Below are 72,089 nucleotides of genomic sequence, written 5' to 3' on the forward strand. Positions count from 1 at the left end.
ATAAGGGGCTTACTGCTAGGGGCACTGCGGGGACCACTACAGGGGGCACTAGATAGGGGGGATCACTACTGGGTGTCTGCATAAAAGGGACCACTACTGGGAAACCTGCATGGGGGGAGGACTACTGCTGGGGGTACTATATAAAGGGCACTGCATAAGGGGATACCACTACTGGGTGCACTGCATTGTGGGGACTGCTACTGGGGGCACTGCATAAGGGGGAACACTACATAGGGCATTCCATTTGGGGGGACCACTACTGGGGGCACTGAGTAAGGGGAACTAATTGGGGGCTGTATAAGGGGGACCACTACTGGGGATACTGTATAAGGGGCACTACTATGGGCCTGCATAAGAGGTACCACAACTGCATACTGGGGGTACTGTATAAGGGGTACTACTGGGGTTAAGGTGCATATGGATTGGAATGTTCAGCGTGAAAATAAAGGGGTGTGTCATATTGACACGCCCCATTTTAAGTGACCACGCCCATTTTTTTTCCGCGCGCACATGTCGGTGTGGTGGTGGTGGGGGCTCCCTTTCCAAATTTGCCCTGGGCTCCAAATACCCTAGTTACGCCACTGCCAGAGTTACTGTAGGTACTATGAGAATATTGACTGGGATATCATGAGAACTCTACTGGTCACAGACTGAAAATTACCAGTAGCCAGAGACAGAGTGGGAATGTGCTGTGCCATGGTCTAAGTCCAGTTTGACTTCCTCATATAAATGGAATATGTTGTTATAGTTCATCCGGAACATCTGTCGCCATCGGCCAATGCGTTCAGGTTCAAACACATCCAAAAAAAGTGGCCTGAGCAGCCTTTGTGTTACCTACATTACCTCAGTTTCTGCTCAGTTTCTTGCTCCTGGGTCCTTCCAGCCTGGTGGTAGAGCCTCTGAAATCCAATAAAAATGGTAGTATATTCTGCCATTTTTGCTTCATACAAATCAGTGCAGCTGATTTAGCGCCATTAAAAAGCATCATCATTATTTTCCCACTAATTGCAACTTGAAACACCTATGCAAACTCACGCACACACTCACCTCAGGAGGTCGTCAATGTGAAAAGTCTATTTTGTTGAGAGTTTGGTCATTTTTCATGTGAGTTTCAAAACTCGATTCTTGGTAAATTTGCGTGTTGTTTGGTTTCCTATGGAAAGTACTTGCAAGTTTGGCCGATGGTGTATTTGGTTGTGTTATGTAAAATCAAGCAAGTTTTAATGTCTGTTTCCTGCAAGTTCACATGTGTTGACCCTTAGTAAATTTGCGAGTCGGAAAACAGGCTAAACTCTCCCGAGATTGCAATCTTGCCCAATCACGATTCTTAGTAAATTTACCCCCAAGATTCTGAACATGATCAGAGTTTTGCAGCTCTGAACCCCAAGCTCAGGTCCAGTTAGTTGGACATGTTGCACTCTTGTTCTTAAGGGTGAAATACTATATTAAAAACCTCTGTTTTATCAGGATACAGTAACAGCAAACAGGCACTCATCCATTCTTGGAGATCAGCTACTCAGTTTTGGATTCCCCCCAGAGCAAAGGGCAGGTACAGTTGAGTATCATTTGCATAGCAGTGGTAGACCAGGCCATGATGTATTAGTTCACCCAGTGGTAGCATGCATACTGCAATAATCATGGGAGATAGGATCAAACCCTGATGAAAATACTCCTGAAGACATTCTCTGTCACCTGCTGTGAGGATCAAATTAAACCAGCTAAGGACTATACCATCCAGTACACCGAAATCATTAGGGTTAGGGTTAGGCACCCCCGGGGGGGACTTAGGGTTAGGCACCCCCCCCCTGGGGGACTTAGGTTTCGGCAGCGGGGAAGGGGGGGTTAGGGTTAGGCACTTACAGGGGGGATTAGGGTTAAGCACTTGGGGGGAGGTTAGGGTTAGGTACCCCTAAGGAGGGTTAGGGTTAGGGGGTTAGGTTAGTTTATACTTACCTTAGCGACGATCGGGATTTCCAGCGCTGTCAGGCTTCCGCTGCCGGGCTCTGCTCATTTGTCGGCCAGGCGCTGCCGGGAATCGAACCGCCGACCATGCGACCGTTTCATACCGATTTCATTTGAATTCCAGCCCCAATGGAGGATTCTGTCTTGACTTGGAGAAGGTCTCTGCTGTATGGAAAAGCTCAGCTGGATTGTTGTTTGCTGCCTTAATGTCGCTTGACAAAAACTCTGACTTCTTACAGGTTATTGTGGACTGGTATTCTTCAATATGCTTCATTAGTTTTAACTTATACTCTACCAGGTGAGTCTTCAGCCATCAGGCTTTTAGCCTGTGACCCCTCTTCAGCTCCCCAACAAACCATGGAGCTTGAGCTCAGCTTTTGAGCCGCTAGGTAAAAGTTCAGTATATGCTTATCGCGTGTTTATTAGGCCATTTATTAACAATTAAGAAGCACCGAGGAAGTGCTTTTGCTTTATTTTAACAAAATTTATTTTTATTAATATTATTATGGAATAGGGTTCAGAGTTCAAATTTAAAACTTGGTATATGAGAACCTTAAAATATACGTGCTTGAGAAGCAACATGTGTGGCCATTGTTGGTTCTCTTAAAACAGTGGTGGCAAAATCTGGCACTCCAGCTGCTGTGGGACTACATATCACAGCATGCTCTGCCACAGCATATCCCAGCATGCCCTGCCAAAGTTTTAGCATTCCCTAATAGCAAAACTCTGGCAGTGCATGCTGGGATATGTAGTCCCAAGGTTCGCCACTGCTGTCTTAAAAGGTTGTGGACAAGTTATAAATCACCAAACAAAATACAATCAGGAGAAACAAATACAGCAACTAGATTTTGTAAAACTGCCCCATGATTGAGATGTTTATCCTGAACGTCTAGGAGGTATACCACTGCAGAACACAGTGGAGGCTGGTGTATCTACTGGGTAGGGTAAAAAAATTGTGTTTTTCTTGTAAGAACGACACCCACTATGATGTGGTCATGCCCCAACCATGCTGCAGTTCCAATCTGCACATATCTACATGCAAAGTTAGCACGCCCTAACCAGAACTTTAGACAGGTTCAGTAATGTTCCACATAAGAACATTTTTCACTGTATAGGGTCTCTCAAATTAATTCTACACTATACACCTATTCCTTACTGTACTTGGTGCCAGAGGGCCTTCTCACCTTGAAGCTTAAATAGGAAGACCTCCGTCAAATTTAAGACCAAGAGCGGGAATTCATATTAGGATGCATTAAGGATGCTACATCCTGTGTTCAATTCAAATACACCTATGTAACCTGCAAAGAGTGTATACAACTCCCCTTAGATTATATAAAATGGGTAATAAAAGTAACCACATGTCCAAAATATGGCAATGTAACAGACTCATCCTGACATTGTTATGGGAGTGTCATAGATTCTGGGGGGTAAATTCACTAAGACTCGAGTTTGGTCGAGATGACAATCTTGGGTGAGTTTACGCATGTTTTTCATCTCGCAAATTTACTAAAGACAAACTCGGGTGAGTTTGGGAGAGAGTTGTTTAATCTCACTCGTAAAACTCGGGTTAGATCGCAAACTTGAATCTTCTCAAATCGGGCAAACTCACAAGTAATTTTCATGAAAAAGATGCAGTTTGCAAATTTACTAAGATTCGCGATTTCAATCTCGGGTGAGTTGTAGCAAACTCGCAAAGAAATTGAAGTTTCAAACACTGACCCTCCTAAGCTGCGAGTTTGCCAGAAACATACACAGATTAGTGTGATTTGTGTATGTTTCTGAATGTGTAGTTAATGTATAGTGATTTTATTAAAATAAAAAACTGACGTACGGTCTCCCCCCAAAAGCTATGGTCAGCCAGTCCTGGTTCCAAAAGTTATGGGGAGCAAAATGAGTAGGGTTCCCCCATAATTTAGGAACCAGCACCTGGCTGCAGGGCCAGTGCTGATTTTAAATATAGGGGGGAAAAAATTGAGTAGGGGTCCCCCTATATTTAAAACCAGCACCGGACCCAAACCGACCAGGGTGTAATGCCACAGCAAGGCGACCCTATTACCGGGTCTCCATGGCCAAAGCATTCTCACCCCAAGGTGGTCAGGCCAAGCTGAGGATCTCAGTGGAGGTGGGGACCCCCCCAAAAAGGGTTCTCCCTCTCCGAAAACCCCAGGTTTGGTCTGAAGCCCGGGGCTCTTCCCCGCACCCCTGGGCTGTGGGTACGGGGGTAATAAAGTGTAAAATAGTATTAAACTATTGTATTTTACAGTGGAACTACAGGTGCCAGCATGTCTGCCCTTTTGCACTTGTGGAACTACAAGTGCCAGCAGGCAGCCGGCACCCATACCCCCACTGTAAAATAAATAGTTAAAAAAAGACAGAACACACACACCGTATATAGTAGAGTTCTAGTACATACCTATCTCACTCACACATGCTTACCTACTGCCAGTTCATGTCCACTTGTCCCCGTAGATCCTGTTTGGAGTACCTGAAAAAAGATCTTATACTCACCTCCATCCTCGCGCTAGTCTCCGTAGCATCTAGAGGTCTTGGCAAAAAAAAAAAAACAGCACCCGATCCATATACTTACTGTAACGGTGTATGTGTGTGACCACACCGCTACCCGGCTCCTGAATGATCAGAGTGAACTGTCAGGAGCCGCCAGCCAATCAGCGGCCGCTAACTGTAGAGCGGCTGCTGATCAGCTCTGGCTCCTGACAGTTCCCACGTGGGCAAGTCAGTTAAGCTGCCCACACACATAGCGATATTTTACCCGATCTGGCCGATTCCGACGCATTGGAACGACAGATCGTGTAAAATATGGCCAAATTATGAGGAAATCGTGAGTCCCCACTCACGATCACGATGCGATGCACGTCCCCGCAGGTCGCACATCGCATCTTCAGATCTGCCGTGCTGTAGGGCAGATCTGACAATGTCAAGTCAGGATGCACTGGAGTAGTTAGGAGGCACAATAGATTGTGTGTCACATTGGCAGCATTTTCAGACCAAATCGTGTGCAGGACTGCCAGGGAGCTCCCAGGGAGAGTTCAGGGGGAAATCGTACATATCGTGTGATTGAGATCACATCGCTATGTGTGTGGGCACCTTAAGTCAGGAGCCGGAGCCAATCAGCGGCCACTCTACAGTTAGCGGCCGGTGATTGGCTGCTGGCTCCTGACAGTAAGTACTGGGCTTGGGGGCGGGTTAGGGTTAGGCACTAGGGGAGAGGGTTAGGGTTAGGCACTAGGTTTAGGCACCAGGTAGGGAGAGACGGAAGGTTAGGATACTGACCGACAATTGTCAGTATTCTAACCCTGTCGGGATGCTGGTATTGGGATTCTGGGCCTGATTCACTACGGATCATAATATTGTGTACGCACGCAATTCAACTGCGATAGCAAGCTAATCCATTGCAATGCAATGCAAACTCAGCACAACATGAGGACGCCCACTTTACCTTACACACATCCATAATGTTTAAATTAGCGAAACCATAGGTACAATCAAGTACCATTGCAGCCTCACGCACACTTGCACAAGCCCTGACCTTAGAAATTGCTAACAACCATGCACATTATGAGACCTCACACTGTATATGGCATCGCAGTGGCTAATTTAAGCATGCCCCTGCAATGGCGTGCGAATGCACTGGCACACCTGCGTTTCCACGACCACCCCCCGTCATCACCCACAAACGGTGCTTCCTGTCCATCACTCAGCAAAGGGTCTGCGTAGCCACTGCGATCGCAGTCCTGATCGCAATAGTTAGTTCACGCACGCGCATTGCGATGCATGCGCATAATGCAACAATCGCCCAATTGCATGCATTTTAACAACTGCGATCCTTGCTGAATCGGGCCCTCTGATCGCCGGCATCCCGTACCCAACCCGTTTTAGATGAGTGTCTTACACTTTTTTTTAATAGTAGGATATTCGTCGTTATATAAAATATTAAAATAATCTTTTAAATCCTATAGTTGCTTTGCACATTTGGATAGTCTGTTTTAGATCTGATACTTCATATGTCATGCATATGCCTTATCACAGGAAATTCTGATTTGCCAAGCAAAATATTATACACCTTAGTATTATTTTTTGTATATTTTCTTGATATTTTATTAAGTAACTGTTTAGCCATGGCTAGGTTACAATTGTGTTTGTATATTAGTAATTGGGTTTAGTTTCTTTAGGTGGGGTATTGGATTAGATTGCTTTTGTTTGCTTTGTTTTTCATTTTTTGTTTGTCAAATCTAACATTTGTCCAATAAAAACATTTATAAGTGTAAAACTATCCTAGCAATATAATTGAAAGTACATTTAGTTGTTAGGTTCTTTGTAATATATGGACATCAAAATGAGAAACACAAAGGATAGAGTGTAATTTTGTTAAAAGATGCAAATCACCAAAAACATTGTTAGAAAAACACAATTTTCAAACACAAGTTGCCGCAAGTTGCATTTCTTCAGTGATCAGAATGCAAATTGCCGGATGTAATAAGGGTTGAGTTCACAAGTCGCCATCATACACAGCAGTAGACATCGCCTAACAATAGAGGTGTTTCTGGTCAGTGAGATAGCTGCTGCTAGAGGGAAGAATTACAGCAATCTGTCGTGTCCTATTGAGTTTAAAAGAAAAAAGTAACATTTGTTACATCTCAACACTCCAGGTTCCTCCATGTAGTCACTTGTTTTTTCAGGTCTCTAGGAAAAGTATAAAAATCTGGATACAAGCATTCTTTCATTAAAGCTCAACTGTGTGCTATCTCAGAGTTAGAAAATACTTTTTAGAGAAAACTTTGACCCTTTTCCCTGGAAAATGGCATGGGCAAAAATATGTGACCCATAACCTAATAATTTGTTGCAAAACCTTTAGAGGCAATCACTGCAATCAAGTGATTTTCTGTAGCACTCAATATGACTTCTGCACCTGTCAACGGGTAGTTTGGCCCACTCTTCCTGACCATACTGTTCCAGGTGTCTCAGGTTTGATGGGTGCCTTCTCTAAACTGCTTGTTTCAGCTCTTTCCTTAGATGTTCAATAGGATTCAGATTAGGGTTCATAGAAGCAGTGGTGTCACAAGGGGGGGGGGGGTGCGGGTTGCACCCAGGTGTCACATGCCGAGGGGTGACACCAAAGTGCCGACTCACTCCGGTCAGTGATGGAGCCAGCACTGCACACAGGCTAGTCCCCGGGGACACTCCTCATATCCAGAGTGACTACAATGGGGGTTTGGGCCGCGAGGTCAAGCCCCCTTTTTACCGCTGCGCGCACTACTATCCTCTCCGGGGCCCGTCTCGGGTGTCACCAGGGTAAGTCACGCCATGTCATTGAAGGCCACTTCAGAGTATTCCATTGTTTTGTTGCTATCCATTATTGGTTGCTTTTAAGCCGTGTGTTTTGGATCATTATCCTGTTGGAGGACCCCTGGCCCATGACCTGCGACTGAGCTTTCTGACACTGGGCAGCACATCTTACTCCAGAATGCCTCGGAAATCCTAAGTTTATTGTACCTTGCACAGAATCAAGGCACCCCATGCCAAACACAGTATACCAGCCCCAAAATAAAATAGAACCTCCTTCCTATTTCACAGTAGGTGTGGTGTATTTTTATTTGAAAGCTTCATTTGTGAACATAAAGCTGAACTGACTTACCAAAAAGACACAGTTTTGACTAATCTGTCCAAAGCACATTCTCCCAGAAGCATTGTGACTTGTCAATATGCATTTTAGCAAATTCCATACTGGCTTTTTATGTAGTGCAGGTCTCCTGGGTCTTCTTCCTTGGAGCCCACTGTCGCTCAAAAAGCAACGGATGGTGCGATCAGACACTGATGTACATTGACCTTGGAGTTCAGCTCTTTGGAAGTTTTCCCTTCCTTTTTCTACCATTCTCACTATCCTTCTGTTTAACCTGAGTTTGATTTTCTGCTTGTGGCCGCTCCAGGGAGGTTAGCTACAGTCCCATGGATTTTAAACTTAATAATATTAGCATTATAGACTTTACCTTTAATATGCTTGTCTATAACTTTATTTCTGATCTACTCAGACAATTGTTTCCTTATCTTTCTCTGGCCCATGCTTAGGCACACAATGATACCAAACAGGAGAGTGACTACTTTTCTTAATTTAAATAGGCTGAATGACTGATTATAAGATTGAAGATGTGTGATACTAATTCAGGAAAGTAATTATTGCTATAATCCGGTTATTTATGTTCTTTTCTAAGGGGATGTAGTCGGCATCCTGGCGGTCAGGATGACGGAGGTCAGAATCCCAGCGCCAGAATCCAGAAAACAGTCTGAATGCCGGCTCCAGAATTCCAACCGCTGACATTCCAGGGGTGAGTATTAGGGTTAGGCAATAGGGGGAGAGTTGGGTTAAGGATTAGGCACTCGGGGAAGGGTTAGGCTGCAGGAGGAGAGGGTTAAACTGCGGGGGTGGGGGGAGGATTAGGGTTAGGCTGCGGAGGTGGGGGGAGGATTAGGCTGAGGGAGGGGAGGTTTAGGGTTAGGCTGCAGGAAAGGTGGGTTAGGGGAAAGGTTAGGGTAAGTATCCTTACAAAATTCTGCCGGGATTCTGACCGTCGGCATCCTGGCTGCCGGGATCCCGTACCCAACCCCTAAGGGGTAGCAACAAATCTGTCCAGGATTTTTAGAATATCATTGGTGAATAAGCAATAATGTATCTCTTTTCACAGTTTCATTGCTTAATTGTATGACATAACAGATGCAAGCAGGTATACATGAGACAATAGCTTTTAATTTCATCACTTTTCAGGAGGAATGAAGCACGTTTCAATAAGTTGTAAGGGTAGCCACAAATTTGTCCACATCTGTAAAACCTCACAGGTCTTTCCTTCCTGTGTATGTACAGTGATATCATGGGCGTATCGATAATGGGTGCAGGGTGTGCGGGGCACACGGGTCCCCGGGTCCAGGGGGGCCCACACCGCATACCCTACCCATAGGTAATTATATTTATCTCTCCGCCGAATCCGGCCTGGCGCTGTAGAGCAGCAAACACTCACTGGGGAAATGGCCGCATGCGCAGAAAAGGTGTCCCCAGGAAAGTAGGCGCGGCGCCACTTTCCCAGAGACCCTGCATGCGCTGTAGATTCTGGCATGAATACAAACCTCATAGGTCTCTTCTTCATGTATAGAGATATATTCATCCCACAGGTCTCTTCATCATGTGTAGAGATATACAAACCTCAAGTCTCTTCTTCATGTATACAGAGATATATACATCTCACAGGTCTCTTCATCATGTGTACAGATATACAAACCTCACGTCTCTTCTTCAGGTTTCTTCTTCATGTGTACAGAGATATACAAACCTCACGTCTCTTCTTCATGTCTACAGATATATACATCTCACAGGTCTCTTTTTCATATATACAGAGATATATACATCTCACAGGTCTTTTATTCATGGGTACAGAGATATATACATCTCACATGTCTCTTCTTCTTGTGTACAGAGATATACAAACCTCACAGGTCTCTTCTTCATGTGTACAGAGATATATTCATCTCACAGGTCTCTTCTTCAATCATATACCGACACCAGAAGACTGAAGGAGGGAAATCCCGAAAGGGGGGGTGGGGTAAGTACCCTATCCTCCTCCTACCCTACCCCTTTCTTAGTGGTGCCTAACACTAACCTCCTACCGTTAGTGCCTAACTCTACCCCCCCCCCTCCCCCTAACCTCCCAGGGAGTGCCTAACCCTAACCTCCCGGGGGTGGGGGTGGTTAAGCCTAAGTCCCCCCAGGGGTCCCTAAACCTAACCCTCCCCCACCGTGGATAGAAGCTAAGACACCCGACTTACCTTCGTTCGGTATGCCGGGTGTTGGGATTTTGTAGTGGGGCTAATAATAGGCATTGGGATTTCGATGCCTATCTTTAGTCCCATGTCGGGATGTAAGTGTCGGGATATCGGCGGGCGGGATAGCGCCTGTTAGTATCCAGAATGCATCCCCTCTTCTCCATGTATACAAATATTTATACATCTCACAGGTCTTTTATTCATGTGTACAGAGATATACAAACCTCACAGGTCTCTTCTTCATGTGTATAGATATATACATCTCACAGGTCTTTTATTCATGTATACAGAGATATATAGATCTCACAGGTCTCACCTTCATGTGCGCAGATATATACATCTCACAGGTCTCTCCTTCATATGTACAGAGATATACAAACCTCACAGGTCTCTTCTTCATGTGTACAGAGATATATACATCTCACAGGTCTTTTATTCATGTATACAGAGATATATAGATCTCACAGGTCTCACCTTCATGTGTACAGAGATATATACATCTCACAGGTCTCTTCTTCATTTGTTCAGAGATATATACATCTCACAGGTCTTTTATTCATGTATACATAGATATATAGATCTCACCTTCATGTGCACAGAGATATATACATCTCACAGGTCTTTTATTCATGTGTACAGAGATATACAAACCTCACAGGTCTCTCCTTCATGTGTACAGAGATATACAAACCTCACAGGTCTCTCCTTCATGTGTTCAGAGATATATACATCTCACAGGTCTCACCTTCATGTGTACAGAGATATATAGATCTCACAGGTCTCTCCTTCATGTGTACAGAGATATATACATCTCACAGGTCTCACCTTCATGTGTACAGAGATATATACATCTCACAGGTCTTTTATTCATGTATACAGAGATATATAGATCTCACAGGTCTCACCTTCATGTGTACAGAGATATACAAACCTCACAGGTCTCTCCTTCATGTGTACAGATATATAGATCTCTTTTATTCATGTGTACAGATATATAGATCTCACAGGTCTCGCCTTCATGTGTACAGAGAAATATACATCTCACAGGTCTTTTATTCATGTGTACAAAGATATATAAACCTCAAAGGTCTCTTCTTCATTATACAAAGATATATCAATCTTACAGGTCTCTTCATGTGTACAGAGATATATAAAATGTCACGTCTTTTCTTTTCATGTGCACAGAGATTATTTAATGTACTGTACAGAGAGTACTCTTTCATGAATGCGAAGATTCATGAATAGAACAGTTATATAAAATAAGAATAATAAGTTATGACTTTGTCAATGTATTGACTATATTTTCAGGTCAATTTAAAAGAAACTTAATATAAAAAAAAAGTACTGTATAAATTCTTTCAAAAACCATGAATTTCTTGATGATTCCAAACTCTTGCATATAAGAATAGATTTACCCTACAGATATCTTTTACATATAGAAATCTTGTAGATTTAAAAACGTGTTCAATCGTGTTTTAAGTTATGTCCCGACCCCCCTTGTGGAGACATATGATAATACAATAGAAAGAAAACATAAGACAAAGGCTATGACTTGCAGGCAGAGGGCGCTGTTCTATCAGACAGAGAAGATTATTTTCCGAACACTACTGTGTTGTTTCTCTGGTTACAAAAACAGCACAATGACCTTGAGAAATGTAAAGGAGGCGGCAAATATTTACTGGCCTCTCCTCTCAGGGTGCTGCTGTCTAGCAAACATTGCCGTAGATGACTGCAGACAAGGGAGATAACACAAGGAAGGGAGAAGGGAAGAGGATGCAAATCTCATTCCACTTCTAGATGAAGTCATATCACATGTTGAGTTGTTATAGTACTAAACCTACAATACATACTGATTTATAGAGCAACAGCCTCTTGTTAGGCCTCATACATACGGATATTGAAAAACACGCCTGCTATAAAACTAGATAGAAAAAGGTGCTGTGTACCCAATTTTAACATTGTATTTAATGTCCATTCTGATATTCGGCCAATATATTGTATAGAACAATACTGCTCATGTATTCTGCAAGCAATATCAACATTGCCACGCAGAGAATGCTTTGTCAGCGGGTACGTGCTTGTATTATTTTATGCATCCCCAGCATCGGAGAGCATTTACCAAGCTTTGTTTGCACGTTGTACATGCTTCATTTTAACACTCCTGCATAAGGAAGTCTTACTTCCAAAGACAATGCTCCCTTGTTAGAATCCTTTTACTACGCAGCCCTTACTTCCCCTCTCACTTATTCCTAGTATAAATATGCATTAATGCAGTTTCCCAGACTTCGCCATTACAGTCTAAGTTTAAGTTTTAGGGGTCTATTTTTCAAAAACAGCCTGTGACATGGAAGTTGGGAGCTGATTGGCTGGTACCTTATCACTTTTCACTCTGTCTCCTGATTAGTAAATAGACCCCTAAAGGATACCATGCTTGAGCCCAGAGATGGTTTAATCTAATTGACTGAGGTACTAATTAAGTCACCTCTGTTCAAGCATGGATATCCTTAAAACCTGGACTATAATGGCAGAGTTTCGGAAACTCTGTATTAATGGATGCAAAAATTTCCCCTCATTTTACATTATCTCTCAATGTCCATAATCCATCAACATTACTATGAATAGCGCCCTAACCAGGATTTTAGATGAGTTTAGCCGTTTTACACAGCTAAACCCGATATAATTGGGCATGAAGACCGTGATAACTAATGGGCATCCACAACAAGTGAATTGCAACACTAGGAGTCCATTAAATATTGCCGCCTACATAACAATTGAATCTCCCCCATATGGTGCATACACACGGTCAGATTTTTCCTTCAGATCTGAACGATAACGATATCTGAAGGAAAATCTGACATATCTGACATGCCTGAACGATGGACGATGTGCGTTCCCGTTTGTCAGATAACGATATCTGACATCTGATGTGTTTGCAGTCAGACTTGGACGATTCCATTCATTTTAATGCAGTCAAAAATCGGTCAATCGTTCAAAACTTTGGTAAAATCATTCAATCGTTCAGCTGACAAATCTGACCGTGTGTATGGTCCAATAGAGTCAAGAGCTCTGTCTCCCCCTATTGCTGGTGAGGCTCTAGGGATTTGGGAGGTTTTATTCATATCTGGTGGACCTGCCCAAATTTTTTTATATTTTGGGAACTGATTTAGGCCTTTTTGAGCAGTATTAAATTCCCCAATAATAAACCGTGGTCCTTCCTTTTGGGTCTTCCCTTTGACTCTTCAGACAAATATGCAGATAAATCCTTGCTGCGGCTAGATGTCTAATTACCTCTCCCCGCCTTACAGTCATAAATAAAATATGGCACATGGCTGCAATGGGAATATGATGGCTTACCTCAATTCCAAACCTCACCAATTCCTTCAGATTTGGGGTGCATGGTACTCCTTCGCCGTACTCATCGCTCCTACCAAGGACTTCCAGACCTTTTGTTGTTCTCTATTATTCTTATTTCAGTATTTCTTTACATTTTTTTTGTATCATAATTTGGGGCAACTTCCTCCACTGAGTACCAATTAGGTCTTCTGGCTATGGAGAGTGTTTACCATTATTTGATGTTGTTCCAGTTTTATATGATCATTGATTTGAAATATGTAACACTGTTTCAAAGCTTCTAATATGTCTTCCGATGCTTTTTGTTTCCGTTATCCCTCTCTTGTCACTGTGCTGGCCTGCACTCTTATTATATGTTGTTTTTCTTTTTTTCTTTGAAACAAATAAAATATAAAACATATAAAAAGAAAAAAAAACACCTTTCACCTACCCCCCAGGCTCATACTTGTGTATATAGGTCGTGCTATTTTATAAGTCTATGAACAGTTTCAATTACCAGGAAACAGTACAATCATACAGCACCACCTACAGATTGTGTACCGATACTGCACCCCCAGTCATTAAAACTCAGCATTATATAACTCTTTCAGTATATGCTAAATGAAATGTTACTTTCACTAACAGAAATATTATTTTTAACCAAGAAGAACATAACTATGTACAATGTGTAAGCTAGAATCTTTACTACTTCATCAAGCAGTGCAAAGTCCAGCTTCGGTCATAGCATGGTCCTAAACAACCCACTCCGCAGATAAGTAAGACGCTCCAGTCATGACATCATTGAATTTTTATTAGTCTAGACAAGCAGAGCAGAGTGGCCAGTGCGTGGGGCCGTCTGGAGACGCATAATGAGAATATGAAAGGAAAATAAATGCGTATTGGATACATTCAGAATCAAACTGAGCCTCTCGACCAGAAAAAGGGAGCTGGGAACACAGGCTGCTGTTCCACGGGGCTCCTCAATGCATGCAGGGACTAGAATTAAAACACCTCTAGGCCATATAAAATGGGTCCCCAATGTGGTGAATGGAAAAGAATAGGGACGAAAATAGTATGATATGCAATGTTCACCAGACAAAGGGTTAAATATTTAGAGTAGGACATAGTTGTAACAAGGGGCTAAGTGTTTATCTTGAAAAAAAAAAGGCGTAGTTCCTGCCACCAGACATTCATAATAATCTATGACACAAGCCACATTACATTATCATTATCGATGTCACTGAATTATTAGCTGTAAAATTCAGGTCAATGATTTTCATGGTAGGGACAGAACCACATAATTTAAAACAAACAAAAAGTAGCAGATTTAATGTAATCAGTTACATATCCCCAAAGATTGTACGGGGGGAATGTAACAGGGAACGAGGTTGGGAATGTGCAGATTATTTGTCAAATTTGTCATGGGATTTACAGAAGTCATTTTTTTGTTATGCTTTTTAAATGATCGTCATTTCACTTTTACAAACGTGTACTGTATTACATTCACCCACTGTATCAGGACTAAGCAGGCTGTGGCTAGCAGGTTGCTGTAGAACTGCTCACCCTGGGACGCAGTTTCTTTAGGGCAGACTAGATGGACCAAGTGGTTCTTATCTGCAGTCAAATTCCCTGTTTCTATTCTCTGAAATACCACCTGGAGGCCATGATGATGTACTACATTCATATGCTAGCCTTGTAAGCCTGCCTTATAATTAAAGTATGGTATATATATATATATATATATATATATATATATATATAACATTTTATTCCCAAAATAATGAGCAGATTGAAACTAGATTTCATTACACGAGGAGCAGATGTATACCCTCTGCAATACAGGATTCAGCATATACAAAACAGAACTCACAAACTGGAGCAGTGAGTAAGGGTACATATACATCGACATTTGCAATGTATATTTTATCGCACATTGAAATGTGAGTAAAAAAAGACACACACACACTAAAAGGACTGAAGCTAGGCATGCATGTAGTCTACTTTTTTTCTTTAAACATGCATCAGTTAAAACTGGAAAGTTGTTATCATGCGTACCAAATGCATGGGAAGCCAAATAAACACATCTTAACCATATCTCCTTGTGTGTACAATGCACAGCTATCGTGACGAATGCATGTTTTTTAACTGTGTTTACACAGGTCAAAGCAGTGAAAACGGAATGGGTATGAAGTCTCGGCGGCTGAATAACCGCCGGTTCATATCCCAACGCTGGCAGCCCGAAGGGAGAAGATCTCGATAGTACCCTATCCCTACCCCTCTCTTAGTTGGGCCTAACCTCCTCCCCTAGTGCCTAACCCTATCCTCACCGTAGGGGTGCCTAACCTCTCACCCCCCCCCACTCAAAAAAAAAACCTAACCCTGCTATGCTTCCTAAACCTAACACCCCTTCCCCCCCCAGGGTTAATGCGAAGGGTGCCCTGGACTTAACTCGTTCAGTCCGGCGTCCTTCGTCGTTCCGGTGTCGGGATTAAGATAGGCGTCAGTATTTCAATGCCTATCATAAGTCCCTTGGATTCGGGTGTCGTTATTGAGACCAGCGGCTGCAATAACTACATCCCCCTAAAAACACACAAATATGTATGTGGTCTCATTTAATAGCATGATATTTACTTTCCCACCCATTTATATGCACTTAGCTTAACCCCAGAATATTAACGTCAGCGTGTACATAGCCTATGTCCTCTCAGTATGTAGCCTGTGATTCAACTGGGATGATGTAAGGACAGCCTAAAAACCTCCCCTTCTGACGTAGGTGGGCATCTTGCAGAGGTATACATGCAGGGAGACATGGAGAGTATGTGAACACAAGCCACAGTACTATGACCACGTTATGCATGCTCATTATATAATGAGACATTACATACATTAAAAAACAAATTGGACAGCCATACAGATATCTGCTAATAAGTACATTGTGACCTGATGTGACAGAACATGAACATAACAGATGGCCATGCTTACTATATATGCTTTTATTAGTTCATCTTTGAAAAACCTAATAGCTGACAATTCAGCCCTTGTCAAGTTGAATGAATGGCCAAAATAGCTGCTCCCTCTGGTGGTGTGAAAGTTACATGACATAAAGTCCAAACAGGAGGGGCCTTATTCACGCGGAGGAACAAGTACTTTTATACACAGACAAACACTGAAGATTTTTTTTCCATGGTTTAATAGCAGGAGAAAAGAAAGTTTGATTCAGAACAACATGGTGTTAGTATAGACCCCTGAAGGCTGCAGGAGCAGGGAAAGGAAATGGATTTTGGTTATAATCAAGAGATATCTTGATCAATAACCAACAACACACTGGTCTTTACAGGAGTAACATGCAAACATGGCGGGCTCTCATGAGGCTATGATATGAAGTGAAGACAAGAGGAGCAGATGGCTGGTACATGTTAAAACTACACAAAATAAATATGGTGATTCCCCAAAAATAGAAGAAAGATTGGGCCAGTTCAAGATATCACTCAGTGTCATACGACACAATTCTAACACGTAATCAACAGCTGATACATACAAAGGTGCAGGCTACAAATGTACTACGGTGAGACAGGTTTAGAAGCATGATAAATAGTGAAAAATGCAATGTGTAAATGAGCTTTCCACTTCCAGATGCCTTCCGCTGATTAGCATACATCTCTTCTCCTCCAACTTTTTCTAAACATGTTGCTTCCTCCTTCCCAGCCATGTTTTTACATCAGCAGGCAGATAAATCAAGCTGGCCTCAACTATGACCCACAGCTGATTGCTGGAGAAGACTGAGGGCCTGATTCAGAGCCGGACGCTCTGACCAGAGCGCTCGCTCTGAATCAGGGCCCTCCTACCTAAAATTGGAGCGGCCTCTTGGCCGCTCGCATAGCTGTGGGTGACCACCCACAGCTTATGCGAGCGGCCAAAAAGATGGTCGCGATGGTCAAGACCATCGGGCTTGCGACGAGACCCTTGTGGTAGGGTCTCACTGCCGCAAGCCCAGGAGTGCTTTTGGCTCTATCAGAGCAAAAAGCACTCCCACTGACATCACTAGTGATGTCAGTGGGGCCGGCCCCAGACGTTAGGCGTTCCCATGGGAACGCCTCCGTCTGGGCAGCAACGCCCCGGCACGCCCAGACGTGCTGTCCTCACCATCGACAGCACGCCCCCTTTGGTGCGAGACCCATAGCGACAGCTTGGCTATCGCTATGCGGGTCTCGCGCACGACGGAGCTCTCTCCGTCGTGCGCATGCGCACTAGGGCACCATCGACCCGCTTGCGAGCGCTCAGCGCTCGCGAGCGGGTCTGAATTAGGCCCTGAATTCATGGCAGAAAGCACAGCTCTTATCCCAGGACAATAATAATGCACTCAACCTAATGATATAAACACAAGGCTGAAAAATACAGGAGCTAGAAAGCAAGAAAAAACTGATACACATTTGATAAAATGTAAAAAAGCACATGTATGTAACTAAAATTCATCTTGAAGGTGGAAAACACCTTTAATGCATTGCAATATTTAGAATTAAAAGCCACTATTGAGAAGTGTTTATTGGTGAATTATGTCTAACAGCCAATCCTGCAGTGCACTGTCATAATCATGGCAGGAATAGGGTCTGAAAACATTGACTACACACAATAGTGCCAGTACTGTAAGATCTAGTCACATCACTGAGGTGTGAATGGATAAGCTGAATGCTGTCTGCACCGCTGTGTGTAGGTGACTGTAGATAATTACTGTGGCCATACATGTGGGGCTTGTCATGACAGATCCCATCATGCTATGATAAACTTCCCCACCAAGCCATGGCAGATTACCACCAAAGCCTCCATGATGCACATTCCCAGCTCATTACAGCACTCTGCACATCCTAAAAGTTGGGCTGTTATTTTAAAGAAACTGTGTGATGGGGTTTGTCAACTCTTATACCCCTTTTACACCAGAGATAAAACCCGGGTATTTGCAGGGTTAACCCAGGTAGCTCCTTGGTGTAAAAGGGGACTGGGTTGGATTTCCGGGTGGAGTGAACACATGTAACCCTGCAGTGTAAACGGCGCAATCCGGGTCACGATGACCTGGATCATGCCGCATGCCGACATCATAATCGTTCAGTAATCGTGCACAAATTATGTACTATAATGTCGGAAATTACCAGCAATGCGCGCTCCCGCTGGTCGTTTCCAACATCAATCATTGCCTGAACATGCAGGTCATTCTGCTGATAACGACAGATTAGCCATGTTCAGGGATGAGGGACTGTGCCTGCACTGAACAACATATCATTCAGTGTAGGCACTACAGGGAAACAGGAACGACTACGATTACGATGTCGTAATCGTACTGTCTTTCCTAATCGCCAAGTGTGTACACTGCTTTAATCAGGGGTAGCTAGCGTCGGTCCTCAAGAGCTACTAACAGTTGACGTTTTCCAGGTCATCTAGCAGGTGCACAGGTGTGCTCATTACTCGCTCATTACTCACTAACACATTTGAAAAGATTCACAGGTGGAGCTAATTATTTTACTTGTGATTCTGTGTGGTGAATTGGAAAACATGCAATGCTGGCAGCTCGCAAGGACCAGGGTTGGCTACACCTGCTCTAAATAAAATAGTTATGCATTTACTTAAAAATGTGGTTTGGGGTTACCTCCAAACATAACATAATACTGGCATGTGAATAGATACTCAGAAGCAGATATGGTTCAAATGACATGGATTATAGGATTTTGGAGGTGCCTGGGAACACAGCACAACTTTGTGTTTAACTTCACAGATTGTCACACTGATCATTGTGATGAGTTGGGGCTGGTGGATTTACCTTTAAGTGGCTAAAAAAAATAATTCTGTCCCATGAACACAAAGAATCTTTGGAGCTTGTCACCTTACTGGGTCAGTCTGATATACAGTAGTATTTTTTTTTCTTTTTTTTTAGGGCATATAGAGAGCAGATATTACATAGGGGTCAGAGTACACTTATAAACTACAGGTGTATAATGATACAGGAAATACAAGCGGACTGGCCAAAACAAAGAAGATAAAGAAAATTAAATTTAGTAGTGAAAGGCGGCGGTTACGTTGTAGCCTGCATTAGAAGATACACCGATACTGAAAGATTCATTTCAGTCCCAAGCCTACAGGCTGCACCACAAAATGTCTATTTCTTGAAGTTCTTTTTTTTTTTTTCACTTGCCAAAGTTACTTTTTTTTATTTTTTAAGATCAGTTCTAGTCAGAATAGTGAAGCGGTGTCCTTACGGTTTGCTTCGAGTCAGGAGTTCCTGTAAGGAGACATACAATAAAAAGGGAGGTAAACAACTTAGGCTCCACCTCAGAATAAGTATATGGACCTCTCCACCAACCCCACTTCTGCCAGTTATAGGGCTCAACTGCCTAAATATACAAGATATATGACATTTAGGCCCAAATGCCATACCTGCCTGATGCAGACAGCAGCAAGATTTCGGTCATGTAGCCACTCAATTTAAAGCATTTTTTTTTTTTTTTTTTTTTTTTTTAAGGCAAAACAAGGTTGGACGTGTCTGAAAACTTAAGGTACATACACACAAAGATTTTCTGTCTAACCCTCCAACTAGTTGATGGGTTGGAATGAAAACCTGGTAAGGAATGAAAGCAAATGACAATCAGAAATTTGCTCCCAAATGCTGGAAAATGGACAAAAACTGTTGTTTGAACAAATTATTTAGATCAAACATTTAACAAACTTGTCTGACGCCCATTTTCATCTGTTTTCTGGCATTTAGGAGCAAATTGCTGATCATCAGTTACTCCCATACGTTACCAGATTTTCATTCCAACCAATCAACTAGTTGGATTATAATGCTGTCACCATTCTTTTAATACAGCCTTTTATACCTTTGTATTCAGCCTCTCATTCATTTTTTTCTCTCTCCACCTGGACATTATACTTCCGCTACTTGCACACCCTGTCAGATGTAACCTACGCAGTGCGCCCCAGATGGCTGCCTCGGATGGTTCTTTCTTTGGCAGGATGAACAAACATGTGGATCTAATTGTTCAGTGTGTATCATATTACATACGTTTCAGCCACCCGTATTCGTCATGCCCAATATGCCCCACTGTATGCTATGCCAGTGTGCTATACCTCCATTGAAGTGTATCCTCCATGGGCAAAATGTACTTCGCGTGGATCTATTCATACAGGGGATAACATACTGCCCCACACGTGTCAGTTTTCCCATATATGTCTTGGGTCTTATCTCCCATAGTGTAACCTTCGTAGTGCACCCAACATGGCTGCCTCACCTGGTACATGGGATGAAAAATGCATGGACCTGACGATTATGGTGGGTCCTGGCATTAGAACGCTGCAACCACACATTTTGTGTCAGCTCTACTAGGTGTAACCCATTCCACCCAGTGTAATCCTACGTAGAGCGTCCAAGATTGCTGCCTCATCTGGTACCTATCGTGGGTGGAATATATAGCCCGTGGAAGTTATTTCCCAAAATGTCTGCACCAACCCTGCACTATACTTATTGTGCTCTCTAGGTTTCGGTTGCTTTTTATTGTCTCTGTGAAGTTTTCTATTTTCTGCAACACCAAATCCTTGTACAATGTACCATGTTTTCTGATGTCTGTAAAGCGACTTTGAATCTTACGGGAGAAAAGCGCTATATAAATAAAATTATTATTATATGACAAATATACTAAGCATAACTTATTTTCGGGGCGTGTTTCAGTATACTACTGCGATCCCGTACGCAGAAAACTTGGCGCCAGTGTCACAGTTGGAGTTTTTGTACACACTTGCTTGGATCTGCGAAGCTGCCGATAGGCGTACGGGATCACAGCTGCTACTGCATTAGCGGCCACGCCTGAATGAGGCCAGGTGCATTGACATGACCGAACAATCGGATCCAATAATTGGTGTTCCCATTAAACTATTTGCCATTCTGACAGACTGATAGCATTCAGCATAGTTTCCATAATCTGACAGTGTATGGGAACAATATTGAATGTTATCAGTATGTCAGAATTGGTCTGTCGGTTAGAAGGTATATGCCCAGCATTTGTAAGTAAAGGGTGCATCATTAGCCAGCCGTCCTCATAACTCATTACTTTTCTGCAGAGCATATACACATGTATCCGAGTCGCACTGCGTATGTGACCTGATAATTACCTCTTTAAATCCGCAGAACAAATTTTGACACAAGAGCTAGGGATTCCTGGGAGGTAACAGGGGGGTAGCTAGTCAGATAAGGGCTTGTGGCTGTAAGTGACATTACATTGACACCGGTGCCCATGTTTGTTCACATGGACAATCTGCTTCTCCTTAGGGCTGATGCAATTTTCGATGTTGCGACAGATGGTGTTTCTTAATATGCACAGCGGCGGAATTGACATCCACTGTTTGTATGTGACTAATCCATATTAAAGTGTGTGTGGTCTACACACAGTGGAGGCAGCCATTTTGTGGAATAAAGTAATATTCAGGTATGCAGCCTATCAATTCATCTGGAAGCAGTGACCTCACTGAGGGAAAATGGCTGCTTGCACGTGTGGGTGGGCACACACTTTACAAAGCTACTTCAAATTTGGAGAAACTCCAAATGTGCTTATTGGAAGAGTTGCCCGTGAAAAAAGATGTTTGCCAGGACCTTAATGATACACACAGCCATTAAAATTCTGAGCTTAAGATGTCTTTCTGCATGTTTGCTGTGTTATTCTGAAGTGTTTATTCCACTGTAGTGCATGGAGCATATGCTAGCACATTAGAAAACTGACACTCAATGAGAGCACGTGGTAAATGCAATGAGGTGCAATTAACAAGTGTTCACTTACACATTTCAATATTCGTTAGGCTCGAACAACATGACTACGGCCTATTTTGTCACAGAGGTATGTGTAAAATCAGTGAAGGCATAGGTTAACGCTTATTAAATTCATGCATAAATGCAATGTGGTATTTTTACTTGTGTTTTAAGATGCAATAAAAAGGACTGCAAATGTCAGAGTGAATGTAGCCTTAAAAAGGGATGTCACGGTAAAATAACAATTCCTAAAGTATAAATTGTCTTTATAGCATGCTTATTTGTTAATGTTTTACCTTTTGTACAAGTCTTCTCCCTCTCTTTTGCTAGCAGTTCCTCTCTCTGATGCCACTGCCATTCTATGCAAATGAAGGGGAGAAGACAGATTGAGTAGGTTTTCTGGCATATTAAAAATAAAGCAACTTTGTCAAGAGGTATTCATAGAAAAATACAAGGTCAAACAATCAGTTAGATACAATTTTTATGCCGTGTTTGATTTGATGCATGTGATACCCACAATTACACCTATGACAAAAATACAACAAAGTGTATTGTACAAATTTTATCTGACAGTGTATGCCCAAGTATAACTCTTATGGTGCACACACACACGGTCAGATTTTCTGTCAGATCTGAACGATAACTATTTTAAAAATCGTTCAATTGTTCATATCTGAAAGAAATTCTGACATGTGTGACTACAACGATGCGCGTTCCCGTTTGTCAGATAACGATATCTGACATCTGATGTGTTTGCAGTCAGATTTGGACGATTCCATTCATTTCAATACTGTCTGAAATCGTTCAAATCGTTGGTAAAATCGTTCATCTGACATATCTGACCATGTGTATGCACCATTACACCTGCTGGCTGCCCATGCATGGCACACAATTGCATGAACACCAACAATCCTACTAAACGTGGAAGTAATGCTACATATAATGGTTGAGGACCTTGTTGGAAATGGATGCAGTCGTAATACAAGCTGCGGGGATTCCGGCGCTCAGAATCCCGGCACCGGCATCCCGATGTAGCAGGGTTGGGGTTAGGATACCGACTGACAGGTGTCTGTTTCCTAACCCTGTCAGTATGCCGGCATCGTGATTCTGATTACCAGGATCCCGAGCGCCGGCATCTCATACCCATCCCATTAGAAATATAGATGCTGACATTTTTTTCATGACTTCCCCCATGATCAACCTAACTCCTAAAAAGGTTCTAAAATAGGGCAACTGCTTTAAAAACCTCAAGCGCAGGTCAATCGGCTGATAACGACAGATTGGGCATGTTCGTGGATAAGGGAGGGTGCCTGCACTGAACGACATATCGTTCAGTGTAGGCACAGCACAGAATGAGGAACGACTCTACAATTACAATGTTACAATGTCGTTCCTCTATCGGCAAGTGGATACACACCTTTAGACTTGGCATTTATTGTAGGTCACCCAAATTCAGCTTAATGCTGGCTTCTATAAGCAGAAGAAATTTTAGGCTTCCTTAATTATTCAGAACAATGTAACAGCCAGACTGGTGATGTTCTACTTTGTTGTGCATTATGTATCACAGGCTAACATAAAAAGGCAGACAAACCGGTGTGTAATTGTTGTCTGTGGAAAACAGAGGTGTACCAATTATAAAACTACACTGGGTAACATATAATCTTGATTTTTTTTTTTTGTGCAAAACATTAACAGTAAATAAATTGTATAGTTAATATACAGATCCAATCTGAACAAAACATGCCATTACCAAGATAAAAGAAAAGATAATGAAACTGCATTTGCCCTCGATGTTAGGGTGAAAGTAAAGCTGGCCATACACTAGCACGATTCCAGGCCGATTGCCCGATTTTAGACTCCACGTACGATGAATTGTGTTGAAATCGTGTAGTATTTAGGTAGGATACGATCCGATGCGCGCTCTTGTCGCTCTTAAAATGTTTTGTATGATCGGATGTGCAGCCAATATTATCTATCGTAATCGTATGCAGATCGTGCTGTGTATTTGTGCCTGCGATGCATCGTGCGTCCGAAAAGCATCATTTAAGTTACATTTTGAAGAAGTGTGTGTTCTTTCAATGACCTTCCCTCCTAAACTGCAGATCGATAGTATCGTGAGATCGTATGTACATCATGTGTCAATCGTACGGCCGGGACTGCCAGGGAGTTCAAGGGAAATCGTAAGCTGAATCTTAACTTATGCTGGTCGTATTAGTGTATTGCCAGCATAAGTAGTAGACCTCAATTATACCCCCCTCCCCAATACAGGGAATAGTACATAAACATGTAGGGGTACAGCAAGCAAAGACAAAATGCAGAACATTCAAGAAGCATGAATATGAAAAAATTAGCACATAACATATTAGATATACAGCAATAGGCAAGGTACAGGACAACTATAAAGGTTAGTACAGTACATGCAAGAGCCATAATACAAGGATACACGGGTGGCATGACAAAGAGAACATCAGAATTATGTTCATCAAACCATTACATGTCCACACATGGTCTGTGGATCGAGTCATCCTGGAAGACACCCCTTCTGTCAGGATAGATACACTGTAACACGTGGAGAAGGTTATCATTCGGTCTTCATTTCACAGGAAATGACTGTTCATTATGAAACGAAAATGCTCCTACATTGCAGAACCTCCAAAAACCTTCACTCTGGGAATGAAGCAACCATCGTTGTAGCATTCTTTAAGATGGCACCACAGAAGGACAGGCCCAGAACTTGGAGAAAGGATGATTCAGCTAACCAGATCATCCTGCACTCCAGCATGTACTCTTTGTACCACTGAACCCACTAACATACCCTTGGCCAAAAGGGATGAGCACCACAACACAAAACTATATCCTGCCTTCTCTTGTTCTCGTCAGATCCTTCTTAACAGGTTGCTCATACATAGCACAGGTTAAAATTTGCAGTCAACTGATTTACCCTGTGCTTCAAGTTAACAGGCATAACCTGATCCTGGAGTCTATGTTTCATCCCAGTACTGATCTTATTGTTCCGTGCTGGCATCACATTCAACAGCCAGAAGCTGAAACACGAGCAGGTTGAGTTGTCTGGGTCACTAACGCCCCTTTCAAATTCTTCCGGACAATCACATTGCTTTCAAAGTCACCGAGGTCTCATACAGCACTTTTCCCCATGACCCTCAACATGCTAGAATGTTATTTAATTACCATGAGTATGCTTGCTAACCTTTTATTTTTTCCTAACTACCTTTAAATAAGTATTACGCCTTTCCTGTGATTAAAACCGAATACCAGCATTTTTTAGTTATGGTAACATCCTGAAACATTCACCCATGCATTGTACATCAGTGAGAGATAGGAGGCATGTTTTTATTTTTAGCATTAAAAATAGTGAATCTTTACTTCGATAATAATATTGGCACAATAGAGAAAATATAGTATGTTATTTATATAGTGCACACATATTACATACTGCTCTACAGCGAATAGTTCAGATACATCAGTCCCTGCCCCTGTGGAGCTCACAATCTGTGTTCCCTACCACATACATACTGGGGTTATTTTTTTGTCAAAAGCCAATTAACCTACTAGCATGTTTTTGGAGTGTGGGAGAAAACCGAAGCACCAGGAGGAAACCAATGCAAACTCAGGGAGTACATACAAACTCCACACAGTTGTGCCATGACTGGGAATTGAACTCATGGCCTCAGTGCTGTAAGGCAGCAATGCTAACCACTACGCCATCCATATCTTTTAGCATTAATAGAATTTATATAACACTATATACATTAGAAATACACACTACATTTAGTAGAGATAGCAGGGCAGAAAGCAAATGCAATAATATTATACAAATAAAATTATATGACTCCTGCGCTCACAAAAACGAAAGTGCTGCTTGATACCAATGCAGTCCCCACCACATGAAATGTTACAGAAATAAAAATACAATGTTTCAAGCGCTACTTTCATTGAGGTATACAATACACCAAAGTATATATGTATAAAGTCAGATTCAATCTCCAGCCTAAAGTTCCAGAATCAATCTTCTTAGAGAATCCGCCTTCAAATGTCCCTCAAAAGAAGAGAGAATATAGTGTTGGAAAATTGTAAATCAGTAAAGAGGGATTTGTCCTTCTCCTACTTACATCTAGGGTTGTAGAATCCGCCCTCCATAGACTTCTCACCCGAAGGATGTAAATCCTATTCAAGCCACCAGTTCCACGAAAAAAGTTATAACGTGGAACAAACCATAGTTTGAGACGGACCCTATGACCCTAGATGTAAGTAGGACAAATCCCTCTTTATTGATTTATAATTTTCTGCCACTATATTCTCTCTTCTTTTGAGGGACATTTGAAGACGGATTCTCTAAGAAGATTGATTCTGGAACTTTAGGCTGGAGATTGAATCTGACGTTATACATATACAGTATATATACCTTGGTGTATTGTATACCTCGGTGAAATTAGCACTTGAAACATTACAAATTTCAAAATTCAATAATATGCCTAACAGGTGCGGAGTCAAGAACTGGCAAGATTGAACCCTGTTGCGTGTTGGCAACTTGGTATTAAAAACTTAAGTGACTGAATTATTAGTTTTTGAAATGGGCGACAGCAACTCATTGTTTGCACTAGTAGAACTCAACATATTGGATAGGTGTGTACTTACAGTATCTTTAGGTGTTCATGTCATTTCCTTTGGACTGCTAACGTTATCAGCTATCTAAGCTTATTTCTTACCCCGAATTGCCTTTTAAATGAGAACCATCTTTACTGTAATACTATCACTTGAAAGAACGCAGCATTTAGTCTCCCAGCTACAGAAGACAGATACATAATAGAGTACTTTTATATAACTTTGGCAAGTGGATAATTAAGTGCAGGCAATAACAGATTGGATGGGTAGTAGGAAGATATCTGATCTTTAATATCCAATGGTCCTTTGCTAATCATTACACCAACTGTGCTGCCTAATATCACATAGGTTCCCCTTTGCTTGGGGCAACTGAGCCAAGATGATTTGTGAGGTTACACTGAATTTAAATAAAATTAATTTGTGCGTTAATAATCAATTTCAAAATAAGTGTTTGCCAGATCAGTCTCAGAAAATATTATGTGTGCTTTATTTATAGACTAGTTACCACTTTTTGGTCATATCTGATCGCCAGCTCGGGGGGCCTGCGAGTAGTAAAGTCAGTGCCGGTGGCTGGGTGCGCCCAAACAGAAGAACAATTGAATTGCTCCGCTGAGCGCAACACACCCAAAGTGTTCCTATAGAGGTGAGGAGCAGCGTTAGCTATACATAAATAAAATGTACAAACATTTACCTATGGCTACATGCACGTTGTTTCAATATTTTGATATTCTAAAATGAACATGCTGTAGAATTGGTACGCCACCTTCATCTCAGACTCCTCTTTTTGACTTTTTCTAAATAAAAATGTAGTGACCACTTTTGCAACAAGCAATTGATTACCTACTGTAGTTTATGGCAGAAGGGCAATTAAATGCCATACATAATTCCACTTTCATGTATTATACAGTAATACAGCTAATCCTCACCCCTGCTGTACCACCATTAGTTTAGTACTCATCTATGCCCAGCCTGTACTGTACCACAACAAATATTACTTACACTTAGAATTCACTTCATTATGCTGCTAGTTTTCCTGTTTTGTACAATACTTTGCTTTCAGAATAGAGAACATACTGCTATGCTGGCCTTTGTTTTTTTTTAGGTCAACAACACTTTATTTATTCTCCTCATGCCATTTAGTGTTTATTTTCTGCAAGATAATAATCGGGCTCATGTGTTCAGACACATCAGATCGACCTGGAGGAGTGCCTGGGAAATTTGTAATGATGAGTAATAGACGCCTGTACATGCACTAATGTGATCTCTAATATTTATATATTATACATTTTTAGTTTAAAGGTGGAAGTTGGAACCTGTACATTTCTACCAACGCCGACTTCACCCAAAATGGTATCAGACCCCACAGACATAGCTGTAACCAGACAGATATTTTAATCAATCTGGGACAGATGTAAGGTACTTCTGGAGCTACAGATCTTACGGATCTACAACTCAGCATTCCATGCCAATTTTCTACATCAGGCCCAGCAGCACAGTATGACAAACACCAGCCTAGGGCAAGGTCAAATAATGCAAGGGACTAATTGGTCACTATCTGTTACAGTATGCCTATGTAATATTAAGCAATTCATTGCTTAATACAGATAAAGAAGGACCTTTAAAACCATTCACTGCCTATTTACACCCATTAGTGCAGGGGTGGGGAACCTTTTTTCTGCCAAGGGCCATTTTGATTTTTAGAAAATCATTCGGGGGCCAAACAAAATTATTAACTTAAAATTTGCCTCCTATATTTGGTTAAAAACGTTATTAACTCACCCTTAATGCGATAGCTATAAGTAACTGAGTCTGGAGGCAGAGTCTGGAGGGGCAGTCCCTATGGATGTGTGACAGGCAGATTGATAAGGCAGCCCTGGGGTCCTCTCAGTCCTAACCAGCCTGATGACAGCATTGACTGTACACACCCCTGCTGTGCCACCACTGCCTGCTTGCCGCGCTGTTAGGGTGAGACCCTGCACTAACCAGCTCAATGGCAGCCATATGACAGCCCTGATTCCACACCCTCTTGTGCGCTGCCTGCCGCCGCTGATAGGGAGAGAGCCCTGCATGCCACTCAATGACAGTCCTGACACCCTGATTCCCCCCCCCCACCGCCCTGTGCTACCTGCCACCGCTGATGGGGAGAGAGCCCCTGCACTAATCCGCCCGATGACAGCCCTGACACCCTCCACCGCTGTGCTACCTCCCGCCGCTGACAGCCCTGACACACACACCCTCCCCGCGCTGTGCTACCTGCCGCCACTGATAGCGGGGGTAGGGGTGTGTCAGGGCTGTCATTGGCTACCAGCCGCCGATAACAATCCTGACATCCCCTCTCCCCCGCTGCGCTACCTGCCGCCGATGACAATCCTGACATCCCTGCTTTCCCGCTGCGCTACCTGCTGCCGCTGACAGCCGCTACACTACGCTGATTCTGCTGCTGCCACTGACAGCCGGCCAGGCGATTTCACCTTGCAGGCCGTATACAGCCCGCGGGCCGGAGGTTCTACACCCCTGCATTAGAGTGATAACTGGTAAAATATATTGGGTACTACATAATTTTGAAGTCTCAAGCTTTTGTTAAATGGGCTTGGCAAAGTGTCGTTGCAGGGAGTATGGTGCTTATACAAAGTCATACAAATGTTGTAATATAAACACTTCAATTGTTTTTGTAAAACCATGATAAGTAAAGTTGGAAAGGAAGTTGACTTTGGGTGCACTATACATAGTTAACAGCAGTTTATTGATCCATGTAAGTAAATACAACACAAACATTCACAAAAAAAAAAAAAAAGGAGCAAGCAGGAACTAGGCCAGAGGTTCCCAAACACGGCTCCCCAACAGTTCAGGTTTTAAGGTGCGAACACACGTAGTGATTTTAAATAGCGATTTGAATAACGATATCGTTACCGTTGAAATCGCTCATTTAAAAAGGTCCCTACCAACAATATGGACAATAACGATATCGTCCATGCAAGCCGGTCAACTTGCTCGATATCGAGCAAGTTGCTATAGGGACCCGCGATAGAAGATTGTGGGTCGCTATAGTAGTCAGTAAGTTGGGGGTGTGCAGGATGATCGATATTGATGATCCTGCATACCAGGGAAGGTGCATAACGATCTGCCAGCGATATCATATCGCTGACAGATCGCTATGTGTGTACACACCATTAGAGATATCCATGGTTGAGCACAAGTGGTTAACTCAAATTGACTGAGGGAATTAAGGCACCTGTGCTCAACCATGGCCATCTCTAAGAGCTGAAATGTTGGGGAGCCTTGAGGACCGCATTTGGGAACCTCTGAACTAGGCAATGAAGTAAACAGCTTTTCTGACATTCAGATATATTCAGTTTGGTTGTGATTGCACTAGATCAGGCCTAACCAGCCACTGGCACTCCAGCTCTTGTGAAACTACAAGTCCCAGCATGCTTTATCAGCTGATCAGTGGGCGTACACAACAGCTAAAGAGGCAGAGGTTTGCTAGGCCTGCACTAGAAGAACATCAGTCAACATTTAGGGGCATATTCAATTAGGTGCAGGATTTTGGACGCAAAAAATGACACATACCTCACGTCCAATTCTGAATTACCACAGGTATGCACGCTCCCGATACCTACAGTAATCAATTGTTAGCAGTTCAGAAGCAGGTTTTTCCTAAAAACTATAATAGGAAAATTTTGTATTGCTCTGAAAGTGCTCAGAAAAAAAAATTTGATTACCACAAAAAATAAAAACCTCTAAATGAAAACCAAATATCTTGCACTTAATTCAATATGCTTTTAATTGGCATATTCAATTAGGTGCGAGAATAGCAAAAATCCTGCACCTGATGTGCAGGATATTTTGCTATTCAATTAGGTGCAGGGTTTTTCATTTTCTGAGCACCATGAGGTTTGTTTTTTGAACACCTCCAGAACACGACCAATTTTTCCTAAAATCCATTATTTTAGGAAAAATAGTTGGGAACTGCTCTGGGACCCAGGCGACACCCCTCCTAACAACTAATTAAGCAATTGGAAGCTTACAATTAGCTTAGTCAGTAAATACTCACCTTCCAAAGCGGTGTCTTCTGCAGCAGTGGTGTAAGTGATTGTGTGTGTGTAATGCTGGGCATACACTATACAATTTTCTGTCAGATATCTGTCCATTCTGGCTGGTTGGAATGAAAACCTGGTAATGTATGGGAGCAAATGACAATTGTCCATTTGCTCACAAACACTGGAAAATAGTCAAAAATGGTTGTTCAGACAAATTGGTTAACACACAAATGTAACCAATTTGAACAATTTTTTTGTCCTTTTTTCAGTGTTTAAAACCATATGATAGATTGTCATTTGCTCCCATACATTACCAGGTTTGACAGATATCTGACAGAGAATTGTATAGTGGATGCTCAGCTTAAGTGAGTGAGTGTGTGTACGTGCCCCCCCTGGAGGCAGCTGCAGTGTGAACTCTCTATCCCAGCAGCCACCTCCCCTCTCAGCAGCCCCCTTGACTCACAGCAGCTCTCTGCCCAGTTCAAAGGTTGAGGTGAGATAACCGGGAGCCGTGGAGACCACCGGACTTGTAAATATTTTTTTTTTTTTCCTTGCACCACAGGGTTATCGAGAGCGTGCATAAACGCAATATTCCACAATTGGCCGCACAGTCCGCACCATTTTTTGCAGAGAAGACCTCGCTCCTAATTGTATATGCCCCTAAGGGTCTGATTCTAAGTTACAAGCAAGTCAGAATGCAGCCACAGCTCACAAATGTTTATCAAATTGTGCATGCATCACAGCCACCATAGGAAACCAAAAGAAGCTGAGTGATTCTGGAGTCCAGTGCTTCTCACGGATGGCTGAATGGGCATCAATGAGTGGGAACAAGGCAACCACACCCCAGAGAAGCCTCTCATGGGTTTGGCAGTTAGTTAGGCATCCAGGATTGCAACAGCATTATGCGAGACACAGAATAAGGCCCTGAGGCAGGGGTGGACAATAAGCAGCCCTCCAGCTGCTGTGGGACTACACATCCCATTATGACTTGCCACAATTTTGCTATCAGGGCATGCAAAAGCTCTGGCACAGCATGCTGGGATGTGTAGTTCAACAGAAGCTGGAGGGCCGCTTATTGTCCACCACTGCCGCATATGTTTTTCAAATACTGAACAGATATAACAATTTAAAAAAAAAAAAAAAGCTATATTAAATAAAATTTTATAACTGTAACACAGGCACTTCAGCAAATGCTTAATATTTACCTTAGGCCCTGCCCCAGTGGAGCTTACAGTCTAAATTCTCTATAGATAAACAAAAAAACACCAGGTTTAATTTTGCCAGATCCCTTTTGTTTTTTTGGATTGTGAGAGCAGACCTAGAATCCCATACAAACTCCACACAGAGGGCAGCCCATGTCAGACTGGAACCTGAGGCAGCAATGCTAACCCCTGGGCTACAAATCTAATATAACCCTGGTATAGGCAAGTTAAACAGCAAATACCAAATCATATTACGTTAAATACATGAAATACCTTTTTTAGACAAAGTTGATATTGGTAGAATAGTGAAAATATAAATTATTAATTCTACAAAGAGTATCAAATTATTCTGCATATTGCCATTATAAGTGAATGCATTCTTGGCTGAGGAAACGTAGTGTATGTTAGTGTGTATTGTGCTGTATAATAAGCTGGTGCTTTATAAACAAAGCATAGTGATGATATAAGTCAGAGGAACAGCACTACCTAGTGGCAAAGAGTGATTTGTACCAGTACCCTCTGGTTTATGAACCAGTAACAATAGAACGTAGGAAACTCAATTATAACACAATGGCTGCTTTTAGTACCTCACCTCAGAATTGCCCCTATATTTACATATTTTAAATCCCCATTGTTGTGCCCATGAATAAATGTGTGAGGTGTATTAGGTAAATAAAAATATACCTCTCCTTAAACAGTTGGACACTGTCACAGGGCAGAGCACTGGGGATGTTAGGAGAGAAGCGCCCACAACTCTGCTATGTAAATACTATGGCTTATAACACAGGAGCTTACATTTACACTTTGTGACATCTTTTCACATGCTTTTGAGGACCTAAGCAGCCACAAACAGATGTGATCGCACTGAAAAGAGTGGGCAAGCAAAGGGCACCATCATTTCAGTCACGGTGACTGGAAAATCACACCGGCATACATCATAAAGGACAATTAACTAGTATTTAAAAGAAAAAAAAGTTAACAGTAGAAGTAGTTTATTTTTATTAAATGAAATGGACCTTATAGAATAGTTTAAGCTAGAGAATCATGTAAATTCACTAGACCACTTTATCATGGAGCAGAAATGTGTTGTAACCTATAGCAATTAGATATTACACCATGTGATTAGACCAATGAAAGTTGATCTCTGGTGGTCATGGTGTGGACATTATTTTTAATATGCCCTTTTGCCTATAACATGTCTAATGCTGGGCATACACTGTACAATTATCTGTCAGATATCTTTCAGGTTGAAATGAAAATCTGGTAATGTATGGGAGCAAATGACAATCTACCATTTGCTCACAAACACTGGAAAACACAAAAGTGGTCGTTCAGTCAAATTGGTTAAAACACACAAATTTGAACAATTGTTTTTTGTCCGTTTTCCAGAGTTTAAAACCATATGATCAACTGTCATTTGCTCCCATACATTACCAGGTTTTCATTCCAACCAGCCAGATTGGACAGATATAATTGTATAGTGTATGCCCAGCATAAGGGTTGATCTAAAAAAAAAATGACTGCATGGAATTCATCATTAAGCGTACTAACCTTAAACATCTTTTAGATGACAACTTTTGATGTCAACCATATGAAAGATTCCTTAACCAAATGGAGGTACCAAGACCTTCAGTAGACTGGAGTGATTTTTATTTCATACAGAATAGTTGGTTATAAAAATGTTTTACTGTGATAGCTGCATTTACAAGATGAAGGTGCCCATTGGGTGGAGTTTTGCAATTGTATCTGGCCAAACTTACATTTCGAGCAACTTTTAAAGCAAATACCACATATCAGAACTACATTTCACTGGCACTTTCCAACCTCAGAGCTTATAGAAAAGATTACTGGCGAGTACAGGTCCAATACCAGGATGGTAACGTTGCACCTTAAGATAATAAAACTATTTGTTGAAGTTTTAGACAACACCCCCCCGACTGTTAGCTATCCACTTTTTAAGACCACCGCAGTAAGACATCCATCATTACCTGTAATAAATAGTTCCAGCCTCCCAAGCACCAGTATTGAAGCATCACATTGTGACAGCATGCAGAGGGAAGTGCTGTCAGTAGTTTGGTGGGCAGTACAAGTTTCCTGGCACATTAGTGGACAGTGGTCACAGCCAATACCATCAGATGGACACCCCCCCCATTCTTGCTTTATAAATAACTAGCCTTGAAACTGCATGTACAGGAATAGTACAAACTCTGTACTATACAGGGAAGATTCAGCTAGTTTACCTTTAACAAAAACAATACAATTTCTTGAGGAAGGATAGGCTAATCTGGGAAACCCTGATCAACTAAATCAAAAACATCTTTATTATACACATGTAACAAATTCTGTTGTCAGTGGGTTGTAATTTATCATTGTTCATGATAGAAACAGTAGACACCAAGGAAGGATAGGAAAAGTAAACACAAGTCTGTTTGAATTAAAGAACATATCCTAATCAGCAATTGTCAAAACGTGCTAGAACAAATTGATTAGATGACAGTGTCATTTATTTCAAAAAAGTACATGGTATTATATACAAGACAGAACCCCTTTAACATACAGCATACACAAGTCAAGCTTTCTGCCAAAAGACTGAAGAGGTGGGCTCTCCATTTCACAATACTTATATTCCATGTGCAATCCACTTGTTACAACACATATCAGAGATTCGCAACCATCTGGTTTAGTATCATGAACAAGCCATATTTTGAGGATCTTCTAGAGAATAAAGTGTATGTCCCTGTATGCATTATGTGGGCTAAATTAAGATTCGGATTATCAATGCACTAGGAAACTGGTGATACTACTGAGGCATGATGTGACTCATGCCTCTGTGAGGTCATTTCCATTGAATGGATAATTTGCATTTTCGTGAATACCGGTTTAGCCCATAAAATTGCTTTATATATTGTGTGTAGGTGACAGGTTCAATCTGAAGGTAACACATACACTATGTACTGTGCAGAAAAACTAAGAAATACACCTTCATTATAAATGACAACTTTCATTAACAAAGCTTCTCCCAGACGTGAGAAGTACTTCCCAATGAATGATCCTGTTATGAATGTAGATCTAATTTCAAAATATAGCTCGTCAGGGTACTAGATAAACTCTGCACCAGACAATCAGTGTCTCTAATACCACCCACTAAGGGGTATATTTACTAAAAGTGAGGGTTTATAGAAGTGGAGATGTTGCTCATAGCAACCAATCAGATTCTATTTATTTATCTAGCACCTTCTAGAAGATAATAGCTAGAATTTGATTGGTTGCTATGAGCAACACATCCACTTCTATAAACCCGCACTTTAGTAAATATACCCTTAAGTATCTGTGCAAGGAATTCTTATCCTAAACTAGTTGGCAGGTTTCATGCCATTCTCCACTAAACTGTAAGCTGTTTGGGACAAGCTCTGCCATGTGTACCACTATCCTTGCTAATGGTTTATGAATTTATTAGAGTACTATCTGATCTATGTGTATATATCGTTATATATAGAAGACATGACATTTTAGACTACAATAGATTACTCCCATGTTATTATATTTGCAGAGCGGCCATTTAAGCTCTCTTTTTTTTTTTTTTTTAATTTATGGCTACCAGAGTCACAGACAGCAAAAGGACCAAGAGTTAACAAGGCTGGTATATTACCTTGCGCACGACCTCTTCCTCCTCCTGGCGCTTCTCATAATGAGAAAAGTCATCAAAGATGGAGGTCGTGTGCTTGTAAGTGGCAATGATTTTAAGCACTAATTTTGCTTTTTCTAAGGGAACCTCCTGCGTGTCCCGCGAGTTTGTGACCGGTTTGTTGTCGTTGTTCTCCAGGCGGATATGCCTCAGCTGGTTGTTGGGGACGTCCTTGACAAAGAGCCACTTGACATCAAACTTGCCCTTCCACTTGTCCTGTGACCAGACTCCAGCACTGGTGCCATAATCGACGGGTGACCGCATCTCAGCCACGCCACAAAAGTGTCCACTGCCATTAACGCTGAAGAGCAAGTAGACCGGGCCTTTGCCATTCATGGAGCGGAACGCGCTGTCCAGACGCTTATTTCCATGCTCTGTGCTACACCAAATAGAGTACTTGATGGAACGGTGAATATCGTCCTCTGAGTAACTCTTGATGATAAACACTCTACCATTTTTCAGATTCCAGTCAAAGTCCTTGGGGTTGTAGCTGTGAGAGGCTTTCAGCTTCTCCAACACTGGATGGGAGTCACTACCAGGGACAGCATGAGGCTGGGTCCCACCCAAGGGACTGCCCTCTGATCCCCCACCTTGCCCATAAGCAGCGTTCCTGTTACGAGGGGCCACCCAGCGGTTCTGTGGTGCCTGCTGCGGTGGAGGTGGTGGATTTTGATAGGGAACTTGGGACATAGGTGGAGGTTGAGCTGGGATGGGCTGCAGCAGCTGTTGGGGTTGTTGCTGAGGGATAGACTGAGGAGATGGAATCTGCTGAGGCATTGGGGGTTTTGTAACAGGGCCTTTATTGTCCCAGGTACCAATGTCCATGTTATGTTTAATGGGAGGTGGAGGCAGTGCACCACCGATAATGGTCACAGGCTTAGTTTTTGTCTTGGGCTGTGGTTTGGCAGGTTTGCTGGCTATGGCTGCCCATGAGGTTGGTTTTGAGGGTGGCATGCTTATACTTGTGCCACCATTGCCAGACAAAGCACTCGGCATTCCTACACTGTTGACCACAGAGCCCACCGTCTTTACCGCAGAGGCAGTAACATTGTTGCCTATCTTAAGCCCAACCATGCCCTGCTCAATGCTGTTCATGCCTGGTGCTTTATTTAGAGTCTCATTATGAAACCCAGTCTGTCCATCCACAATTGTTCCTCCCAAAGAGCTTGGAGGATAGCTGTAGCTGCCTCCATAGGCAGAATTCTGAGTCTGCTGACCCTGAGAGCCACTGGTGCCCCAGGCAGAGAATGCTGGGTTTTCTGGGAAGAAATTGAAGCGATGTTGGTAGATGTTATTCCCCAGGCCACCTGGTTGGCCAAACACTGCATCGTGCATGAAGTGGTGGTCTCCGTTGCTGAGCTGTCCATAAGGGGTAAGATACGGGATAGGAGGATCTCCACCAGTTGACCATGGCGCCTCGCTCAGGGAATATGGGAAACCAATAGATGGAGGATAATAGCTGGAGAGGTAGGGGTCTGTCATGGAGGGGTAACTGTTGCTCTGTTAGGAAAAAAAATAATAATTTGGTATTAGAAATAATGTTGTATGCACAAAGTACCCAATAAAAACTCAACACCCATTGTTATATTGTATATTGAACACTAAATATGTAACAAATATAGTTATGGGTTCTGATATTCATAAATAGAAGGTTCATCCAACCTCCACTTTGTATTTTTTGTATTCTTTTAAAGTGCATCTATCTCCAAACCATATGGTTTACGTTGTGAACTAATATTCAGAAAAATGCAGACAGTCGGCACCACTGAATAATTTAGTTCCTAGTGAATGGATAGGCTAAACATAGTTTAGAGCTTAGCATGACCGCCACAGGTATAAATGACTGGCCCACTTTAGACATCACCCTGTATCTTAACTGCGGCTAAAATTAAAAGTATTTTATTTTTATTTATATACATTACCACCACAATAAGTTTCCTCCTTTCACAACATTATTATCCAACCTCCCTATATAATACTCATCAGGGTACTGTGCATAAATCAACAGCACAGCTGCAATCTTTCCTCCTCAGTAATAAATAAAAACTTCCCCTTTAAGGTAGAATTAAACATAAGCGATACAGTAACAGTATAATGCCACTTTGTGTCAGAACTGTGAAAAGTGGTATACAAACTGCCTGTATTAACTTCAGTTTATAAAATATAGAGTCTCCATCATTATTTCTGCACTATATAATGTCACTAAATGTTGTAACAAGCTACTAAATTCTTGCACAGCAACCATACTGACCTGATTGGACTGCCCAGACAGATACTGCTCGAAGTCATTATCATGCACGCTGTCCTTCTGGTGCAAGGATCCATTTTGAACTGAAATAAGATCATTGTTTGAGCGCCCTAGTGGAAAAACTTTTGGGGAGAAATTGAGTTTGCAAACTAACATGGCAAGGCTTGACCTCACACAGTTTACTTTAAACACAAGCTGTGATGTGGGATAGGTTATTTTAAATTGCTACTAAACTCAAAATGCATTTAGCATCATATTAAAGATGCTGAAACTACTACGATTCAACATAACATATATGTGTGTTGGGAATTTATGAGAACTTTTAACTAAAAAGTTTGAGTGTAAGGTGCCTATGTCCAAGCATATTTAATAAATCTACTGAATATTGTGGGTTTATTATAGGGATGTGCTACAGCCTCAATTTATATATAATACCAAAATTAGAGAATATTTCCTATGACATTGAACTGCCACTTCTTTTCTCTTTAATATTGAACTTAAGGCTCCCCTATCAGAAAGACCTGGGCTACCCCCACTCCATCATACCTGTAATCAAAGCTACCCTAACAAAACCTACATTATGAGCTTTACTACTCACTAACAGTCCAACAGAGCTTCAGCTTGATGCAAAGTTGTCAAAGAACAAGGGGACACCTAACAGATCACATAGGGTTATTGTACACAGCTAATGTGGCCTGCTGAAAACAAATGAAAGCAAGGCAATCAGCAAAATGAGTAATAACAGATAGCGTTCCCGCTAGACTGAGGGCAGGGCACTGAGGATGCCGACAGGGAGCCGCTGCCGCGCGATCCAGAAAGGGGGCATGGCCTTGTGACACATCCAATTTGTCACACTTGGGGGTGTGGTCAGCACTTCCACAGCTGCTGGACTTCCCCCAAGCTCTCCCCTCACGGTGAATAGATGCCATGCACATGTGCACGGCGTCTATTCACCCAGTGGTGATTTGTTCACCACAACTTTACCCACCTGCAGGACACTGTGGCCTGCGGGTGGGGGAAGGCACAGGGCAGGCTGTTTTAGCACTAAAAGCAGGAACACTAAACAGAAGAAAATAGATAGTGTTTACGTAGGTAATTAGGTTACAAGTAGTGTGAAATATTGGAACAATTTCAAAGCTATCAAACGTCAAGTGATTGAGTCTAAAAATCCCTGAAAAGCAGAATTTAGAAAACTATATTAAAAAAATCTACAAATAGAGTGTACGAAGATAATTATGTTTAGGCAATTATCTTTGGAACAATTACAAAATGTAAGCTCAGACTATACAAAATAGCTGCAGCTTAATGAAAGCTTAAAACAGAAATAATTACTTATTGTAGTTGGTACTTTAATACACCTATTAGGAAGCAACTCAGACATTCTAGTGATGCCTTCAAATATTTACCTTTACTGTCTTGTCCTTTTGGTCTCTGTTGAATGAAGAGAAAAATATATTAGATGTGGCTATTCATGTAGGCAAGAACATGTTTAATGACAATATGGGAAGGGCACATATAGGATCTATTCATTAAGACACGTATAGGATATATATGCATTTAGACAAGAACCTGCAAGATAGATATGCAGTACAATGAGGACCTATGATATGGGATGAAGATAGGGTAACAAAAAGGCAGGATAGGATTAAATGGATGAAGACCTAGAGAGGGAAGAATTTATTCTAGGGTTGTACAGAATGACAACGATATTTGGGGTGGGGCTTTAGTGGAAGATACTACAGCAAAGAGACCAAGAAGAAATATAGTCAGATGGGAACATGAGAGGATGCAAAAATGTACATGTAATTAGGTGGGTAAACAGAACATGAATATACTGTACATGCGAGATGCCAAATGAGCACATTTGGAAGAATCAGATAAAATTTAAATATTAATTGGCTCAAAAGTGAAATAAATGTAATGAAGATATTAGGAGAATAAGATGTAATGGATTGGGAATTACTAGAGGAGGAAACAGGATTAGATTGATATGGGGTGCTGTGTAGAATGCATGCAGCTGTTACATGGTGGGATGACATGAATCAGATAAAATATGATGAATGTGATAATAAATAAAGTGGGTGATATGTGGGATGGGGCTATAGATATAATGGGTGACATCAAGGGACATAGTAATATGTTATTGGAAAAAAATGGGGGAGGGCACAGTATTGGGCAAAATTTGGGAGGTTAATGTGAGATACAGGATGCTGCAAGATATTAGGGAAGGGTCAGTGACCGGTGACTTGAGTGATGGTCATGGCAGGCCCACAAGATGCTGGCAGATGTATTGGGAGGAACCAGGATATGTGATTATAGGTGGGGGAGCTAAGAATCAGTGATACCAGGGCAGAATGTGTGTAAATAAATAAATCTCTCTCTCTATATATATATATATATATATATATATATATATATATATATATATATATATATATACACACATACATACATATACACACACACAAACACACATATACACATATATTTGGATGTAGAAAGGGGAAGGAACAGTGTCAGTGAGATGACAGGATGAGAACATAATTGACTACGATATATCTATTATATACATATATATACCCTATATAATATACACGTAAGCAGACAAATGTGTTCCCATATATTGCTGGGATAGAAGCAGAGGGCTCTCGGCGAGGATGTGTGGCGGGGACAGAGACATGTGGGAGGCGGGTGAGAACACTTGGGGGAGGGGGCCCGGGGCGGATGACGAGGAGAGAAGCGGTGACTGCGGCCTACAGCTTGGTACAGGCACCGGGACATTAGAAAGGGGGTTGCTTTTGACACGGGGAACATCCTCCTCACCTGCGGGTCCACGCTTGTGGCAGACATCATTCATGAAGAGCGGAACCGGAGGGCCACACGGTACGGGGCGAGCGGATCACTGCAGGCCGGGGCCCGGGGTGTAGGTATGGGCCGCGGGCGGTCACTTGGCAGGGGCCTGCCTCCGGGTGTGTCGGGCTCGCCGGATGTGTCCGGGCCTAGGCGGGAGATTGGCGCTGGCTCGGGGACCGCTGCCCGCTGGCTGTGTGGCTTCAGGCCTGGCCCGGGAATCACAGGCTCCACACTCACCAATGGCGGCGGGGACTGGGCAGAGTGCGGCTGACGTCAGCAGCAGCGCGATGCACGCCGGGAGCGAAGCGCACGGCGCAAGTGCGACACAAGCCAGTGGCAAGCGCCGCGGTTACTAACCGGATGTGACGTAATATGTGAGGGCGGAAATTGGGCGTTTGGAATGGCCTAAGCCAACATGTGACTGCCAGGCTTTCTAAATGGGTTTTTCCAGTTTCTTTGATTCGTTTACGACATTAAAAGCTTAATATTCTCAGTGTGTCATTATATTCATTAATTCATTGAACTAATGCAGCGAACTTGAGGTGACAGTGAATTTTTATCTGAGAGGCAAGCTGTTGAGGAACCACAAGGGTTGCTGCTATTTCCAAGTTGGAGAAGGGACCTCTGTGACGTAGACAACAAGTGACCGCTGCAGGAGGCTGGACCGCTCCTGCGTTACCATCCACTAGGGCATAGAGGGGGAATATATATCTGTGGCGAGCGCAGCGAGCCACCGTGCCCGAAGCGTGGCGAGCGTAGCGAGCCCGAGAGGGGACACTTTTGGCCCCCCGTTACCATCCCCGCCCCTCCCCCTTTCAGCCCGAGTCACGTGGGTGTGACGTCACAGGGCCATCAGCCCTGTATAGTCTAGACCTAACCGAACTACAAGTGCCTACTGTCCAACGTGACCCGTTCCACCCGGTACAAAATTCTCTGCTCTTGGACTTCCCACCTAATTTATGATTGCAGATACCTGTGTTGAAGTAGGTAATTGATGAGACATATACTTAAGCACAGGTGACTGCAATCATAAATTAGGTGGGAAGTCCAGGAGCAGAGCACTAAGTGGAACGGGTCATATTGGAGGGTCAGCAGAGCCCAGCGGTAACCATCGTGACGCATGCGCGCAGCTCTGACGTATGCATACTTGCCTACTTTTGAAAAACACTTTCAGGGAGACTGCAGATGGCAGCAGCAGTGCGGCGCACAGTTGAGGGGGCTTGGTCCACTCCGCCCAAAAGGAGTTTCTAGCTCCAGCTATGGGCGTATATATTCCTATAAGCTGAGACCCTTAAGGTGCCCACACACATACCGACTTTTCATCCAATTAGGCCGATTTCGACGAATCAGGTAAAAGTACAAATCGTGAGTTTATACTCACGATGCCAATGCGCGTCCCCGCTCATCGTACATCGCATCCTCTGATCTGCCATGCTGTAGGGCAGATTAGCCAACCATGAACACGATTTAAGCCGATCGTAAGGGTTTTTTTCCCTCACGATGAATCATACGATTAATCGCACAACATGGAATTTGTCAGGAGCCTGGACACGCCCCATCGCCATCTTGTGCAGCATCGTGTATGGAGCAAGACAGTCACACATTGAGGAGCCTGCACACTGGATTCTTGTTTTGGACAATTTTTGGTGAGTATTGGCACAGTTTAAATACAACCACACTGACCACCAATATGTGCTCCCCACTGGCCGCCAATGTGTGCCCCCAGGTAATAAATACATGACCCAGCCACCGCCCACCGTATTGAGGCGGGCGGTGGCTGGGTCATGCATTTAAGTTCCCACTGCCCACAAATGTGTGCCCCCAGGTAATAAATGCATGACCCAGCCACCGCCCGCCGTAATGAGGCGGGCGGTGGCTGGGTCATGCATTTAAGCTCCCACTGCCCACCAATGTGTGCCCCCAGGTAATAAATGCATGACCCAGCCACCGCCCGCATTATAATGAGGCGGGCGGTGGCTGGGTCATGCATTAAGCTCCCATTGCCCACCAATGTGTGCCCCCTTACCTAACCACGTCATGGGCCCACCTAATAATTAATTAGAAAACCAATCAATTTTTTTTTTAATTAATAGACAAAAATATTTAATCAAGATAAACAAATACATTCCAGGAAGATTATTAATATTGAAATTACATTATATTAATAACAAACATGTTTAAAAATCAATTCAATACAGATAAAATAAAAATAAATTGTAAGATAACAAAAAAATAAAATAAGTAAACACGTATTTTACAAAATAATCACCATACATTATATTTAAAAACACACATTATTTAAAGCTGGGGGTGTTCTACCTTTCGGTCTCCAGCTGTTGTGGAACTACAGATCCCAGGATGACCTGCCACCCACCTTTGAAACTTGTTTTTAGGGCATCCTGGGATCTGTAGTTCTACAACAACAACAGGCCCAAAGGTGGAAGACCCATGCTGTCACACAAAGAAAAACATATTACCAAGCAATGAACACATGACATTCCTGTAAAAGAAAATACGATTAGAATACAATAACAAACCTTTAAAAACCTGTAAAAAAGAAAATATTAAAACATTAAAAATGTGAACTATAACAACATTACATTTAACAACACTATATACACAAATATTTAAATGTCCTTTTTTTTCTTCTTCATAGATAATGTCCATGGATTCTGATCGTGAATTAGTTACAGGATTCATTGAAATCCTGCACTCGAAAGAGTGTCTGTGGAAGATCAGTTCTCGGAAGTACCACAACAAGTCACACAAGTTGGCCGCACTCGAGGAACTGTTGGTGTATACGAAAAACTACATATCTGATGCAGACCTGAAAACTGTACGGCAAAAGATTCAAAGGGCCTGATTCAGACCCACTCGCAAGCGGCTGTCCGCTCGCAAGTGGGTCGATGTTGTGCACTGCGCATCCGCACGACGGCGGGAGCTCCGTCGTGCGCATGCGCCAGACGCGACGAGCGAAGGACTTTCCTTCGCTCGTTGTGTCTGATCAAAGGGGGCGTGCTGTCGATGTTGATTGACAGCACGCCCCCTTTGGTGGGCGTGCCTCCCTGACGGGGGCGTTCCCAAGGGAACGCCTACCGTCAGAAGCCGGCCCACTGACATCACTAGTGATGTCAGTGGGAGTGATTTTGGCTCTGATAGAGCCAAAATCACTCCGGGCCTTGCGGTTGAAAGACTCAACCGCAGGCTCCGGCTCGCAGTGGCGATGGTCGCGATGGTCAAGACCATCGCGGCCATCAAACTGCACGCTCGTATAGGCTGTGGGTGGTGACCCACAGCTCTACGAGCGTCCAGGAGGACGCTCCATAATTATGGAGGGCGGCCCTCATTCAGAGCGTGCGCTCTGCTCAGAGCGTACGGCTCTGAATGAGGGCCAAAATCTCAGGACAGTGTACATCAAAGAAAAAAAGAAGGTGGATGACTCCAAAAAATCAGGAGCAGGCACAGATGAAATATATAGTCCTGCGCTGTGGTACTACCATATGATGTCATTCATCACTGAACAAGAGCCTCAAAGGGAATCTATCGTCTTGATGGCTGAGTGTGAGGGAGAAGAGGTTGCAGAAGTCTTGGTAAGTAGTGACACAGTTTAAACCAAAATCCTTAATGTTTTTGTTGTTAAATTCCAAATGTCCAATTTAGTCAGTAGTTCACAGACATTCCTCCTGCTATGGTACAGAACCTGGTCCATTAAAATAGGTCATGTACTCCTCCCTCACTTCTTTGGCACGTGCGGTGGATGTTGTTGTAGTTGGTGGTGCAGACACAGATGTCAAATGTTCAATGTCCTCCAGGGGTCCTACATCTTCTGGTCTAGCTGGGACTGGTTCTCTTTGAGTAGATTTCCTTCGCAGAAAGTTGTGCAGCACGCCATCACGACCCAGTCTATCTTCTCCACACATAGATTGATGGTGGTGTGGAAAATGCGGAAGCGGTTGCTCATTATTCCAAACGCATTTTCCACAATGCGCCGTGCCCGGGATAGACGGTAGTTGTAGATCCTTTTCTCTCTTGTCAGGCCCCTCTGTGCAAATGGCCTCACCACATGTTCATGTAATGCAAAAGCCTTGTCTGCGACGAAAACGTAATTTAGGCCGTGCTTTGTCTGGTCCAGTGAGGGCAAGTTGAGGGTTTTGTTGGCGAGTCTCTGGTAGAAAGCTGTCTTTTTGAAGGACCCACCATCCGAAGCACGGCCATTCTTGCCGACATCCACAAACAGAAATTCGTAGTTGGCATTCACCACTGCCATGAGAACGATGCTGAAGAATCCTTTGTAGTTGTAGTAATATGATCCGGTGTTGGCAGGTGGATTGATGCGGATGTGTTTCCCATCGATGGCTCCTCCGCAGTTAGGGAAATTCCAACATTGTTCAAAATCTTCTGCGATGCTGGTCCACTCCTCCACGGTGTTAGAAACTGTAAAAATAGTAAAAAAGGGGTTAAAACATGACTATAATATTTTTTCTATCTTTTTTTCCCTATATAGACTCCCACCCAAGACCCTGATTTAGCATCCACACCAGACCTCAGTCTGCTCGGTGGTGACAGTGAGCCAGAGAATACCACACAAGTGGAAACTCCACTTTCACCTGGACCCTCATCTTCTCAACAACCCCAAAAAAAGAAAAAAAAACAAGAGAGAAAGGAGAATCTTTTTGAACGTGAGGACAATTTTTTCCAAAACGCATAAAGGCTGCTGCAGAAACCCCCAGATGCAATAGATGATTTCACAGCTCATGTAAACAGCACTTTGAGAAATATGGATACAGATATCCAAAGAAATTTTCTAAGGTTAAACTACGACCTGTTGAGTCGCTGTATGAGCAAAAATATCTCAAATTCTACATACATTGCAGATCAATGCTATTTTTCCCTGCCCCAAATAGGTATGTCCCCCCCCCCCTGCCCAGTTAGATATTACTCCCCCACCAAGCACCCCAAGCACAAGCATGACCTTGTATAATGCTCTGCTGGATGCAGCGGATGAGTCGCCCCAATATACAGAGATGTAAATTTTTATTTTGCTTTTAATATCACCAAATTTTATGAATTATAATAGTTGCTTGCTGCATGGGATAGGGTGGTGATGACGCCATTTGGACAAGGTCACTATGCACATGGCACAAGTACACATTGCTGGAAGCCGGGGCCACAATGTGTACTTGTGCCATGTGTGTATTGGCCTGTTCAAACTGGCATCTGACCCACCCTATCACACTAGCGCACGGAGGGGGGGTTTCTAAGTACCCAGAAACCCCCCCTGACCAACCAATATTTTTGTTTATTCAGAGATGGAGACAGCCTTGTCTCCATCTCTGCACCATCCCCGGGCCACCCACGATCGGCTGCGCGGTGCTGCCCGGCCAGGCCCCTGCCAGGTCAGATGTGTGCGCTTCCGCGTCAGGTGGCTTTCATACCACCTGACGCGGAAGCGCTGACAGCTGAATCAGTAGTGGACGGGCTGTGCGCCATGCTCACAGCCCTCCCAGAGGGAGCTAGACAGAGGGAAGCATTGCCGGAGCCAGGCTCCACCTTCCGACTCACGGACGTGTGTGTATTTTTCGTTGTATATGTAAGGGGCACTGCTGTGGGAGGCACTACTGGAGGGCACTATATTGGGGCCACTTCAAGGGGGGACCACTAGTGGAGGCACTGGCACTACTGGGGGCACTGGCACTGCTGGGGGGAGCAACTACTGGGGGCACTAAATGGGGGGCACTGCATAGGGAGGGGACTACTACTGGGGGCATTATATAAGTCACGCTACATAGGGACGACTACCACTGGGGACAGTATATAAGGGCACTGCATAGGGGGAGGACTACTACTGGTGGCAGTATATAAGGGGCACTGCATAGGTAGGGGACTACTACTGGGGGCACTATATAAGGGGCACTACATAGGGAGGACTACTACTGGGGGCACTATATAAGGGGCACTACATAGGGAGGACTACTACTGGGGGCCTCTGTCGCGCGCACCTACTTATAATATATGTGTGTGTGTAGACATATATAATGGAAACCCCTCCCTGAGAATCCTGCGTTTGCCCCTGTATCACATACAGCCGGCTACCTATTGGGATTCATAAAATTTGGTGATAATGTTCTTTTGTGAACTTGTTACAAAAAAAGTATATTGCACACAGTTTAGTGCACACTTTCAGTTGCCTGCAGGTTAGTACACTGAAGGCTATTTTTTGCTTTATATTGAGTAAAAAAAAAAAAAAAAAAATGTCTTTACACAAGAAACCAATGTGTGGTGTGTTTTTTTTACTTACCTTGCAATAGTGGTACTGTAGCACTTTAACGATGGCTTTGCAGGTCTCTGGAATGATGACGCCCAAGGACTGAGTAGAGATGAGAGTCCCAAACTTCAGATCTTCCAGTGACCTTCCTGTAGCCAGGTACCTCAGGGTAGCCACCAGTCTGTCTTCAGCAGGGATTGCCCTCCGCCACCTTGTGTCCTGTCTCTGGATGTGGGGGGGGTCACCAGATGCAGCAATTCCTGGAAGGTGTCGTCATCCATGCGCAGGTAGTTCCGATAGTCATCCGGGTTGTTCTCCTTGATCTCCATCAGCAGGGATATGTGAGAGCAGGTATCCCTTTGTAGCAGCCACTCCTTGGTCCAGAATGCTCTCGTCCTTCTTCGCTGGGCCCTCTTCCTAATCTCCCGGACCCCAGCTTCAGCTACCAACACTCTGTACAGATAGGGATGCATCAGTACAGAATTCAGGAACAGGATATAATGCAGGTAGGTAGCACACACTTACAGGTAGAATAAACTTTGTAAAAGGCAAGCCAAATACAAAGAGCACAGTAGCAATGTACAGGATTCAGCAGGAATACACCTAGCCTCATCTAGTAGCAGAGCAGAATGTACACAGAGTTTAAAGGGTTCCTGCTGTTTATACTCCCTAGATAGCCCCTCCCATTGTTATGGCTATTTAAATTTCCCACCAATAGTCAAGAGCCTGTTTTTGTTTTTTTTTAAACTCATGATTTGTTATGGCCAATCTCACGATGCGTACGATCCGATAGATCTTGAGATCGTAAAACAGATTGGGTGTCGGGCTCCAGCTTTGTAGGGGTGCCTCCATTGTCCACAACATATTCACTGCACTTAGGGCTGTAACTATGTACCCAGAGTGTACCGTCATGCCCGCTTAATACATGGCACCCCTTCCCGGCAACTGAGAAGCCACAATACACTAGTGGAGAGCTCCCTGTCAGACCATCAGCTGCTGCCTTCGTCTTTCTATAGCCTGTATGCATGCGAATTGCTACATTACAGGGCCAACGGATGTGACGGGGGGGGCACCAAATTATAACTTGCCTCCGTTTGCCTGCAATGAACTTACGCCACTGGTGTGTGTGTGTATGTATATATATATATATATATATATATTTCTACTTCAGGGTCCACAGGGGGTCCACAGGGTTGACCTTGGGGTATAGGTTGGGAACCAAATCCGGGCACCACGCAGTTAAAGCTTTTAGCTCCCAGGATGCACTTGGGTCCACTCTCCCTATAACCCCACCCCCAAGCCAGAGGCACCTCAGTTTAAGTTGGTGCCCGGCCGGAGTCGGGTCACCGTTTAGTGCAGTGGGGAGCTGATTAGCTGCCCCTAAGCTTTATTTTTTCTAAAGGACAAAGTTTTTTATTTTTACTTTGGATTCTTCAGAGCGGCAGCGTCAGACTGTCCATAGGACGTCTAAGCTGCCGCTCCGTCACCCCGCTGGCGCTGAGACGCCAGTACAGATCTGGGGATCTCAGCGGGACCCCAGAGTCTGTACTAGCCAGACTCTGCGGGCGCCCAGGACTGCTGCCGGATCCACGGGGAGCAGGTAAGGTCGCGGGTCACTGCTTGCGGTGATCTGCGCATTTGAAATGCACTCCTGTGCCTCCGGTCTCTGGGGACAGACCGGAGGTGGCGGCGGGCCCCCCATACCCCGTGTGCCCACTAGACCACCAGGGACTTAGTGTTCGGTGCAGGGAGCCGGCGTCCCGGGGGTTAATAGCCGGTCAGGGGAGGTAGCCTTCCCTGTTACAGCGGCTCCTCCCCTCAGCTCAGCGCGCCTTTCAGTATCCATAGTCTGGCGTCGCTGAGCTGCTTCCTCCGCGGGCCACGCTTCTTCTGAGGTCTCCAGCGGCCATTTTATCTCTGTGGGGCAGCAGAAATCTCTCAGGATGGCAGTTGGTCCAGTCCCCCTGCGTACCTCACCATCAGGTCAGTGTACACAGCGCTGTAGCCTTCCCAGACACTGAATCTGGGTAAGCTGCATGCAGTGTAATAGTGCAGTATATGATATGACATGTTTATGTATATATATATATTTCTGCATGGTATGTGACTTATGCTAGTGCTGACTGTACTTTATTCTCTCACCTGTCAGTGTATATCTATCCCTTTTCCTTATCTGCCCTAATACAGCTGTACTTGGGGTGGTTCTGAGACCTCACATTTATACACTTGTTAATATTTGTGAGGTTTGTCACATACTGTTGCGTGCTACACGTTGCCATATTTTGAGTGGAACTGTGTGTTGCATACGCTGAAAATGGGTCCCTGCAGCTAATTTTTAGTATCAGTCAGGACCAGTATAGCACTGCTTGATCGCAAGGCTTGGTCAGATATGTCTGACCAGGAGATAGAGCGTTATACTGCACCCATTTTTAATATCCTGCAAGCCATGTGTTGCAGGTGTTAGTGCGGAGGATTTAACTCTTAAAGGGTTCCGTATGTGGCGTCATCGGGTGCCGGCCCCTTTCACGACCCCCTTGGGCGGTTTGTTTTCTCGGGATCCTCTTAATCGCGGATCGCCGGGCGGGCCCCATTGTTGTACCTCACTTGGGGATACTTCACCATACTGCCCTTTTTCATCTCAGGGTATCTCGCAGTTTCTTGCACTCTTCCCCTGTGACACAGACTATCGCTCCCTGCAGGGGTTTTTCGAGTATATGAATTCTCCCTGGTGTCACAATAGTCTGTCATGCCCCTTGCAGGGATTACCACAACAGCCACCCTGGGTGGATGTCGTTTTCAACGAAACGCAAATTGGCGTGGTTGACGCCCTGTGGTTCCTTCCCAGTTGGCTCTGCCGTGAACTGGATACTATTTTGGGCTCTTTCCCTCTTACACGTGGGGAAGCCTATTTCAAGTATTATCCCTGCTTTAGGACTGGTGGCAGGTCCATTCTGGTTAGAGTGAATGTTGACCTGCACCTGTATCATACACCCTCAGTATTACGTGCCTTCTGGTTCCCTGTTGCTGACTAGCGGGTGGATCGCATGGCGGGACTCTGGCTGTAGCCAGATATGAGGTATTACAACAGTGTTTGGCCTCCTGTCCCAAATTTCCTGAGGGTCATCACGAGCCCCTCCTGGGGTGGATGGGCGTGTTACTCGTCGGATTACAGACGTTACTACGCATCCCATTCCTGCGTGGTCGGATTCTTCTGATCCGTAGGTGGTAACTCTGCCTGAAATCAGAATACTCGCTTTCAGGGGTTGTTACCCATCCTACCATGGCTATAGCATGGTTGGTTAATACTATTGCATACTGAGCTGATGCATTTGTAATGTTTTTTCCCCTCCAACACGTCTGGGGTTCAAATGTATTTGGTCGCTCACGTAATATATGCAGTTGTCATAGGTGGACATGCCTATATTGGATACCAGTCTCCTAACTTTCAGAGTTCCGGCTGCGACGGTATCCTCCGTAATACCCTATGGCTGCGCTCTGGGAATGCAGAGGTGCAGATACCATCTATAGGGTAGATCTTGTTGGGTCCTGACCTTGACAGCGGCAGTACAAATTTCCCGCCTTCAGCTATGCCCACTACAGGGCCTCAGACTAAGTCTATTAAGTCTTTTTGTCCTCTGGGTCAGCCTAAAGGTCTGTTTCTTCATAGACTGTTGGCCTTTACAAGGGCCGACATATCCAGTACCGAGCAGGCCTGGATTGCCAGCCGATCCTGCTTCTGAACCTACGGATATATCGTCAGCCTGACGAGACAGGCCTACCACTGGGAGATGGCGATTTTCTCAGTTCGCCCGGTACTAGTGTCTAGTTGCCGCGGCTACGTGGGTAGGAGGGTACGCCCTCTCTTTGCTCAGGCGGCCTATTTCCATGTGATGGTACGCAGGCCCTTATTCGGTCCCGCACAGGGCCTTACAAATCCAGAAAGCTATACAGTTGTTGCGGTAAGCGGAGCTAATTGGGCCATCCCCACTTTCTTAGCGAGGGACTGGTTGTTCTGCTTTCTTTCTGGTGCGGTGGCTGAATGGTCCTCTTTGGCCTATTCTCTGTCTCAATTCCCTGAACCAGTTCCTAAAGCTACCTGGGCTCAGGAGGCAATCCCTATGCTCCATCATACTATGTTTGGAACCTGGGGACTTTATGGTATCACTGGATATACAGGACGCGTGCCTACGGGTACTTACAGAGACCTTGCCTCAGCATGGACTGAGGTTTGCTGTATCACAGCACTTACGATTTTTCGGGCTCTGCCTGTTGGGACTGTTCTCAGCCCCACAGGGGTTTACCAGCGTTTTGGATTTTCTGACACTTCTTCTGTTCAGTATATCCCAATGCTCCTGTACCTGGATGGCCTCCTGCTCTTAGCAGGATCACCGGGGTACTTTACAGCCGGGTCAGGTTGACTGTGGCTTCTTCAGGGTGCAGACGTTTAATCAATGGGGAAAAAGTCCTCCCTGCATCCCTCTCTGGGTATTCTTCACCTAGGTGCCCTGCTGGATTCTCAGAATATGTGAATTCTTCTGGCGTAAGACGGCATCTCCACTCTTCCATTAGGAGTACATGGATGTCTGCGCAGTCGACATATGTCTTTACACTCTGGGATGCATGGTCCACTATTCAGTGTCTGCCTTTGGAAGGGTGGAATGGGCTTAGTTCCATTCCAGGCCTTTCCATAATTGGCTTATCTCCAGATGGAACAAGTTTTTTTCTGTCTGATCACTGTTCAAACGATGATGCTCTCCCCGGAGGCAAGTCGGTCCCTTCTCGGGTGACTATGGCCATCTCGTCCTGGGTATTCTTTGCTAAGGACAGTGTCTGGTTCGCATCCATTTCAGTGCAGTTGGATGTCTGTCGATTCCACCCTGTCAATTAACTTGTTGGAACTTTACCCTGTCTTGGGCCTTCACTCTGGCATAGCCCTTGTTTCCCGGTGAACCTGAAAAAGTTCAGTCCGACAGGGTCAGAACAGTGGCTTCCTTTTTAGCAATCCTGTTCGTTGGGTGGCAATGTCAGGTATGTCATACATTCGGACATTGTCTGAGGGTCTCCTCCCGACCATCTTGACAGTGTTCATTTCAGGTGCTCTCCATTGGGAAGCGGGAGTCCTCAGCCGTCACGACGTGCATCCCGGGACTAGTCTCTTCCCCAAGAGAGGTTTCATCTCCTGGTGAGCAGGCGGGGGGCCCTCCTTAGGTGACCCTCATGGCCTTCTGACTCTATCACACTATGGTGTTACAGTCCAACTTGGGATTCTGAAGCAACCTTCAGTGACTCTTTGTCGGTGAAGTGGTTCTTCCAATTTGCGTACCTGTGTTCTCCGGTCTCCATTCTTCCTCGAGGGAAGTGTTTCAATCAAGACGGAGATGCTTTCCTGCTGGTGGCTCCTGATTGCCCCAGATGTCAGGGGTACTTGGTTTTTCGGAGTCTCTCCATCGACACTCCATTCCTGATGCTTCACTGCCCAGACCTGTTGTCTCAGGGTCCTGGGGTTTGCCTTGGACCTGGGTCATTTGTCTTTGACTGCGTCCCTACAGTGGTCTTACGGCTTCCCTGGCTTTGTCATCGTTGGAATGATTAGAGCACATGGATCAGCTTTTGCTGGGACCTACCACAAACTGTGGCAGCCATAATTCTTATGGTATTATACCTGTCGATATGATTCTCTGGTGTCCAGGATTTCCAGATATTCTGGCATTCCTTCCGGCTGGCTTGGGTTTCACCCTCGGCCTGGCCTTCCTGACAGTGCGGATCTCTACACTGTCAGTATGATTAAGATATGGAATTGCTCCGCTCTGGTATCCAGTTCATCCTTTGGAGTGTTTTCTGGATTATGCCTCCATTTGTCCTCCCTAGGGGGGAAAGTTAATGGAACTGCTGGTTGTGATAGCCATTACATGGTCTATTGCTTTGGCTTTCTCTCAGGGAGTTTATATCAACCAGGTGAGTGTCGGAATTGGGAGCGTTCTCATGTGGCTCCCTCTTCTGGAGGGCATCTTGTCAGGGTGTGAGTTGCTCTCACTCTGTGTTTCTTCTTAGTGCTTTTAGGTTCCATATTATTCTGGAACTTATGGTGCGGCCATTCAGTCCCCAGTCCTCTCATTGACTGTGGTCCGGCCTCTGTGGATTTATGTGATCCGTTCAAGTTCCTGACGGAAATCGGACTCCTTATTGGTGGTCTGAGATTTCTGGTTTTAACAGGAAAGGATGGCCGGCCTATGGCCAAATGTTGGCTGGACGGCCTCGTATGTCTTCTTCAAGGGCCTACCCATTGGTATTCCTTTCTGTTGTTGATGCTTGTTTTTTCTCAGGCCATGTAACCCTCGTGGGTGGCTCGCTGTGGCGCCTTGGCTGTTTTGCCTGGCTAGGTGGCCACGTGGTCTTCTGTCCACACCTTTTTAAGGTTCTGGGCATTGGTTTCCTTTGCCTCTCAGGATGCTTCCTTTTTGGCAGCGGATTCTCCTCTCAGCACAGGAGTGTCCCCTCCCTTGGTTGAACTGCTTTGGGACATCCCCAAGGTCACCCCTGTGGACCCCCTATGGACCCTGAAGTAGAAAACAAGAGATATGGTAAGAACTTACCTTTGTTATCTCTGTTTCTACGAAGTCCATAGGGTCCACAGGGTGCCCGCCCTGACGCACCTGGCTTCAAATGGGCTGTGTGGCTGGTCACCGGTTTTCCGTCTCCCATTTCTGTGAGTATGGTTATCGAGTGTTCCAGTTTTCTCTCTCTTTTTCTCTCCTCCTCCAGCCTTTGGCTACTTACAAACTGAGGTGCCTCTGGCTTGGGGGTGGGGTTATAGGGAGAGTGGACCCAAGTGCATCCTGGGAGCTAAAAGCTTTAACTGCATGGTGCCCGGATTTGGTTCCCAACCTATACCCCAAGGTCAACCCTGTGGACCCTATGGACTTCGTAGAAACAGAGATAACAAAGGTAAGTTCTTACCATATCTCTTGTTATATATATATATATATATATATATATATATATATGTAATATCATAGTTGCCTACCTTTGGCTTCTCCTCCCCGGGAGAAGCCTTGGTAGGAGAAGCAGGTGGGCTGTGACGGAGACGGGGTCTGATGGTTTGAGTCATCAAGTCCGACCCCTTCATGGCAAATTGCTGCGATTGGCTTAAATTTTAATAGGGGGCGGAGCTAAATTATGCGATACACTGAGAATCGCGTCATTAAGACCCACACCCTACATGGCGACCCGCAATCGCCGCAGAAATACTCCCCATTCTGCCCACTTCACTAGGAAGTGGGCAGAATGCGGGAGAAGTGTCTACCCTTCCCGGGGGTGCGGGGAGTTACCCGAAAAAATGGGGAACCTCCCGCGAAAACGGGGAGGGTAGGCAAATTATATGTATAATACAGTATGACTATGAGACAGCACATATATGACTATAAAACAGTTTATACATGACTATAGAAAAGTACTAATATGACTACAGCACAGTACATACATGACAATAGGACTATGAATACCTAATAATCTTTATGCCCAAATGTCGCTATTTAGTGTTGCAAGTCGCACAAGAAAATAATTGCTTTCCAGACTTTTAGTGTGGTTCCAAAGAACAAAAAAGTTATTATTCACATTAAAAAGAATTAGTTACATGCCTTGATTTAAATACAATTTAGCGCAAAAGATTATACATTCAAAGGTACAGTCGATACATACGCAAGCGCTCTGGATCCAGATTTCCCGGCATCAAACGTAAAGCCTCCGTCAAAAGAAAGAATATGATGACAGACTACTGGACATAGAGCGCTTGAATATATACCCTACAGAGAGTGAACAGTATAATAGAAACGAGTTGGCATAATCCCATTGGTTCTTGCTCCTGGTTCTTCTGTTACGATACAGTTCATAGGTCAGTTTGTACAGTGGTAGTTCAGCCATCCAACGGCTCTTTGTGTGTGTTTTAACTAATCAATAGACACTACATACAAAGGGCCTGATTCAGAGCCGGATGCTCTGACCAGAGCGCTCGCTCTGAATCAGGGCCCTCCTCCATTAAAATGGAGCGTCCTCCTGGACGCTCGTATAGCTGTGGGTCACCACCCACAGCATATACGAGCGTCCAAAAAGATGGTCGCGATGGTCTTGACCATCGCGACCATCGGACTTGCGACGGAGACCCTGCGGTAGGGTCTCCCAGCCACAAGCCCTGGAGTGATTTTGGCTCTATCAGAGCCAAAATCACTCCCACTGACATCTAGTGATGTCAGTGGGGCCGGCTTCAGACGGTAGGCGTTCCCATGGGAACGCCTCCGTCTGGCAGGCACGCCCACCAAAGGGGGCGTGCTGTCAGTCACCATCGACAGCACGCCCCCTTTGGTGCGAGACCTGGAGCAACAGCTTGGCTGTCGCAGTCCGGGTCTCGCGCATGCGCAGTGGGGAACATCGACCCACTTGCGAGCGTACTGCCGCTTGCAAGTGGGTCTGAATGACCCCCCAGAGTACATTCTAACACCTAATTCTCTATAATCCATAACTTGCAGACGCATGTTGCGATCTCCTTGCTGATGGAACCAGAGATCTGCAAATAGTGGTTTAGAATGGATCCAAACATGGTCTGCTTATCATGTACTAAACCTTAGATATCAAATACATACAATTTACATCATAATTAATAACTTTAATATAAACCATAATGTGCAGGAACCTTTTATGAGTGCGTGTATATTTATATGTAAATATGTGTTGTATGTCTTCATGCAGCGTAAAAGGTGCGCTGTATGCAGGGGTTATGTACAACGCAAAACATGCACTGTGTGTTTTTATTTACAATAGCAACCGTGTATATGTGTGCACGCATTGTGGATAAACATACGATCGTTTATTAATATACATATATATATATATATATATATATATATATATAGCTTTAAACAGTAACTGGTTTTATTATTATTCCGGTCTGAACTAAGGGCCTGATTCAGAGCCACTCGTAAGCGGCAGCTCGTTCGCTCCGAGCGATGTTTGCCAAACTGCGCATGCGTACGGATCGATATACGCATGCGCGAACCAGTCAGTGCGGCCGAAATTCATGTGCTCGCAAAATAGCGAATGCCTGCTAATTTGAGTGACAGGATGAGGCGTATGTGGGTGGTAACAGGGGAAGGTGCTTGAAAACGGGGAGTGGAGATCCGATCGCAGGCGTGCTTAAAGGTCAAAACGGGCGTTTTATGGGTGTGCATATTTAAAACAGCAGCGTCATTGACCACGTCACTGGGTTTTTTTTTAGCCAGAACTGCTCGCAAAATTGTGGTAGCAAAAACCACCCACAAGAATAGCGAGCAGCTCATACCCTGTTCGATGTACTCGATTAATCTAATAAATAGCGGACATGACGTAGGATGCGAGCAGCCAGGGGGCGTAGTTTCCCAAAAAACGACCGCAAGTTTTATTCGCTCATTCAGACCTAAAGGCGTGAACAGACCGCAAACAGCGAATGGTTCATTTGAATAGCCACCCCTATTTTCTGGACGAGCGAGCGCAAATAGCGACCGGCTCTGAATCAGGCCCTAAGTTATCAGAGATGGCCAGCAGACACTTGATGGAGTCACAATGTAAATGTAAATGCAAGTTCGTTTAGGCATACAATGATAGTCAGACTTAAAGACAATGGTTCAGTTAAAACACTCGTCTGCACCTCACAGTATCTTTGCGTATTCCAATTACTAGTCCCAGACATGTCCACAAGACTTGTCTGTCAGCACTGAATATATAAAGTCTTTAAATATATATGTGTATTCGTGCGCATTTATTATGTAAATACTGTAACAGTGTGCAGTAACACGGCAGATGTACACAACGCTAAAATAGCGATGTGCACAATGATATTATACTGACTACGCCAGATGGCGTCGTGCAGACAATGCAAACATGGCGTCTTCAGATATTAATTTAAGATCTGGTCTCAGCCAATCATCCGGCTTCGACAGGACAGCACAGACATGAGTACAGGAGAGTACATACATGACTATAGAACACTACACACATGACTGAGGACATGGCTATAGCACATTACATGCATTGCTTTGCTATAGCACAGCACAGACTTGACTATATGACAATGACAGTCAGTAAATTTTTCTTTAATTTTCCACTATGGTATGAAACACATCCAGTTCCCACTGACCACGGAATCAGTAGGTTCAAATCCCGACAGCGGCAGGCCGGCAGTGGTGAAAATCCCGATCGTCCAAAGGTAAGTATTCACTAACCCTATTCTACCCCCTAACCCTCCCTTAGGGGTGCCTAACCCTAACCTGGCCCTCAAGTGCCTAATCCTAATCGACCCCTAAGTGCCTAAACCTAACCCCCCCTTCCCCGCAGCCTAAGCCTAAGTCCCCCCCGTGGGTGCCTAACGCTAACCCCCCCTTCCCCTAACCTAAATCTAACCTCCCAGGGTGGTGCCTAACCCTAAGTCCCCCCTGGGAGCCCCTAACCTAACCCTCTCCCCCGCAGCTGTCCGCACCTGGCTTACCTTCGATCAATCCCCCCTTAAGTGCCTAAACCTAACCCTCCCTTCCCCGCAGCCTAACCCTAAGTCCCCCCCGTGGGTGCCTAATGCTAACCCCCCCTTCCCCTAACCTAAACCTAACCTCCCAGGGGGCACCTAACCCTAAGTCCCCCCTGGGAGCCCCTAACCTAACCCTCTCCCCCGCAGCTGTCCGCACCTGGCTTACCTTCGATCAGTAAGCCAGGTGTCGGGTTCCCGGCATAGGTCTAATGACAGGTGTCGGGATTTCGACGACTGTCATTAGTGCCTTGCCGGGATTAGACAGTTGGGAAACCGGCGGTCAGGATTGCATCCGTCGACTTCCCGACTGCTTCCCCTGACCACGCCCTCACCAATCCAGCTAGCACCTGTCCCCCCTACTACCCACCCATGTACTGACACCCGAGGCAGCCACTGAAAGCAGGGCCAGCTGTCATATAACACACCATGCTTTCATTGACCCCGCGGAGCAGGCATCACCCACCTGCTGGTAGTGCGACCATCCCAACCAAGCGGAGAGTCTTTTGCCATGGGTGGGGGAAGAGAGGGGTGTGACGGGAGCTCCAGACCTTGCCGGGAGTCCCCGGCTGCCTGCCCCCATGCTCCGGCTGCCACTGCTGTGTGACTGGGGGAGGAGCAGCCTGGGCAGAACTGCTGCCTGCAGAGAGTGAGATCAACAGACGCAGCCCCGGGGGTTGATGGGAGATGTAGTCCTGCAGCCACCTCCTGTCATCCAGACACTGCCCCCATCACATCCGGACTTGCACATTCGCAGTCCGGATTTCCGGGGTAGCGGGAGACTCTACATTAATCCGGGAGTCTCCCGCAGGAAGCAGGAGGGTAGGCATCTATAGACGTATGCGCATATTGAAAACATTTGGTGCTTGCGTGTAGCATCGACACTGCGTCCACCTCTAAATCAGGCCCAAACCCATCAGATATCGTGGCCATACACTTTGAGATATTACACAGTCAGTGTCGGACTGGAGCATGAATGGCCCACCAGGGTATTGCATTGTTAGGGGCCTACTGAAAAACTTCCAACCCGCCGCAGAACACAAGTTTTTGTCGTTATGCGCTCCTGTCATTATCGGCGCTGCTATCTACAAGATAGTAGCCCCGATAGCCAGGGCAATGTATGAACGGCCAGTTTGCCTGATCGTTACGACAGCTGCAGCTATCAATATGGACAGCTGCAGCTGGCATTGCCCTACCACCACAGCAGGGACAGCACTGTCCCTGCTGCAGCGGCTGCCGACTCCTGGGGCTGCACGTGTGATTTCACGATGCTTGCAAGTAGAGATGAGCGGGTTTGGATCTCAGAGATCCGAACCCATCAGAAGTTAGCAATCTGAGCCGAGGGTCTTATTTAGGGGTGAGCGGGTTCGGATTTCTGAAATCCGAACCCCCCCGAGCCCCCCCGATCCGAGTCCGATCCGAGTCAGGCTCGACTTTTCCCGCCTGACTCGGATCTGAAATCGAGGCAAAACGTCATCTTCCCGCCTTCCGAGTCTCGCGGGTTTTGGATCCTATATAAGGTACACACGTCGGCGCCATTTTCTCACTCGGCTGTGGACAGTGAAGAGGGAGGGTGGGAGTTAGGGCTGTGTAGTGTAGTGTAGTGTAGTGCTGCTGTTGTCCACTACTTCAAAGTCCATAGGGGCTGGCTGTGTTGTGCTGTGCTGCTGTTGTTAATAGGGGCTGTGTCCACTACTTCAAAGTCCATAGGGGCTGGCTGGACTGTGTTGTGCAGTCAGTTCTCCATAGGGGCTGTGTCCACTCCAAAGTCCTGTGCAGTGTCCCAGTCCTAAAGGAGTGCTGTAGTGTTGTCCAGGGGGTGCTCTGTCCATCAGGGGTGCTCCCCCCAAGTGCTAAAAAAATAATATATTTTCTGTGTTTGTGAATTGTGTGCGCAGTAGCCGCACGTGCATCAACAAAGTAGTGCCAAGCGTGCGCCTGTGTCATAAGTAAAGGGCCGGCTGGCTTGACCGTTAAGGGTGCTGTAACCCCCGAAAGTACACTCCAGTCCAAACCAAAAAAAAAATTATTTTCTGTGTTTGTGAATTGTGTGCGCAGTAGCCGCACGTGCATCAACAAAGTAGTGCCAAGCGTGCGCCTGTGTCATAAGTAAAGGGCCGGCTGGCTTGACCGTTAAGGGTGCTGTAACCCCCGAAAGTACACTCCAGTCCAAACCAAAAAAAAAATTATTTTCTGTGTTTGTGAATTGTGTGCGCAGTAGCCGCACGTGCATCAACAAAGTAGTGCCAAGCGTGCGCCTGTGTCATAAGTAAAGGGCCGGCTGGCTTGACCGTTAAGGGTGCTGTAACCCCCGAAAGTACACTCCAGTCCAAACCAAAAAAAATATTATTTTCTGTGTTTGTGAATTGTGTGCGCAGTAGTCGCACGTGCATCAACAAAGTAGTGCCAAGCGTGCGCCTGTGTCATAAGTAAAGGGCCGGCTGGCTTGACCGTTAAAGGGTGCTGTAACCCCCAAGTACACTCCAGTCCAAACCAAAAAAAAAATTATTTTCTGTGTTTGTGAATTGTGTGCGCAGTAGCCGCACGTGCATCAACAAAGTAGTGCCAAGCGTGCGCCTGTGTCATAAGTAAAGGGCCGGCTGGCTTGACCGTTAAGGGTGCTGTAACCCCCGAAAGTACACTCCAGTCCAAACCAAAAAAAAAATTATTTTCTGTGTTTGTGAATTGTGTGCGCAGTAGCCGCACGTGCATCAACAAAGTAGTGCCAAGCGTGCGCCTGTGTCATAAGTAAAGGGCCGGCTGGCTTGACCGTTAAAGGGTGCTGTAACCCCCGAAAGTACACTCCAGTCCTAACCAAAAAAAAATTATTTTCTGTGTTTGTGAATTGTGTGCGCAGTAGCCGCACGTGCATCAACAAAGTAGTGCCAAGAGTGCGCCTGTGTCATAAGTAAAGGGCCGGCTGGCTTGACCGTTAAGGGTGCTGTAACCCCCGAAAGTACACTCCAGTCCAAACCAAAAAAAAAATTATTTTCTGTGTTTGTGAATTGTGTGCGCAGTAGCCGCACGTGCATCAACAAAGTAGTGCCAAGCGTGCGCCTGTGTCATAAGTAAAGGGCCGGCTGGCTTGACCGTTAAGGGTGCTGTAACCCCCGAAAGTACACTCCAGTCCAAACCAAAAAAAAATTATTTTCTGTGTTTGTGAATTGTGTGCGCAGTAGCCGCACGTGCATCAACAAAGTAGTGCCAAGCGTGCGCCTGTGTCATAAGTAAAGGGCCGGCTGGCTTGACCGTTAAGGGTGCTGTAACCCCCAAAAGTACACTCCAGTCCAAACCAAAAAAAATATTATTTTCTGTGTTTGTGAATTGTGTGCGCAGTAGTCGCACGTGCATCAACAAAGTAGTGCCAAGCGTGCGCCTGTGTCATAAGTAAAGGGCCGGCTGGCTTGACCGTTAAGGGTGCTGTAACCCCCGAAAGTACACTCCAGTCCAAACCAAAAAAAAAATTATTTTCTGTGTTTGTGAATTGTGTGCGCAGTAGCCGCACGTGCATCAACAAAGTAGTGCCAAACGTGCGCCTGTGTCATAAGTAAAGGGCCGGCTGGCTTGACCGTTAAGGGTGCTGTAACCCCCGAAAGTACACTCCAGTCCAAACCCAAAAAAAAATTATTTTCTGTGTTTGTGAATTGTGTGCGCAGTAGCCGCACGTGCATCAACAAAGTAGTGCCAAGCGTGCGCCTGTGTCATAAGTAAAGGGCCGGCTGGCTTGACCGTTAAAGGGTGCTGTAACCCACAAAGTACACTCCAGTCCAAACCAAAAAAAAAATTATTTTCTGTGTTTAGCCGCACGTATATATCAAATCGATATAACATAAATGGAGGACCAAACTTTCTCCGATAAAAATAAAATAGAGAAAGATCAAGAACCACTTCCTCCTAGTGCTGAAGCTGCTGCCACTAGTCATGACATAGACGATAACATGCCATCAACGTCGTCTGCCAAGGCCGATGCCCAATGTCATAGTAGAGGGCACATACAATCCCAAATGGCAAAGTTCAGGAAAATGACCTTGAAAAAGACATTTAAATCAGCTGAAGAGAAACGTAAACTTGCCAATATGCCATTTACGACACGGAGTGGCAAGGAACGGCTAAGGTCGATCCCTAGTATGTTCATGACTAGTGGTTCAGCTTCACATGACGATGGAAGCACTCCTCCCACTAAAAAAATCAAAAGAGTTAAGCTGGCAAAAGCACAGCGAAGAACTGTGCTTTCTAAGAAGATATCACAAATCCCCAAGGAGAGTCCAAGTGTGGTGGTGGTTGCGATGCCTGACCTTCCCAGCACTGGACGGGAAGAGGTGGCTCTTTCCACCATTTGCACGCCCCCTGCAAGTGCTGAAAGGAGCACCCACAGTCCACTTGCTGATATGCAAATTGAAGATGTCACTGTTGAAGTACAACAGGATGAGGATACTGGTGTAGCTGGCGCTGAGGAGGAAGTTGGCGAGGAGGATTCTGATGGTGATGTGGTTTGTTTAAATCAGGCTCCGGGGGAGACAGTTGTTGTCCGTGGGATGAAAAAGCCCATCACGGTCATGCCTGGGCAGAAGACCAAACATTCCACCTCTTTGGTCTGGCAATATTTCTATCCAAATCCGGACAACAACTGTCTTGCCATATGTACCATATGTAAAGGTGAAATAAGTAGGGGTAGGGACGTCAACCACCTAGGAACATCCTCCCTTATACGGCACCTGCAGCGCGTTCATAAAAAGTTACTGTCAAGTTCAGAAACTTTGGCTCAGACCGTAAGCAGTCCAGGGACACCTAAATCCCGTTGTCCTGTTGTATCCAAGCGCCTGCAAACCACACCGTCAACTCCCTCCTCGTCAATTTCCTCCTTAGTCAGGATCGGAAGTAGTCCTGCAGGCCATATCACTGGCATGACTGACTCTCCTATCCGGGATTCCTCCGGAGGATCCTGCATTGCTACGCCTACTGCTGCCGCTGCTGCTGTTGCTGCTGCTGCTGGGAGTCGTTCATCATCCCAGAGAGGAAGTAGGAACACCACTACTTTTACTAAACAATTGACCCTCCAACAGTCCTTAGCGAGGAGGATGAAGTACGACAGCAGTCATCCTGAAGCAAAACGTATAACTGAGGCCTTGACTGCTATGTTGGTGTTAGACGTGCGTCCGGTATCCGCCATTAGTGCAGTGGGATTTAGACAATTGATGGAGGTAGTGTGTCCCCGGTTCCAAATCCCGTCTAGATTCCACTTCACTAGGCAGGCGATACCGAGACTGTACAGAAACGTCAGAAAAAGTGTCCTCAGTGTCCTGAAAAATGCCGTTGTACACAATGTCCACTTAACCACGGACATGTGGACAAGTGGAACAGGGCAGACTAAGGACTATATGACTGTGACAGCCCACTGGGTAGATGTATCACCTTACGCAGCAACAGCAGCAGCGTCACCAGTAGCAGCATCTCAGAAACGCCAGCTCGTTACAAGGCAGGCTACGCTGTGTATCACCGGTTTCAGTAAGAGGCACACCGCCGACAACCTCTTAGAGAAACTGAGGGAAATCATCGCCCAGTGGCTTACCCCACTTAGACTCTCCTGGGGATTTGTGATATCTGACAACGCCACCAATATTGTGCGGGCATTACATCTGGGCAAATTCCAGCACGTCCCATGTTTTGCTCACACAATAAACTTGGTGGTGCAGAATTTTCTGAAAAGCGACAGGGGCGTGCAGGAGACGCTTTGGGTGGCCCGAAAAATTTCTGGCCACTTTCGCCATTCAGCGACTGCGTGCCGAAGACTGGAGCGCCAGCAAACACTCTTGAACCTGCCCCGCCATCACCTGAAGCAAGAGGTTGTGACGCGGTGGAACTCAACCCTCTATATGCTTCAGAGGATGGAGGAGCAGCAAAAGGCCATACAAGCCTATACATCCACCTATGACATAGGCAAAGGAGGGGGTATGCACCTGACTCAAGCGCAGTGGAGAATGATTTCCGTGTTGTGCAAGGTTCTTCAGCCCTTCGAACTTGCCACACGTGAAGTCAGTTCAGACACTGCCAGCTTGAGTCAGGTCATTCCCCTCATCAGGCTTTTGCAGAAGCAGCTGGAGAAAGTGAAGGAGGAGCTAAGACGGAGCGATTCCGCTCGGCATGTGGGACTTGTGGATGAAGCCCTTCATTCGCTTTGCCAGGATTCCAGGGTGGTCAATCTGTTGAAATCAGACCACTACATTTTGGCCACCGTGCTCGATCCTAGGTTTAAAGCCTATGTGGTGTCTCTCTTTCCGGCCGACACAAGCCTGCAGAGGTGCAAAGACCTGCTGGTGAACACACTGTCAGCTGAAGCGGAACGTGACACGTCAACGGCTCCTTCTTCATTTTCTCCCGCAACTGGGGCTGCCAGGAAAAAACTTAGGTATCCTAAGCAACCCGCTGGCGGTGATGCAGGGCAGGCAGGACCAAGTTTGGACATCTGGTCCGGACTGAAGGACCTGGCAACAATTTCTGACATGTCTACTGTCACTGCATATGATACTGTCACCATTGACAGAATGGTGGAGGATTACATCGGTGACAGCATCCAAGTAGGCATGTCAGACAGTCCATACCTGTACTGGCAGGAAAAAGAGGCAATTTGGAGGCCCCTGTACAAACTGGCTCTATTTTACCTGAGTTGCCCCCCCTCCAGTGTGTACTCCGAAAGAGTGTTTAGTGCAGCCGGGAACCTTGTCAGCGAAAGGCGTAGGAGGTTGCTTCCACAGAATGTGGAGAAGATGATGTTCATCAAAATGAATTATCAGCTCTTCCAGGGAGACCAGCCTCCAGAAGGTACAGAGGGACCTGTGGTGGTGGATTCAAGTGGGGACGAGTTAATACTTTGTGAGGATGAGGATGTACACACTGAAGAGGGTGAGGAATCGGTGGATGAGGAGGATGAGGATGACATCTTGCCTCCGTAGAGCCAGTTTGTGCAGGGACACATTAATTGCCAGCTTGTTTTGTGGGGGCCCAAACGAACCAATCATTTCAGCCACAGTTGTGTGGCAGACCCTGGCGCTGAAATGATTGATTTGTTAAAGTGTGCATGTCCTGTTTATACAACATAAGGGTGGGTGGGAGGGCCCAAGGACAATTCCATCTTGCACCTCTTTTTTTCTTTGCATTATGTACAGTTTGGGGCCTAGTTTTTCTAACTGCCATCCTGCCTGCCACTGCAGTGTCACTCCTAGATGGGTCACGTGTTTGTGCCGCCCACTCGTGTCGCTTAGCATAGTCATCCAGCTACCTCGGTGCAACCTTTTGGACATAAAAACACTATTGTGAGGTGTGAGGTGTTCAGAATAGACTGGAAATGAGTGGAAATTAAGGTTATTGAGGTTAATAATAGCATAGGAGCAGAAAAACCTACAAATTCTGTGATTTTAGCTGTTTTTATGCTTTTTTTCAAAAAAATACAGATCCAAAACACAAAACCCAGAACCCAAAACACGGAAGGGTGGTTTTGGCAAAACCAATCCAGATCCAAAACACGAAGAAAGATCCAGATCCAAAACCAAAACACAAAACACGAAAAGTGGCCGGTGCACACCCCTAGTCTTATTCAGACCCACTCGCGAGCGCTCGCAAGCAGGTCGATGGTGGCCCAGTGCGCATGCGCACGACGGAGCCGGCTCCATCATGCGCATGCGCGAGACCCGGATAGCGACGGGTAAACCGTCGCTCCGGGTCTCTGACCAAAAAGGGGCGTGCTGTCGATGTTGAGGGGGCTGTGCTGTGCTGTGCTGTGTGTTTAAGGGTCTGGCTACTGTTGTCACTTGTCAGGGGCTGAATGCTTAATGTCCATCCATACTGCATAGGGGCTGGCTGGCTGTTGTCCACTCCGTCTATACTAGGGCTGGCTGCTGGGCGGTGCTGTTAGGCTAAAGGGTTTGGATATCCGCACAGGAACTATCTATTCATTAAATCTATTCCCCTTTTAATTTTGAGCTTTATAATCTCTTATTTTACGTGAGGAGGTGCACCTAAGAATAAATAACAGATTTACTCTGTTGTCCATAAGGGCTGTGTTACTCTATATACTAGGAGCTGTGCTGCAGACAGAGGAGGGGGGCTGTAGTGGCTCCTGTGTCACTGCAGTCCATAAAGGGGTGCTGCTGTGTTATCCAGGGAGTGCTCTGTCCATCAGGGGCGCTCTTCACCCCCAGTGTGAAAAAAATAAACAAATATTTTTTTTTGTGTGTGTGTGCGCACGTTAGCCACACTTATCAGCAACGTAGCTGCGTAGGGGTGCTGCCTGTGTCGTTTCTCACAGGGCTGCTGCCTCGTTCAGGGTGCCCCCCCAAAATTCATCCAACCAATCAATCAATGTGTTTTTTTCCTGTGTGTGTGCGCATTAGCCCCACTTATCACCAGCAACGTAGCTGCGCAGGGGGGCTGTCTGTATCATTTATCAAGGGGCTGCTGCCTCATTCAGGGGTGCTCTCCCCCCCAAGTGCCCCCCCAAAAATTAATCAAATCAATCAGTCAATCAATGTGTTTTTTTCTGTGTGTGTTAGCGCATTAGCCCCACTTATCACCAGCAACGTAGCTTCACAGGGGTGCTGCCTGTGTCATTTATCAAGGGGGTGCTGCCTCATTCGGGGTGCCCTCCCCCCAAGTGCCTCCCAAAAAATGAATCCAATCAATCAATGTGTTTTGTTCTGCGTAAAGAGGCAAAGCAGGAAGCATTATAGCGGCACATTTCCCCCGCTATCCTGTCACAGATTGCACTGTCATCTCACACAGCCCCCCACAAATCACATTGTTCTTTCACACAGCCCCCTCACAGATTGAACTGTCCCTTACACAGTCCCCCCACAGTACACACTGGGTCTGATTCAGACCCGGACACTAAGCCGCAATTGCTCACTGCCAAAAGGGGCCGGGTATGCAAATTTCACGCTGTATGGCGTAAGGACGCCCTCTATCTTAGCGAGCGATGACAGTGAGCGAACGCTGGTGTATAAAGACGCCCCCTTTCCTTTCTTAACAGACGTCATCTCCAGGAAGTGTATGGTTAATCGGTAACATCCAGAGCCATCGGAGCTGCACGCAGCACTTGAGGTAGACCCTACCCCGCCGCAAACACTGCGATCAGTGCTGACTGAAATACAACCAGGTGACGTGTACAATGACACCTCCATGCTAATTATGGATGCCCTTTAAACGCCGTTTTGACGCCTAGACACGCCTGCGTTCGCACCACCACTCCCCTGTTCACAAGCACCTTCCCCTGTTACTACCCACAGATGGCACTATCTGTCACTCAAGCTAGCGCTCAGTCTTTGTGCTATGAGCGCACGTACGAGCGCATACGCATGCACAGATGGGCGACAATCGCCCATGCCGAGTGATCGCGGCTTAGCGTCTGGGTCTGAATCAGGCCCACTGTCCTTTCACACAGCTCCCTCACAGACTGCACTGTCCCCTCACACAGCCCCCAACAGTACACACTGGGCCTGATTCAGACCCGGTCGCAAGTGCTGAGCGCTCACAACCAGTTCGATGTTTGCCCACTGGGCATGCGTACGACGGAGCCGGCTCCGTCGTGCGCATGCACGAGACCCGGCTAGCAACAGGTGGTCCGTCACTTTGGGTCTCGCACCAAAGGGGGCGAGCTGTCGATGGTGAGTGGCAGCTCGCCCCGTTTGGTGGGTGGGCCAGGGGGGTGGCCTGCCAAACGGAGGCGTTCCCGACGGAATGCTTGCCATTTGGGGGCGGCCCCACTGACATCACAAGTGATGTCAGTGGGAGAGCTTCCGGCTCTGTTAGAGCCGAAAGCTCTCTGGGGCTTGCGGCCATGAGACCCTACCACAAGGGTCTCGTCGCAAGCCCGATGGTCGCGATGGTCTTGACCATCGCCACCATCAACCTGGTTGCTCGCTATAGCTGGTCACCCACAGCTATGCGAGCGGCCAGGGGACCGCTCCAAAAAAGAAAAAAAAAAACGCCCTGATTCAGAGCGAGCGCTGGTTCAGAGCGTCCGTCTCACAATCAGGCCCACTGTCCTTTCACACAGCCACCTCACAGATTGCACGTCCCCTTACACAGCCCCCCACAGTACACACTGTCCTTTCACACAGCCACCTCACAGAACACAATGTTCCCTCTCAGTGCCCCCTCTCCCAAATCACACAGACCCCCTAACACAGTAACCCTCCTCCTGACAGTTCACACTGTCCCCTCACACAGCAGCACCCCCCTCACAGATTACTCTGTCCCATCACAGAGCAGCGCCCCCTCACACAGATCACTCTGCCCCCTCACACTGCACCCCACCTCACAGATTACTCTGTCCCATAACAGAGCAGCACCCCCTCACACAGATCACTCTGCCCCCTCACACAGCACCCCCCTTAACAAATTACTCTGTCCCATCACAGAGCAGCACCCCCTCACACAGCAGCCCCCCTCACAGATTACTCTGTCCCATCACAGAGCAGTGCCCCCTCACACAGATCACTCTGCCCCCTCACACAGCACCCCCCTCACAGATTACTCTGTCCCATCACAGAGCAGCCCCCCTCACACAGATCACTCTGCCCCCTCACACAGCAGCCTTCCTCACACAGATCACTCTGCCCCCTCACACAGCAGCCTTCCTCACAGATCACACTGGCCCCTCACACAGCAGCCCCTCCCCTCACAGATCACCCTGTCCTTTCACACAGCAGCCCTCTTCACATGAATGTGAATGATATCCCGGAAGCTAAATAGCCGCCGGGTGAAATACCGATGCTGGAAGCCCGATGAGCCAAGATCCCGACAGAAGAAGGTAAGTAGGTTAAACTTACCCCTGTCGCCCTCCTAACACTCCCTTGGTGGTGACTAACCGGGGGGTGCCTGACTCCAAGTCCCCCCGCGGGTGGCTAAACCTACCATCACCCCCCCCAGGCGCGGCTAACGCGAACCTGTCCCGCTTACCTTCATCCGGGATGGCGGCTGTCGGGCTTTTGGAGTTGGGCTAAAGATAGGCGTTGGTATGTGGGCGCATATCTTTAATCCCAAGTCGGGCTTTCCTGGTCATCGGTAAGTTAACTACATCCCCTTCACACAGATCACACTGCCCCCTCAAACAGCAGCCCCCCCTCACAGATCACACTGGCCCATCACACAGCAGCTGCCCCTCACAGATCACACTGGCCCCTCACACAGCAGCCCTCCTCACAGATCTCACTGGCCCCTCACACAGCAGCCCTCCTCACAGATCACACTGGCCCCTCACACAGCAGCTGCCCCTCACAGATCACACTGCCCCGTCACACCAGGGGCAAACGCAGGATTCTCAGGGAGGGGTTTCCATTATAGATGTCTACATACACACACACATATATAAGTAGGTGCGCGCGACAGAGGCCCCCAGTAGTAGTCCTCCCTTATGTAGTGCCCCTTATATAGTGCCCCCAGTAGTAGTCCCCTCCCTATGCAGTGCCCCTTATATACTGCCACCAGTAGTAGTCCTCTCCCTATGCAGTGCCCCTTATATACTGCCCCCAGTAGTAGACCCACCTATGCAGTGCCTTATGTGGTGGTCCCCCCTATGCAGTGCCCCTTATATAGTGCCCCAGTAGTGCCCCCCAGCAGTGCCAGAGCCCCCCAGTAGTGGTCCCCAATATGCAGTGCCACTTATATTGTACCCCCAGTAGTATTCCCCCCTATGCAGTGCCCCTTATTTAGTGCCCCAGTAGTGCCCAATAGATAGTACCCCCCAGCAGTGCCTGTGCCCCCAGTAGTGCCTCCCCCCAGCAGTGCCAGTGCCCCCAGTAGTGCCTCCCCCCAGCAGTGCCAGTGCCTCCACTAGTGGTCCCCCCTTGAAGTGCCCCCAATATAGTGCCCTCCAGTAGTGCCTCCCCCCAGCAGTGCCCCTTACATATACAACGAAAAATACACAAACAAAAAAAACAAAAAACACTTACCCGAATCCCCGCTCCTGTGCCCGCCTCCGTCCGTGAGCCGGATGGTGGAGCCCGGCTCCGGCAATGCTTCCTTCTGTCTAGCTCCCTCTGGGAGGGCTGTGTGCATGGCGCACAGCCCGTCCACTGCTGATTCAGCTGCCAGCACTTCCGCGTCAGGTGGTATGAAAGCCACCTGACGCGGAAGCATTGACATCTGAACTGGCAGGGGCCTGGCCGAGCAGCGCCGCGCAGCCGATCGTGGGTGGCCCAGGGATGGTGCAGAGATGGAGACAAGGCTGTCTCCATCTCTGAATAAAAAAAAATATTGGTTGGTCAGGGGGGGGGGTTTCTGGGTACTTAGAAACCCCCCCTCCGTGCGCTAGTGCACACAGCAGCACCCCCTCACAGATCATACTGGCCCCTCACACAGCAGCCCTCACAGATCACACTGGCCCCTCACACAGCAGCTGCCCCTCACAGATCACACTAGCCTTTCACACAGCAGCCCCTCCTCACAGATCACATTGGCCCCTCACACAGCAGCCCCCTTTCACAGGTCACACTGTCCCCTCACACAGCAGCCCCCCCTCACAGATCACACTTGCCACTCCCACAGCAACCCCCCTCCTCACAGGTCAAACTGGCCCCTCACAGATCAAACTGTCCCCTCACACAGAAGCCCCCCTCTCACAGATAGCACTGTCCCCCCTCCACAGATCACACTATCCCCAACAAAGCCCTCTCCCCCTCACAGATCACACTGAAACCCCCCTGACACCTCTAGCACTAACCAGCTTTCCTCAGGTCTTCTCTTCTCTGGCTGTGACTCCGCTCCTGCCAGGGATCTTTATCAGTAGTAAAGATGGAGGCTGGGGGCCCCTGGTGACAGCCTGTACCTTCAGCTGCCCCTGGCTAGGAAGCAACCCCCGCCCCTCCCCCCCTCACGGTCAGCTAAGCCCCACCCCTCTTAGAAAGGGGCGTGTCCTAAAGTCAGTGGGGCCCACCGGGGAATTACCCGAATCCCCGGTGGCCTGTACGTCTGCACAATATCTAGGTTATTCCCCTGGGGAGGAAACATTTCCTCATTTCTCCCCTGTTCCTCCCCTGTGAAGGAACAAGGGAAATGTCGTGCATACACTAACAGATGCTGCCAACGGATGATCGGATCAGTCAGGCATGTTGGAAGATTTCTCATGCCTGACCTTCCGATCATCATTGTAATAGTTGAAATCCATGGGTACTGCTTCCTCTCAGTCCATAAACAGGACATCCAATTGTGCTGTAAGTTCCATACAAATACTGTACCATTTGATATATGGAATAATAAGCTCCATACAAATACTGCCACACATAAAAGTATTATGTATAGTACAAAGTGTGCAGAATAATACTTTTATGTGTACCTGCAATTGTATGCACTTTAATATTCTGCAAATCAACAGGTGCAATATGTGTACTTACACCAGCCTGAGAGTTTTCACAAAATACTGTAATAAAATAAGCTTATCACAAGTTTATGAGTTGCGTTGCCATCACTTTTCCCTTAACAGCCTATGGGGACACAATACAGTCAGACCAATTTTAAAGGCACTGCAAGAGAAATCATAGATTTCTCTGCAATAGCCCTTTTAAGGAACTACACACATTTTTCTCTCTTTTTAGTAGGGATGTGCAGGCTCGGATAGGTTCGAGTTTGCACGTGGAGTTCGGATTTTTCCCTCCAAAAAAACGGAACTCAGAACGAGGCAAAACGTCATCTTACATGGACGAACATCATCATTCCTGGACAAAAGACCAGGAATGATGATGTTCGTCCATGTAAGATGACGTTTTGCCTCGTTCTGAGTTCCGTTTTTTTGGAGGGAAAAATCCGAACTCCACGTGCAAACTCGAACCTATCCGAGCCTGCACATCCCTACTTTTTACACAGATAAAGGGGTTATCATCTACCCTCCAACATGACCCCTTTCATCAGGTACAAAATGTTCTGCTCCTGGAGTTCCCACCTAATTTGTGATTGCAGTCAACTGTTAATTGTTAATTGATGAGAAAGGTGTTTCACCACAGGTGGCCAGTGCCAGATTAAGGTCCACATGGGCCTGGAGCTGAAATTTTTGAAGGGCCTATTGTGTTGTGGCAGGGTGTGTGTGACCTGCACCATGGGGGTGTATCTATTGATGTGGGGGTGTGGTCTACACAGGAGGTGTGGCTAGCACCATGGTGTGCATAGCTATTGCCTACCATCAACCACCTCAACCTCTCTCCCCTCTTCACTGAAGTATGCACCACCTGTTATTTTATTGAGGACTGAAAAAAAAGTACACACACCATGCTTGCCTACTTTTGAAAAAACATTTCAAGGAGATTGTGAAAGCACCACCTATGAGCATGGTAGTAAAGTGGACGTGTACTGCTACATCTGAGAGGCGTGTCATAAAATGTAAATGAGCCACAAAGCAGTTAGTAAGATCTATTTGTTGGTAAAAACACACTAACAGGGGTATTCAATATGGGAGCGAAAACTCAGTTTTTGCGTTAATATCGCACCTATGACGTCATTATCGCAGGTTTTAGTTTTACACCGTATTCAATTTCAAAGACTTTTCGCAGGTTCGAAAAGTCTTTGATAAAAAAACGGGGATAACTTTTCACCACTGAATAGGTGTCGAAAAAAAGTGCAGAATTGGGGTTTAGGGGTGCAGGCTTAAACAAAAATAGCCTGCACCCCTGGGAATGACATTTAAAAAGGAACTGTGTAAAAAAAAGTTTTTTTTAAAAATAGGGACACCCCAAAAAATTAAT

General features: G+C 45.5%; 1 protein-coding gene across 2 annotated transcripts; it reads right to left on the minus strand.

The window, feature by feature from the left end:
- Positions 1–13,915: 13,915 nt before the first annotated feature.
- Positions 13,916–40,933, minus strand: YTHDF1 (YTH N6-methyladenosine RNA binding protein F1). 2 transcript variants are annotated; one of them, XM_088442825.1, is made up of 6 exons: positions 40,523–40,933; positions 39,106–39,130; positions 37,703–37,821; positions 35,416–36,951; positions 22,198–22,260; positions 13,916–19,387 (listed from the first exon to the last, which is right to left on the minus strand). In XM_088442825.1, exons 1-5 carry the CDS (start codon positions 40,550–40,552, stop codon positions 22,228–22,230), a joined length of 1,743 nt encoding a protein of 580 aa, XP_088298951.1. In that variant the 5' UTR covers positions 40,553–40,933; the 3' UTR covers positions 13,916–19,387; positions 22,198–22,227. The 2 variants fall into 2 exon arrangements, with proteins under 2 accessions (XP_088298951.1, XP_088298952.1); XM_088442826.1 differs by having other exon boundaries at positions 37,703–37,782; positions 40,523–40,932.
- Between the last annotated feature and the right edge of the window lie 31,156 nt (positions 40,934–72,089).

This window comes from Taudactylus pleione, unplaced genomic scaffold (assembly GCF_031769625.1).
Source record: "Taudactylus pleione unplaced genomic scaffold, aTauple2 ptg000018l, whole genome shotgun sequence".
Classification (NCBI taxonomy): domain Eukaryota; kingdom Metazoa; phylum Chordata; class Amphibia; order Anura; family Myobatrachidae; genus Taudactylus; species Taudactylus pleione.

Coding starts and splice junctions, on each gene's coding strand:
- YTHDF1 (XM_088442825.1), bottom strand. CDS start 40,552: ATGATGTCTGCCACAAGCGTGGACCCGCAG. Junction 37,822..39,105: donor AAAAGGACAAGACAGTAAAG/GTAAATATTTGA, acceptor TCTCCCCAAAAG/TTTTTCCACTAGGGCGCTCA. Junction 36,952..37,702: donor TGTCTGGGCAGTCCAATCAG/GTCAGTATGGTT, acceptor TTTTCCTAACAG/AGCAACAGTTACCCCTCCAT.